General features: G+C 38.1%; 2 protein-coding genes and 1 long non-coding RNA gene across 3 annotated transcripts; 1 reads left to right on the top strand and 2 right to left on the bottom strand.

The window, feature by feature from the left end:
* Positions 1-34,919: 34,919 nt before the first annotated feature.
* Positions 34,920-35,784, top strand: LOC140894390 (uncharacterized). The gene is made up of 3 exons (XR_012153809.1): positions 34,920-35,151; positions 35,541-35,599; positions 35,677-35,784. It is a non-coding gene; the product is annotated as an uncharacterized lncRNA (long non-coding RNA).
* Positions 35,785-50,423: 14,639 nt separating this feature from the next.
* On the bottom strand, positions 50,424-51,983 carry LOC140865450 (protein VACUOLELESS GAMETOPHYTES-like). The gene has a single exon (XM_073270105.1). It carries the CDS (start codon positions 51,904-51,906, stop codon positions 50,911-50,913), a length of 996 nt encoding a protein of 331 aa, XP_073126206.1. The 5' UTR covers positions 51,907-51,983; the 3' UTR covers positions 50,424-50,910.
* A 3,676-nt stretch (positions 51,984-55,659) lies between these two features.
* LOC140861327 (uncharacterized) lies at positions 55,660-56,572 on the bottom strand. The gene is made up of 2 exons (XM_073264335.1): positions 56,455-56,572; positions 55,660-56,351 (listed from the first exon to the last, which is right to left on the bottom strand). The coding sequence occupies exons 1-2, from the start codon at positions 56,570-56,572 to the stop codon at positions 55,660-55,662; spliced, it is 810 nt and encodes a 269-aa protein (XP_073120436.1).
* Between the last annotated feature and the right edge of the window lie 15,517 nt (positions 56,573-72,089).

Raw genomic sequence — 72,089 nt, forward strand, 5'->3', positions numbered from 1 at the left:
TTCGATTATGATTAATTATTCGAGTTTAGAAGATTAGAAATGGGGTCTCACATTAAGTGGTATCAGAGAGATAAGATTCTTGGAGTCGAACTAGAGTGAGCGGGGTAGATCGAGTCCGCATGAATTGAACTCTCGCATATGATTGATTTATTTAAATGATTATTTTAAATATGTGCGAGCATGCTTTATTGATTCTTGAATTAATTGAATTATATGAGTTGTGGTTTAATTTATAAAGCATGAATTATGTGATATATATCTGTCATTGTATATCGTTGAGATTCATGAGTTCTCAGAGCAGTGTTTTGGATACCGAGGTTTTGAGGTTGAGATTGAGATTGAGTTTGAGATATTGTATCCTAACCCCTTGATATCAGATGGCACCTCGACGATCTTTGAGAAGGAATCAACCACCTTTGACTCCTCCTTCTACTGAGAATCCTCCGCCAGTTATTACTCCTCCGAATGATCAGGATAGTACAGGAGTGGATCAGTTTGATGCAACTGCGACCCCGATGGAGACTCTTCTGAAGATATTCCGATCTTTTCGACCACCTACTTTAACGGGTACCGAGAACTCCGTTGCTTGTGAAAGTTGGCTAGATGAAATGGATGAGCTCTTCGATTCCCTCGACTATACCGATGACCGCAGAATCAGGTTAGTCAGTCATCAGTTGCAGGGTGTTGCTAAGAATTGGTGGACCACAACCAAGAGAGCGAATGAGAACCGACGCACCGCCATCACTTGGAGCTTGTTCAAGACTGAGTTCTTTAAGCGTTTCTTTCCTGTCTCATATCGAAAGGAAAAGGGTGCCGAATTTGCGAATCTGAAACAAGGGAACTTGAGCATTGAGGACTATGTGAGTAAATTTGATAGTCTCTTGAGGTTTGCACCTCATGTTGCAGATAACGAAGAAGCCAAGGCCGACCATTTCATCAATGGATTGAACCCTGAGATATTTACCTCGGTCAATACCGGAAGACCCAACAACTTCGCTGATGCTATGGATCAAGCAAAGGGAGCCGAAGCCGGATTCTTGATGCAACGAGGTAATCAGGTAGCTCCTCAGCAGCAGCAGAGATCTTTTCAAAACCAGCCTGTTCAGTTTCAGCCTCAACAGTCTCAGTATCAGTACCAACCGTCTCAACAGTAGAATCAGCCTCAGCGGTTTGAGGCAGGCAACAGTGGCAGAAACAGGCGAGATCAGTATCGGCCGAAGGGGAAGAATTTCAAGAAGTCTGGTAACAGTTCATCGAGTTCCAGTGGCTCTAGACAGTTCAATTCTGGGCAGAGTTCAGGGTTTTCTGGAGCTTCGTGCAGCAAGTCTGGAGGATGTCATCCGAGTGATCAGTGTCGAGGCGTGTTTGGTAGTTGCAACATCTGCCAGCAGCCGGTTCATTTTGCTAGCGTCTGTCCTCAGCGAGGATCCGATAGAGCTCAGAGCGGCAGTTCTTCACGACCGCCAGCTCAGCCCGAGAGATCAGGTTCTGCAGTCCATTCCTTTCCGCCTCAGCAACAGAATTGTCAGGGAGGTAATCAGAACCAGAACCAACCTCCACGACAACAGGCGAGGGTGTTTGCCTTGACAGAGGATCAAGCCAATGCAGCCCCAAATGACGTGATAGCAAGTAACTGTTCGATCTTTGGTTATCCTGCGTTTGTTTTGATTGATAAGGGTGCTTCTCACTGTTTCATCTCTGAAAGATTTGTTGTGATGCATGATTTAATTTTTGAGCCTTTATCTGGTTGTTTCTATTACTTCACCTTTGGGTGGAGAGACTGTTTCGGTGAGATTGGTCTGTAACTGTGTGTTAGAATCCGAAGGGAATTCGATTGAGATTGACTGCATCGTACTTGGATTATCTGATTTTGACTGTATTGTCGGGATTGATGCTTTGACCAAGTATAGGGCGACAGTAGATTGCTTTCAGAAAGTGGTTCGATTCAGACCTGAGACGGCAGACGATTGGAAGTTTTTCGGTAAGGGGTTCTCGATCCAAAATTCCGTTGATTTCTATGTTATCCATGTCTCGTTTGCTACAGAAAGGAGCAGAGAGATTCTTGATTTATGCAATGGATGTTCAGAGGTCTAGTCCTGAGTTTTCTGAGATACAGGTTGTTAGCGAGTTTCCAGATGTTTTTCCAGACGAGATTCCTGGTTTACCGCCTATTCGAGACATCGAATTTAGCATTGAACTTACATCAGGTACTCAACCTATTTCGAAAGCACCTTACCGTATGGCTCCGTTAGAGTTGAAAGAATTGAAGGAACAGTTAGAGGATTTGATTGCCAAGGGATACATCCGACCTAGCATATCGCCTTGGGGTGCACCAGTGCTTTTTGTGAGGAAGAAAGACGGTTCTATGCGACTTTGCATCGACTACCGCCAGTTGAATCAAGCGACGGTCAAGAATAAGAATCCTCTACCAAGAATCGACGATCTTTTTGATCAACTGCAAGGTTCTTCAGTGTATTCGAAGATAGATCTGTGATCAGGGTATCATCAGCTGAGAGTTCGCGACGAGGATGTGCCGAAGACAGCTTTCAGAACCAGATGGGCAATTCGAATTCATAGTCATGCCGTTTGGTTTGACCAATGCTCCAGCAGTTTTTATGGATTTGATGAATCGTATCTTTCAGCGGTATCTAGATGAGTTCGTCATCATCTTCATCGACGACATTCTGATCTATTCAAAGAACCGTTCTGATCATGCCAAGCATTTGAGAATCGTATTGCAGACTTTGCGAGCCGAACATTTGTATGCTAAGCTATCAAAGTGCGAATTTTGGTTGGACCGAGTGGTTTTTCTAGGCCACATTGTATCGGGAGATGGAATATCTGTGGATCCCAGTAAGATCGAAGCAGTTATGAATTGGCAGAGACCAACATCAGTGCCAGAAATCCAAAGCTTCATGGGTTTAGCGGGGTATTATCGCCGATTTATCGAGGGATTCTCTTCCACTGCAAAGCCGATTACTCAGTTAACCCAGAAGAATGCACCGTTTGTTTGGTCCGAGCAGTGTGAGGCCAGTTTCTTTGAGTTGAAGAAGAGATTGACGAGCGCTCCGATCTTGTCTATTCCATCAGGTACTGGAGGTTTCTCTGTGTACTGTGATGCTTCTCACCGTGGTCTTGGATGTATTCTGATGCAGAGGAAACATGTCATAGCTTATGTTTTGAGGAAGCTAAAGCCGCATGAGACGCGTTATCCGATCCATGATCTCGAGCTAGCTGCAATTGTGTTTGCTTTGAAAACTTGGAGCCATTACCTTTATGGTGAGTCGTTTGAGATATTTTCTGACCACAAGAGCCTGAAATACTTGTTTTCCCAGTCCGAGCTGAATATGAGACAGAGGAGATGGATGGATTTGCTTAAGGACTTCGACTACGAGATCAAGTATTATCCTGGAAAGTCGAATGCAGCTGCAGACGCTCTTAGTCGGAAGTTTTGTTCTTTGTCTCTTTCTACGATTGGTTTCTCTCGATTGATTGAAGACTGTTGTAATTCTGGTTTGGAGTTTGAGACCGATAGGAGATCCATCAGAGTTTTGCGATTCAGGCCGAGCCAGAGTTGTTTCAGTCGATTAGAGAGGCTCAGAGATCAGATCCGAGTATTCAGAGTTCGATAGAGAAAGTCCGATCAGGTCACCAGTCAGAGTTTCAGGTCAGGGATGACTTTTTGTTTGCGAATAGACGTATTGTTGTGCCCGATGTTTTTGAGTTGAGACAGCGTATTCTACGAGAGGCGCATTGCAGTCGGTTCAGTGTTCATCCTGGAGGCCGGAAGATGTATAATGACTTGAAGACTCAATTCTGGTGGAAGCAATTGAAAGGAGACGTCACGAGGTTTGTATTCCGTTGTCTGAATTGTCAACAGGTGAAAGCTGAGAGGAAGAAGCCCGGAGGATTATTGCACATTTTGCCTGTCCCGGAATGGAAATGGGATCATATCTCAATGGATTTTGTCACGAAGCTACCGCGTTCAGTCAGAGGTTGTGATGCGATTTGGGTTGTGATTGACCGTTTGACGAAATCTGCTTGTTTCATTCCTTACCGTATGACATACCGTCACGATCAGATGGCCAAGTTGTATGTCAGAGAGGTTGTGAGATTGCACGGCGTGCCGAAGTCGATAGTATCAGATAGAGATCCGAGATTCACTTCTCACTTTTGGCACAGTCTTCAGGAGGCTTTGGGTACTCGTTTGCACTTGAGCACAGCATATCACCCTCAGACCGATGGTCAGTCCGAACGTACAATCCAGACCTTGGAAGATATGCTTCGGGCTGTAGTGCTTGATTTTGGCTCAGGTTGGCAAGATTCCTTACCTCTAGAGGAGTTTTCGTACAATAACAGCTTCCAGGCAAGCATTGGAATGGCACCTTTTGAAGCTTTGTACGGGAAGAAGTGCAGATCTCCGTTATTTTGGGATGAGATTTCAGAATCACCTGAGCTGGGTCCAGATATGATTCGTGATATGGCAGAATAGGTGAAGTTGATCCGAGTCAGAATGAAGACAGCCCAAGATCGATAGGCCAAGTATGCGAATGTCAGACGCAGACCACTGTGTTTCGAGCAGGGAGGCCGTGTGTTTCTGAAGATTTCTCCTTTCCGAGGCACTGTCAGATTTGGGAAGAGAGGAAAGTTGTCATCGAGGTTCATTGGCCCGTATGAAATTCTGGAGAAGATAGGCGATCTTGCCTATAGGATTGCTCTTCCTCCGTCTCTTTCAGGCATCCACGATGTGTTTCACGTTTCGATGCTACGGAAATATCATCCGGATCCATCTCACGTTCTTCAGCCGGACGAGGCCGAACTTGATGAGACTCTGAGTTACTTCGAACGACCGATTCAGATTCTTGACAGAAAAGAGAAGCAGCTCAGAAACAAGTCGTTTTCGTTGGTGAAGATACAGTGGAGTCGTCACGGAGTTGAAGAAGCGACTTGGGAGACCGAATCCGATATGAGGCAGCGATTTCAAGAGTTATTTGATTGAGGTGAGTTCGTCTTCAGTTTGTTTCGTTCTTGTTTCAGTCTGTGATCTGTCACATTTCGAGGACGAAATCAAATCTTAGAGGGGGAGAATTGTAATGCCCCGATTTTATTATTAATTGAGTTTAATCGAGATAATCAGGGTTTTCAGTAATTGAGGATTGTTTTGATATTTAGCAGGGGGTTACTTTGCAACCTTGGAGAAATAAAGGACTGAAATGCAAAAGTTGGATTTTTATTATTATTATACAAGCAAGTTGACATAGCCATCACTTCACTCTCCATACCTCTCCTCCTTCTCCTCCTTTTCTCTCGTTCATACGTACTGAAGCAAAAGCCATGGAGGACTTTTTGAGATTTTCATCCGTCCGATTCGCTCGATCCGACCGTTAGATTTTCATTCCGAGTTGAGATTCACGATCACCGCAACGAGGGCTTCATTTAGACGTAAGTTTTTCTACGATCTCTTGAACTTAGATTTTGTTGAGTTGTCAGAATTTGATAATATTGGAGTATTTCGTTCTTGAGCTAGTATAGATCGTGTATTCGAAGTCGGTTTGGAAAAAGAACGAAGTTTGGATTTTATATGATTTTAGAGGTGAAATTCAAAAATGATGATTTTGATTGAGGTTGGATTTGAGTTGTTTTAATGGATTGTGGTGATGATTGAGTTATTGTGATTGTTGTTTGATGGTTTATATTTTCGGATAGTCAGTTTATAGCCGTTATGCCGTCAAAATCGAGTTTGAGTTATCGGTTTTGGTTCGGTTTGATTTGTATATCTAACTTGATTGAGTTTGAATTCCGAGTTGATATTGAGTCCGTATTCGATGTTTTGACAGTTGATTGAGGATTCGGGAGTTGATCGAACTTGGAGACTTGTTTATCGATCGAAGAATTGAAGACGGTATATTATTGATTGTTGTATCGACTTTGAGTTTGTTATCCAAATATACTTTGATATCGAGTTATCTCTTGTTGACAGGAATCACTTGAAGCTTAGAAAAAAAGGTAAAAGATTACATCGATTCGAATGGGGTTGAATACTCGAGTTGATTGATTCTCGAGCCCCGAAAATCACATACTACATGTTATTTGTTTGTGTGAACTTGACTGATTATTCGTTTACACTTACATTCATATTGAGCCGATTATTCGATTCGTTTTGAATATAGATGATTTAGGGAGCTATATTGAATTGGCTTTGGATTTCGAGTTTTTCCAAGTGCCAAAATACTTCTTATAGTTTCTCTGAAGTCTAGGGGTTGAGTTGAACGACATCCACCCCGAATGGGTGTGTCGGTGAGTTGTTGTGAAGACTTGGCCCCGGGATCCCTACCGAATACTGATTGACATTTCAATTATCTGACTTGATAGTCCTGTGTTTGAAATCATGCATACATCCACTCTCATTTGGATTGATTGATGAATGTTACATTTCAAGGTGGAATGTTTAACTGATATTGTATGCCTGTTTCTTTTACTTAGAAATTATATTTCTAACCGGTTTATCCGGCTGTTGTCTTTGTTTGTATGTGTAACTTGGCAACAGGAGGATCAGAAGCTGGACCGAGTCGTCCTGGTTAGCTTGGGGGTGAGATTGATAGAAGTGAGACTCCGGGTCGTAGGGTCGAGTCTATTTAGATTTGTATTAGTTTTGTTGAGTCGGTGGAACTCATTTATAAAACTCGACTGGTTATTGTATTTTGGGCAGAACCTAGATTTGGCATGTTCTAAATATTGATTTGTATTATGTTTGAACTTGGAATGTTTAGATTTGCCTTGTTGGTTGTTTTTGCGGGCGAGGCATCACCCCGCGCGCGCGAGGAGTTTTATGAGGCTCGGGAGATTTTGCTCGCGCGCGCGCGAGCATCTCCGCGAGTCTCTGCTCGCGTAGCCTGCGCGCGGGCGCGAGGTTTCTTTAAAAAAAAAATTAAAACTTTTGATTCGTTTTCCGCGGCTTATTGTGTTTGATTATGATTAATTATTCGAGTTTAGAAGATTAGAAACGGGGTCTCACAGAGTCAACCAAGGAAGCCACCCCGAAAGACTCTCCTCTAGTAGTTGGAGAGATTGACGGGAAAATCTTGTCTCATCTACCAGATAAGGAACCCAACAATATTGGAAGGATCCGGTAGATTAGCAAGATTTTATTCTTTGAGATCTTGTGAGGTAGAAGTTCTGCTGACATGATTAGCAGACGGGAAACTTCACGTTCAAGATCAGTAGACAGAATAAAAGACTTCAGCATGAATTTAAATATTGTATTTGGTTGTAAACAGTATTTCAGTTGTAATCAGATGTATTAAAGATTTCAGTATTTGATGTACTCAGTTATTGTTGTATTGTACATCTTTTAGTGTAATCTTTTGATTAAGTTATGTATATCATGGGATTGTAATAAAGATTGTATTAGAACCTGTGGTTCAAGTGTTGTAATCTTTGAGATTAACTTGGTTATTTTGATTAAAAGACTGATCATTGTTTTAAATGAGTACTTGGGAATTTTACATGTTTTCAATGAATAGTTCTAGATGTTTTACCTAGAATATTCTATTAAGCCAAGTTTTTGCCAGGGATGATGTGACTCATCAAGACGCATGAATGTTTGTTCTAGACGTATTTTCTTAGAACAGTTGGTTGCTTTAATCCTTTTAGGTTGTTACCTAGTGATGATGGATTTTCATCAGGATGACAGATTAACTAATACCAAGAGTTGTGGATTGTGACCAGTACTAGACATGAGGGGGCGCCACCCTTAGTCGGTTATTTCTTTGGAAGTTTCTATACTTCGGAGATTGTTTGGAGGCCTTGGTGCTCCAGGGACTATATAGGGAAGGCTACTCAGTTTAGAAATTTGGCAACAGTCACAACAGGATATGACTTTGGATAGGACAGATACCAGGTGTGGTATCAAGGTTTAGTTATCATTTATTTGAGATAAAGATGTTCCGTTGTCAGAACAGTCTTGGAATGGATTTTTCCTTGACAAGTTATTGTTCTGAGTAGATAAGTTTTTGATATTGATTTGTGATATCGGGATTTAATCCAGGAGATTAGTTGAATTGATATTCAACAGGATTTAATTATCAGATGCTTGCAGACTCGGGATTTGAGTTGTGCCTCTATAGAGAATTTTCCTTGACCAATGATTTTGGTCCAGAAAGGAATGATTGCATAATATCATAGACTCAGGGATGAGTTATGCCAGGGTGCTCTTGACTTTCGGGTTCCGAGATGGTATAGTAAGTGCGACCTTATGCCGGTGTACTCTGGAAGGATTCTTTTGTTCCAGTTTGGCATTATAGGAAGACTTACCACAGTCTCGTTGTTTGTATACTCATAGCAATAGGTATAATTATCAGGAGAATATTCAGGATTTATTTGAGTCTTCTGGAGTTATACTTGGTACTGGATTAGTTCCAAGGGATTTGAGTTATCGTCTGACTTCATCAGAGATACAGACTTTCGTTTTCGTGGACAGAATAGTCTTGGAAAGGATTCCTCGACAAGTGAATATTCTGGACGGGTAGTTCTTGCACGTGATACTGGGGGAGAACCAGGAGGTTTTACCAGTATTGTCTGATTCTATCAGAGGTATTTTAGTGATCAGGATCTTGATTACGAGATGAACAGGAAATTCTAAGTGATGAGTTTACTTAGGTAAATTTTCCTGTAAGAATTGGAATTCAATCGATGGATTGTCAAGCAAAGAAGAATTTTATCAGGGCACTGTGATGACTTATACTAGGAGACGTGAACTGTGATCAACGATAGACATGGGAGAGTATATTTCCATTGATATTCTGGAAGTATTTTGTACTTCAGGAAATGATGGAAAATTTACTCAGTCTAGAGATCATTGCAACAGTTACGTTAAAAATATAGTTTGGTCTCAGTTTGATAACCTTGAAAAGATACTCGATTCTATTGACAGATGTCATGAGCTTGCTAAATTACAGCATGAATTCATCAGTATGAGAATTCACTTGGTTAGTGAAAGCTGGGCACTTAGGTGTTCATGTATGTTTTGAAATGGTCAGTTAAACTGGTGCAAGTTTGGTGCCCAGTGACTATTTGCAATTTTATCTGAACCAGCTTTGTATTCGCGAATTCGAGATGCTCAGATGTCTGATTCGAAGACCCAACGTTTGGCTCGCCTAGCCAACGAGGGTAGTACGTCTGGATTTCACTATCAGTCAGATGGTTTTCTGTGTTTGTCTGGTAGGCTTGTGATTCCGGAGGATGATGAGTTGCGAGATGATATTTTGTCTTAGGCGCATTGCACTAAGTTGAGTATTCATCCAGGGAGCAAAAAGATGTACAAGGATCTACGTACTCATTTTTGGTGGAAAGGAATGAAACGCAGTGTGTATCAGTATGTTTCAAGATGCTTGGTTTGTCAGCAGGTCAAGGCAGAACACCGACGACCTGGAGGTTTGCTTCACAGTCTGCCTATTCTTGAGTGGAAATAGGAGTTGATCACGATGGATTTTGTGACCCATTTGCCAATGACCTCAAGGAACTGTGATGCTATCTGGGTGGTGGTAGACCGAATCAACAAGTCAGCACATTTCATTGCCTATAGCCGAGAGTATTCTGTGGATCGTATTTCACGGTTGTACATTTAGGAGATCGTTCGACTTCATGGAGTGCCTGTGAGCATTGTCAGTGATCGAGACCCCAAGTTTACTTCTAGGTTCTGGGGGAGTGTTTAGAGTGCGATGGGTACTACTCTCAGTTTGAGTACTGCTTATCACCCGGAGACAGATGGTCAGTCAGAGCGCACTATCCGTATTTTGGAGGATATGCTTCGAGCGTGCACTATGGACTTTGGTTCAGCCTGGCAAGATCATTTTCCTTTGATTGAGTTCGCGTAAAACAACAGTTATCATACTAGTATTGGGATGGCACCTTTTGAGGCGTTGTACAGGCGACGTTGTCGTACTCCACTCTTCTGGAAAGAAGTGGGGGAGAGACAGGCGGAGGGACCGGAGTTTATCCAGCAGGTGGTAGACATTGTTGATCAGATCAAGAAACAGATTAAGACTGCACAGGATCGTCAGGCCAGCTATGCTAATACCAAGCGTAGGCCTTTGCAGTTCGATGTCGGGGAGAAAGTGTTTCTAAAAGTGTCACCTTTTCGCAAAATTCTCAGATTTGGCCTTAAGGGCAAGTTGTCTCCCAGGTTTATCGGTCCGTTTGAAATCTAGGAGAGCATTGGCGATTTGGCTTATCGACTAGCTTTGCCACCGCATCTTTCCAGTATTCACGACTTGTTCCACGTATCTCTGTTGCGACGGTATGTGGCGGATGAGTCTCATATTCTGCAGCGGTCTGAGGTTCAGGTGAGCAAGGATTTGACCTATGTTGAGAAACCTATTCGTATCCTGGATCATAAGGATAAGGTTTTGCGGAACAAGGTCATTCCTCTGGTTTTAGTTCAGTGGCAGCGTCGAGGAACTGAGGAAGCTACTTGGGAACTCGAAGACTGGATGCGCACAGAATATCCTGAGTTGTTTTGATTTCATTTTCGAGTTGTATTCAGTTGTAAACGTTTGATTAGAATAAAGAATGTTTTTGATTTCTGTATTACATTCAGTACTTAAGATCTTATTTCGAGGACGAAATATCTTAAGTGGGAGAGAATGTAGTAGCCCAGTTCCAATTTACAAGATTAATTGGTTAATTATATTTTATTAACAAGAGCACAAGTTAAGATCAAGAACACATGACATGAGTAGCTCGGGTCGGTCATGAGTAGCTCGGGTCGGTCATGGTTGTTCAACAATAGCTCAGGCATTGAGCAAGAGCTCGGGCATTGAGCTAGAGCTTGGGCTTGGAACTAGGGCTCGGGAATGTGTTAGTGCTTGGCTCGGGTCGGGGCTTAGGGTGCTCAAAAAGTGATGTGCAAGGCCAGGGTAGTGTTCGGTCATGGGAAGAACACATGGTATTCAGGTTGGGAATGGACACGTGGTTGGAGCTAAAACACGATTAGTATCTTGCTAGGTGTCATGCACTCGATTGACACCTGTCCCAGCTCATCCTCTATAAATAGGAGTTGAGAGTTCGGTCATTTGTACACCATTTCATCTCACTTCTTAGTTCTACTCGGATCAAAGAGTAGCTCGGGAGCTCGGGAAAGAGTAGCTCGGGAGTTCGGGAAAGAGTAGCTCGGGAGTTCGGGAAGGAGTAGCTCGGGGCTTGACCAGGAGCAGTTCAGGTCGGGCTTGAAGGGAGAGGTCAGGTCGGGTCAGTCTTGAGACCAGGTCGGGTCGGGACTTGGACCTAAGGCAACTAGGGGTTGTCTTCTTCTAGCTTAGTTAAGACTTTGGTGTTAGGTACGATAGTACTGTTCGAGATATCCTGACTGAGTATGCATGTATTATGTGACTGCATGATTTATATGTCATTGATTTATGCTGCATTCATCTGCATATTGAGCTATCTCCTTCGAGATGTATATTAGTAGGGTTGTACCCTATCCTGTTAGTGGATGGACTTCCATCGATTTGGGTCCGGTATATCCACTGGTATATTGGTATGGGAGCCACCTCCTGCAGCGACGGCACAGCGTGCTACATACCAGGGCCCGGTCTGTCTCTGTTATCTGATCTTTGACCTCGAGTTATAGGGAGTTCACTTTGCATGCATGTATACTCATATTCTTGTACTGAGCGTTTTATGCTCACGTCTCGTACTTTGTGTTTTTGGACACCCTATTCCATGGGGCAGGTTTGCGATTGGACGAGGCGGGTGGTTCCAGGAGGGGCTAGGCAGCGGTTGGTCAGCTAGAGCTTCGCTTAGGTTTTTATTTCTGTTGTTATCGGATTGATACAGCTTTTTGATATGGTTGTATAATCTAATTGGATTTTTACAGATTCCTTGACTTAGGATTGTAGTATTTGTAATGTTTCCGCAGTTTATTCTGATATCTATTTAATTAAGTTAATTGCATGCCTAAGTTCTGTTTAGTAGGTGATCCGGGTAAGGGTCACTACATTCTTCCTCTTTAGCAAAAAAAACCATGATCTAATGATCTCCATAGCAGCACAGAACTATGTGCAATCGAGCCTCCTTCCATGCACAAACAATCAAAAACAGCGCAGCTCAAGAGAAATTGCACACCATTCCAGCTAGCGCAATCGTGCCTTTCAGCAGCACCAACTCATGCGCTATTTTTCTTCGAAGTTGCAGCCTTCACGCTTGATTGATCTCACCAACAACCTCTCCATTCGAGAACAAGATTCTTAAAAAAAGCTGTTAAATTGGATGTTAAGTCGTGCATATTTATCCACCTCTTCCACGATGGTTTGCGGTTGCAAAATTTTTTGTTATGGAGATGATGATATCGGGTACTGATGCTTAGTGTCGAAGGTTAATAGGTGTTTATGTTGTTGCTTATCACATCCTCCCCTGGTCGGTTTCTGATGGAGCTATACATGTTGGAAAATTTGTCTTCGCATCATGAAGTTTATTACGCCGAGTCCTGATGCTCGGTGCCGAAGGTATGAGTCCCTTGTTCTTTTTCTTATTTTTTTAAATTATTAGGGACAATGATTATATTAAGTTTGGGGGGGTGAATCAGTGTCTGATCTTGTTGTTTAGTTGAATTAGTTGATTGGTTGATTGTTGTTTAGTTGAATTATATTGTGCTTCATCGGAAAATTTTTTTGTTGATTTTATTTGTTGTGTTAGTTGAAGTTTTGAGTTGAGTTGAAAAGAAGTCGATAAAGAATTGGATGCATGGCTGAAAGAAAATTTTTTTGTGCTATCACTGAAATCCATGATTGTCTACCTATCTGACAAATATTTTTGAGAAAATGGAACCAAGTGAATGAACAATTTTCTATATACTCTGTGATTAATACTTGATTTTGATTTTTGAAACATACAGACATAGAGATGATTGAGGCATTGTTTGGAATTTTTGGGCCTAATTTTCATTGAATTTATTTATCCTTAGTTTCCAAGTTGAGCCTACACGTATATGAGTACTATGAGGTACGAAAAATTTGAATTTGTTGTGGAAATCATCGTTTACTGCTGATGATTATCTTTTTTTCACTGATTGAAATTTTTATGATTTAATTGTAGATTAAGACTTGTCTAGAACTAGTTCAAACACTCTTCGAGGCGAAATACGGGCATAACTGTGATTAGGAATGATTTAGGCAATTTTTCTGAATTCGTTTGAGCCTTTCAAGCTACCTATTTATATTTGTTATCCCTAGTACCTTGTTTGAGCTTAATTGAAAATCGAATGACATGCGTGTAAACGTGTGATAAACCACCATTTGTTATTATTTCAAGGTCCTACATTGACTACTTGAATAGACGAAAAACTATTTCCTACCTTTAAGGGAGTAATTTGAATGCTAAAATATTATATGCTCCTAGTTTTTATTTGTGAAAAATGGAATGTGTGGTGGAAGAGATGAAAAGAGGATTGAAAAATAAAAAAAAAATGTGGTTGAAAAAGTTGTGAAAAATTGTTGGTATAAAAAGAGAAGAATGAAGAAAAAATCACTGAAGTGGAAAAAAAAGTGTGAAATTGTGAATGAAAAGGAGTTGAAGTTAGATTGAGTATAAATATAAATTACTCCTTATATTGAATTCTTAATCCTTCATTTGTAGCCATGAGTCAGGCCTTACATTATAAGCTGATTAAGTCCTATTGACCGAGTCTCAGTTTCCCAATATACTAGTGGAGAAGAGTTGCGAGAATTTAGCCTATGGACTGTTGATTGATACTTTTAATGATTATGAATTTTGATCGAAACACGCACACACTATTATTCTTTGCATTTACCTAATTGCGAGTGTTTTTTATAAATATCCTATATTTGATCCCATGCTACCTTGAAAAGTCCTCATGATCTATGAATGTTTGAATTGAACTTGGATAAGGGTGTTTTGAACGTGAGTTGCGGAGATTGTGAGTTTATGTGGTTATTTGTTATGATTGAAACTTTCAAGTGTTAGTAGGTTGGATGTGATTGATTTTAATTTTTTTGAAATTATTTCTGAGGTCATTGCTCCATAATATTTCTTGGCTATTCTTGTTGGTTTTGATGATTTGAGTTTTAGAATTTGATTTTGAATAGTTTTGCTCGGGACTAGCAAAAGTCTAAGTTTGGGGGTATTTGATAAGTGTACTTTATACACTTAATTTATATATGATTTTAATTATTAATTGTTTGTTTCGAGCAGATTTATGTGTAGGTTTTGTTGTTTTTGTGCTTGCAGAGAATTATTGAATTATTTTGGAAGAAAAGAAAAAAATAAGAATTTGAGAAGGGAAAGGAATTAAAAGAATAAAAGAAAAGAACAGACAAGATACGAGAAGTAAAGAGTTTGGGCTTTCTTAATGGGCTTCTTGTTTGCGCTTAAAAGAAGCGCTAAAGAGAAGAGAAACAAGAGCAAACGCGCAGCTTTCCGTGAGATTTAAGATTAGAAGGCAGAGACTCATGCGCGCCCTCCTGGGATTATGAAGCGCCCGCGCGACGGAAATCTAAAGTCGGGAATTTTTATCGGGAAGGAAACTTTAATATTTTATGGGCTTTTTGCTGGGCTTTTATTGTAACGCTATAAAAAGGAATTTCTTATCAGATGGAGAAAAGGGTCTAGCCGCCACACACAAATCACACGCATATCAGAGAACAGAGATCGTGATTGTGGAATTTTCGGAAGGAATTCTGGAGCTTAATTGAAGACGGAGCTCGATCGACCGAACATGGCGTCGACGACGGATTTGATTCTTATCTTTTATTTATTTAATTCTGAATTTATGTTTGGATTTATAAACATGTTTTTTGTTTATTTAAATTCGAGTATGAACTAATTTTTATAGTCTAGAGGTCGGATGAAACCTGGTGTAGACGCTTTCATGAATTTTTGATTTTATTGAATTGAGTTTCTTCTAGATTAATTGTTTTTCTAGAATTGATTGTCTTTTCAATTATCTGATCAATAATTGATTTGTAATATTTATTTGAAATCTGGCACTCGGGAAATGAGATTTTGAATAGGACCATTAGAAAATACATTGTTAATTATTTATATAACTCGGAAGAGTGTATAATTTTAACAGAGCTTTTAAAAAGAACATTGTTTTTAATTGATCACTGAAAGTAGATTCTTAATAGGGATATTGGAATTGAATTGTAGTTGATATATTTTATTCGGCACTCGGGAGAGGGAATAATACACTTAAGTGTTCTTGGCTATTAATTGATTGAAATTCATGAAGATTAATTAATTAGGATTGACTGTTGTTGAAACCAGGTGAAATCTATATCTTTAGACCATTTTTCTCCGATTGTTTTTTATCTGAAAGTTGTGTGCGTGCTATCAAGAACTCGTTTGATTATTTATTTTTCTGCAAAATTCTCAAATATTGATTTTCTAGATAAAATTTAGACTATTTTAATTACAAGCACTGAATATTTTTATTTTACTCCCTGTGGGATCGATACTTGATTTTATCACTATATTAAAACTTGACACTCGTAATCTTGCGAGTATTTTTCACAACACTAATCCATAGAGATATAGAGTTAGAAAATAAGGCATCCCTTGAAGATGTCAAAAAGAAGCTTAAAGAAAATTATAATGAGCATCCCCTGGCATGGTGGGATAGAAATCAACTCAAAGTCTGCCTTACTTTAAAATAAGGCAAAGAGAATGAATTCGTTAGATATATGTAACGCCCCAAAATTTAATTACCGAATTAATTAGCAATTGAAATAATTATTGAGTTGATGAAATAATTATTATTGCTAATGAAATTTTAGAGTGTATTTACAAAATACACGTGTCAATTAGTCAATGAGTTTGACTAGTTTTAGATATCTGGAATATTTGGCATTTTGGAATAATTATTGAGATATGAAAATAAAAATAATTAATTATGCCATATATTTTTAAGTTGGAAAAATATTGACTGAGATGACTGGTCGAAGTCTAAGTTGAACTTAGTATGTAATTTGAAAAATTATGAGTTCAATTGACTGGTCAATTTCAATAATTTCAGAAACTGGTGATAATAGATGTTGGGTGCGTGTACAGAAAAATATCAGATTTAAGACTAGTTTTTACCAGTTGTGTATTAAATAAATTAGTCCGAGACCCAAAAATATCGAGTTGCTATAAATAGAAAAGACGCACGGAATCGTCATAAAAAGAAAACACAAACTAAAGACCTTTTCCCCAATTTTCGAATTTCCGACCGGCACTGTAGCAGTCCACGTTTTTTATTTTTTCGGACATTCACCGGAACTCTGATAAAAAATCCGAATGGTGAAGTTGTAGCTAAGATCAAGATGAATCTATTGGTATAAAAAAAATTGACGATCGGACGGTTGGATCGCCGAAAAACTGAGAACGAACGGACGCAATCTGCACAGGTACTGTTCATTGTTTTCTTCGTCGGAAATTTCGAGTTTTGAGCTCGTTTTTGTTGGTTGTAAAGCTAGTAAATGATTCTTTGAGTTGTGTATAGCATTTCCCTAGCTCATGGTAGCATTTTGGTGTAGAAATCACGTAGATCGAAGCTTTTAAAGCTCCACCATCGCCGCATCGTTTTTCTCCGATCTACGGTGCGTCAGAGTTCCGTTCCGGGCATGGCTTAGATGGTTGAGATTGTCACGTCTAGCCCTACAAGACTGCCAAATTTCATAATTTTTGGAGAAGTTTTGCATCGCCGCAGCCGGACCTCCGCCTCGCCGCCGTCTTCTCGACGAACCACCGTCCATCGACGTGTTACCAATTTTTTATCGTCTCGACGTGATAGATCCAAATATCCAAGTTTTGAGTTGGGATTTGAAACAGTGAAGCGATGAGAACGCGATAAAGTTTGCAAATTTATCGGTCAAAGTTTGACCAAAGTTGACCCATGTTGACTTTTGTATATTATGTGATTTTTCACAGATTTGAAGCCAGTCGAGGATATTACAGGTAGAGATCAACAGTCTAGGGGTTTAAACTTCTCCGGACTTGGAAAACTGAGGTATGAGCAGTTGTTGATTTCGAAGGGAATGAATACTCGAGCAAGTTTGAGATTCTTGAGTTCCCGTTAAAATCACATACTTGCAAGTTTATTTGATTATTTGATATTGAATGAGAATTTAGATGATTAATTGATTTTCGATATTATTTGAAAGACATGAGTCTGTCTATCTGAAATTGTTTGAAGTAAGTGATGCATATATTCAATTTAAAAAGCATGAGGTTGCTTATTTGAATTACTTCAATGATTTTCAATATTATATTCAGGAGTTTGAATATATGAATTGAATGAGATGACATCTACAATATTTTGATGTCTGAATGAAGAGATTTGTTATTTTAATTTGATTTAATTGCATTTATGTCATATTCATTCATATTGAGCCTGATTCCTTGATTTTTTGAGAGGGCTGAGTTGCCCAGATTTGAATTAGACGTTCTGGGGATTATACTCGAGTGGCACTGGTAGGCGATTTACTAAAGTGGCCGATCAACTCTCTATTGAATGCTCCTGAGTCTAGAGGATTGAAGTATACATCGTCCACCTCAAAAGGGGAAGTCGGTGTGATTATTGTGATATTTTATCCTCGAGATTCCAATCGAAGAATTGAAGAAATGAATTACCTTTTGATTATCCGATTTTATAATCTCGGATTTAAAGACATGCATTTCAATTTTGCATTATTATTGAATAATATATCTGTTATATCATGATTTTGATATACGTATTTGATATTGCATGTTTACGTCGTTTGTACTGGGATTTTATTCTCACCGGAGTTATCCGGCTATTGTCTTGTTTTGTATGTGTACTTGACAACAGGTGGGGCAGGAGCTAGTCAGAGTCGGCATGGTTAGCTTGGGATCAAACGATAGACGTGAGGCGTCGGTTTAGAATTTGAATAACTTTTAGAACTTGTTGTATATATACAAAAAATAATAATTGTCTTGTTTTATTGTTGTTTATTGTATGATTTATATTTGATTAGATCATTAGAACTGAGGTCCTCATATTAAGTGGTATCAAAGCGATAAGATTCTTGGAATTAAATAGAAGTTAGTGAGCGGGGTAGATCGATTCCGCATAAATTTATTCCTTCGCATGTGATTGATTTCATTTGTTTGATTACATGAATTACATGCGAGGATGCTTTACTGATTCAAAATTATATGTTTACATGATTATGTGAATTGAATTTTTTTTTTTAAAAGCATGCATTATATGAAAGAGTATCAGAACTGAATTCGAGATGAGAATTTGAACACTCATGTGATTACATGAGTATGATGATTAGAGGATGATCGAAACTTAAATGATAATTTGATATTTCGATAATTGTGCTTATGTGAATATTTGAGATAATTGTGAAGACGATATGGTTGAGATAGCTAGCAAATCAGATTTGATTGTGGTGAAAGACTGCTTGCTCCGGAGGATTGGGATTATGATAAGAAGTTGAGGTTTATGAATTGTTGAGCAGGATTAGATTACAGACGAGACTTTATTTATGATATTCTGAATTTTTACATACTTTTCATTATCAACTGTATCTCCCTGTTGAGCAAAAAATTGTACGCTCTCGAAACTGAGAATCAGTATTTATGAAAAATGAGATGATCTAGAATATGATTAGATGATGCATGTTCTTGAGGATATTGAATTAAAAACCACTCGAAGTTTATTGTGGCTTAGATTGATTGAGGTAAGAGTTGATATTTTAATTCTTAGCAATTATTGAATTCATTCGTATCAGATGAACCTCAAGACAGAACATAGATAGAAACTCGATCATATGAATTTCAGAATTTCAGAATGAAATCAGATTTGATTAGTGATGAAAGTGATTGGTAAGAATCCTCGAGGTAAGAATTCTATTGATCTTGACTTGTCGATGTGAAGAATGTCATGTAAGTTTTGAGAGAATGTTGTATAATACTCTGAGATCAAAGCTAGATGTTTCTAAACGTCCATTCTGAATTGATGTTTAAGATTATTACATTATGAGATTGATATATGAATGAATAGATTGTATCTGATTAATTGGATCTAAGATGATTATATTTTGGTAATAGATCGAATTGTCGGGAATTGATCTAAGTTGCGATACTTTTGAAAGTTATTTGTAAATATTCAGATGTGAGTACTCTTGTGCTAAAATTTTGGGATGAGTATGATTGATAGAATACTTTGAGAATTATATTAGATCCAATCGATTGTATGGATGACTTGTTGAGTTATCTGATATTTTTCTTTCGAAAATGATGTTTTATTGGGTCTTAAGAGAACTTGTACGAACTTTTAGTATTGAATTGGTTCGAGGAGTTACTGTGATTGATATTTTGGAAAAATATGAATTTGAAAATTTCCGAGGAAAAGAACTTTTCCGATAGAATAAGAGGATGGAATTAGTGCTTTTGGGATAATATCAAATTCAGTTACAGTTGAGTCTTCCTTCGATTAATCTGAAAATACTTGAATATTATTGTAGTTATGCATATTTGATTCGCATAACATTTAATTCGATGAATATTACTGTAGTAACCCAGATACCATTTTAAGATAATAATATGTTAAACATGATTAAGGGTTGGTATTTAACCAATTTCGGAGTGTTATTGGACTTCAGAAGTAAAATTTGGGCTTTTTCATTTTGGGCCGGATAGTAAGTTCCGATCCCGGATAGTAAGCTCCGATCCCGGATAGTAAGCTCCGATCGGAACGGAAGCTCCGATCCTGGAACGGAAGTTCCGATCCCCAGCTGTCAGAAATGATCGATGACTCAGTCGCGAGTTTTGACAAGTGTCGGTCATAGAGTAGATCGGAAGCTCCGATCGTAGATCGGAAGTTCCGATCCTGGCGTGGTAGACATGCACGCAATGAGCTGGATCGGAAGCTCCGATCCTGAAATCGGAAGTTCCGATCCTGGCCGAGAAATTTGGCTATAAATAGGGCCGTTCAGAGTTCATTTTCAATTACGAATTCCCGAGTTTCCTTCTTCAGTTATATAGTGTGAGTTATACACTTGAGGGCCTTATCGGTTATAATAGAGGTTCTGGAATAACCAAGGGGTGGTTATAGTCATCCGGGACTAGCGACTCCAAAGGGCTAACTACGGACGAAGGTATGGTCCGGGAATCTATTTATGTTTTGGGAGTACTTATTAGCTTAGTTAAGGCTTATAGAATTTATGTAGTGATACGGTGAACTTTTGAATATAGGCTTGGAACCTAGGATCTACTTTACTTGAACTAGCCTAGAGGTACGTACACATTGACTGAGATTGCCAGAGATTATACATGTTTATATGTTGCATTTATTTCGCATTATTATATGGCATGATGTATGATTTACCGTTTTCTATACTCATATGTCATGTGCATATACACGTTGAGCCTATTCCTTGTTATACCTGATTATAGAGCCGCTCAGCTCTATACTCGATAGTCTGTCACTGAGAGTACCGCGACGGCGGGGGCATTTATGTCTGTCTACTCTGGTGTACTAGACGAGTGTGGTTGCACACAGAGGTTGATCCGTGCGGTGGCAGCACTCATATGGCGCCGGTTCTGAGCATGACTTTTCAGATGACCCTGTACCAGTCATCATGTTGCATGCATTATATACATATGTTTACTCATGTCTATGTACTGGGCGTAGCGCTCACGTCCTAGTTGTTATCTTGGACACCCTATTCCATGGGGCAGGTCGCAGGATGGACGGAGCTGGTAGTTCAAGGCAGGACTAGGGAGCAGGAGCTTTAAAAGTTTTTATACAGCACGATTTATTAGCTGTATAATGTTTACTTTTAAGAATTTCGATATGGTTGTATCACTACAGATTTAAGCCCAGATTATATTACTAAGCTGATATGTAAATTATGGATTATGTTTCCGCACGTTTTTACTCTGTTAAGTATTTTATTGTATTAAGTTTAATGCATGCTATTAGTTGCCAGTTAGTAGGTGATTCCATGCAGGGTCACTACATTTTTGGTATCAGAGCATGCTTAGATTTTGGGATTAGTACTTGGGATTTAGTTTAGTCTTGAGTAATTCTTGCGCATTTGGGATTTTAATGTGCAATTCTTTTCAGGATATGGCTGACGAGAGTCACGGTAGTGTTGGCCAGGGAAGTGGTCATCATCATCGTCTCCATCATCATCAGGATGATCAACATCGTCCTCATGAGGGTCGACGTCGCTATACTATTAATAAGTTCATGCAGGTAGGACCGAAACCCTTAGTGGGAGGCAAGAATCCTGAACAAGCTAGAAGCTGGATGTCTAAACTCGAGAGTACTTTTCGTGCTTTCGATTGTACTGAGGATCAGAAATTGGAAGTTCTAGAATTCGTTCTAGAGGATAGAGCACGTTTTTGGTGGGATGCCAAGGTTGCTCAGGCACGTACTGAGAGAGGACAGGTGACTTGGGGGGATTTCTGTCGGGAGTTCCAGAAATTATATTTTCCTCCGGCTGTTCGCCAAGCACGATCTATGGAGTTGCTTACTTTGGGGCAAGGATCAATGACTATTGATCAATATCAGCAACGATTTCTTGATCTGCTACCTTTCAGTCCTCATATTAATGAGAGTGATGCATCGAAGTATGATATCTTTTTACAAGGTTTGAACCAAGATATCTACTCTCAGGTTGTCGTCTGTGATGACCCGGTATCTTTTGAGACTTTGGTGAACCGTTGCCGTCTTGTGGAGACTAGCAACAGGCGTGCACAGTTGATGATGCCAGCACAGCCTAGTGGATCTTTTGAGCCTCGAGCTCAATCTGTTGTGCAATCTGGACCTACGTCTTCTTCTACTCCTACTACTTCGTCTGGTTCTCGTGGTTCACGAGGTATATTCCGTTTTGGAAAGAAGAAGAAGAAGGAGGAGTTTTGTAGCCATTGTGGAGGGAAGCATCCTGCAGCTTCATGTCAGAGAGCTACTGGTGCTTGTTATATTTGTGGTCAGCAGGGACATCTGCGGAGAGATTGTCCTCAGCGCATGGGTTCTGCTAGTGGATCGGGATCCCAGGTTGGATCTCAGGCTTCTACTTTTCCACGTCAGCAGCCAGCACCACAGAGTTCTTCTGGTTATCGTCCCCAGACTCAAGGGCAGGTGTTTGCTCTGTCTCAGGAGCAGGCTACTGAGGGAAGCGATCGCATGTTGGCAGGTAACTTCTTGTTATGTGGTATTCCTGCACTTGTATTAATTGATACTGGAGCATCGCATTCCTTTATTTCTAGTCGCTTCGTTAAGAGACATAGATTACCTTATGTATCATTAGATATGGATTTAGTTGTATCTACTCCGTTGGAGCAAGAGATAGTAACTAAGCATCTAGTGATGGGTTGCCTTCTGGAATTTGAGGGTAATGTGTTATCGGCTAATTTGTTGATATTAGCGATGACGGATTTTGATTGTATTTTGGGAATAGATATGCTGACTTTGTATCACGCTACTGTGGATTGTTATCAGCGTCTGGTACAGTTTCATCCCGTTGAAGGTGATAGCTGGTACTTTTATGGTGAGGGTGCGCGACCTCCGATGCCACTTGTTTCGGCTCTGAAGGCATGTCATGTCTTGGAGTCAGGTGGGGAGGGCTACCTCATCTATGCAGTTGATATGTCCATGAGTAGTACGGGTATTGATCAGCTACCGGTTGTCAGCGAGTTTCCTGACGTATTCCCTGATGAGATTCCTGGTTTTCCTCCGGTTCGAGAGGTTGAATTTGGTATTGATCTAGTACCAGGAACTACGCCTATATCCCGAGCACCTTATCGTCTGGCACCGTCAGAGATGAGGGAATTGAAACAGCAGTTGCAAGATCTTCTTGATAAGGGATATATTCGTCCGAGTGTTTCTCCATGGGGAGCACCTATTTTGTTTGTCAAGAAGAAGGATGGATCGATGCGATTATGTATTGATTACAGGCAGTTGAATCGTGTCACCATCAAGAATAAGTATCCTTTGCCACGGATTGATGATCTGTTCGATCAACTACAGGGTACTTCTGTTTATTCGAAGATAGATCTGAGATCTGGATACCATCAGATGCGGGTACGAGACTCAGATATATCTACGACTGCTTTCAGGACCAGATACGGACATTATGAGTTTCTGGTGATGCCATTCGGTTTGACGAATGCACCGGCAATCTTTATGAATCTGATGAATCAGGTATTTCGAGATTATCTGGATAGATTTGTCATCGTCTTCATAGATGATATTCTTGTCTATTCTCATGACAAGGATGAGCATGCACAGCATTTGAGGATTGTTCTACAGACGTTACGAGATAAGCAGCTATATGCGAAATTGAGCAAGTGTGAATTCTGGCTTGATCGGGTAGTATTTCTCGGTCATGTGATTTCTAATGAAGGGATATCTGTTGATCCTAGTAAGATAGAGGCAGTGCTGAACTGGTCTCGACCGACGATGGTTGCTGAGATTCGTAGTTTCTTGGGTCTAGCTGGATATTACCGTCGGTTCATCGAGAATTTTGCACAGTTGGCAAGGCCTTTGACTCAGCTTACACGGAAAGATGTTGCCTTTATTTGGTCCTCGGATTGTGAGGAATCATTTCACGAGCTGCGTAGACGTCTTACTACTGCACCTGTGTTAGCTCTACCTTCTGGATCAGGAGGTTATGTTGTCTATACTGATGCCTCTGGTCAGGGGTTAGGATGTGTTTTGACACAGCATGGACATGTTATTGCCTATGCTTCTCGACAGTTGAAGTCACATGAGAGTAATTATCCAGTGCATGATCTCGAGTTAGCCGCCATTGTATTTGCGCTCAAGATTTGGAGACATTATCTTTATAGCGAGAAATTTGAGATATTTACGGATCACAAGAGTTTGAAGTATTTATTCACTCAGGCAGAGTTGAATATGCGACAGAGACGCTGGATGGATCTCCTGAAGGATTATGATTGTGAAATCAAATATCATCCAGGTTCTGCTAATCTTACTGCTGATGCCTTGAGTCGGCAAGTGAGACTGTCTGCACTTCAGACTAATGAAATATCTCATATGATTCAAGAGTGATGTTCATTGAGTTTTACGCTCAAGCACAAGAAAGGGAGGAATGGGATTCGTTTGTATACTATTCTATCTGAGCCAGCATTGTATTCTCGGATCAGAGATGCTCAGATATCTGATGTTAAGACTCAGCGATTGGCACGTCTAGCCAATGGAGTTAATACATCTGGATTCCATTTTCAGGCAGATGGTTTATTGTGCCTATCCAATAGAGTGGTTGTACCTAATGTTGCGGAGCTCAGGAATGATATTCTATCTCAAGCTCACAGGAGTCGATTATCAGTTCATCCTGGAAGTATGAAAATGTATAAGGACTTGCGAACTAGATTTTGGTGGAAGGGGATGAAGCGAAGTGTGTATCAATTTGTTTCGAGATGTTTGGTTTGTCAACAGGTCAAGGCTGAACATCGACGACCAGGTGGATTACTGCAGAATCTTGAGATTTCCGAATGGAAGTGGGAGCACGTGACTATGGATTTTGTTACCCACTTGCCTATGACTTCACGTCAGTGTGATGCTATCTGGGTTGTCGTTGACCGTTTGACAAAATCAGCACATTTCATTCCTTATAACCGGGAGTATTCTTATGATCGCATGGCACGCTTATATATCCAGGAGATTGTGCGATTACATGGGATTCCAGTGAGTATTGTCAGTGATAGAGATCCGCGATTTACTTCACGTTTTTGGGGTAGTTTTCAGCAAGCGTTGGGTACCACTCTGAGTTTGAGCACGGCGTATCATCCGGAGACTGACGGGCAGTCAGAGCGCACTATTCGTACGCTGGAGGATATGCTACGTTCTTCTGTCATAGATTTTGGCTTATCTTGGCAGGATCAGTTACCTTTGATTGAATTTGCCTACAATAACAGTTATCATCGTAGTATTGATATGTCACCATTCGAGGCATTGTATGGTCGACGGTGTCGTACTCCGTTATTCTGGGATGAAGTCGGGGAACGGCAAGTCGAGGGTCCTGAATTGGTACAGCAGATTGTAGGAAAGGTAGATTTGATCAAGCATAGGATCAAAGTTGCTCAAGATAGACAAGCCAGTTATGCGAATATTCGCCGCAGGCCACTTCAGTTTGAGCTTGGTGAATATGTTTTTCTGCGAGTATCACCTTTCAGGAAGGTGATGAGATTCGGTGTGAAAGGCAAGTTGTCTCCTCGTTACATTGGGCCTTTCCAGATACTGTAGAAGATCGGAGATGTTGCTTATCGTTTGGCTTTACCGCCATCTCTTTCCAGTATACACAATGTTTTTCATGTGTCGTTGCTTCGACAGTACATAGCTGATGAATCTCATGTGATTCAGTCTACTGATATTCAGCTAGAGCCAGATCTATCTTTTGTTGAACGACCAATCTGTATCCTAGACAGGAAGGAGAAAGTTCTTCGGAACAAGAATATACCACTTGTGATGGTACAGTGGCAGCGCCGAGGCGTTGAAGAAGCAACTTGGGAAACTGAGAGTCGTATGCGAGCAGAATATCCTGAGTTGTTTGCTTTGTATTTTTGATTACCATATAAGATGTAATTACCTTTGTTGTAATAATACATGGTTTAATGTTTCATATTGTTATCTTGATTTATCTTTAGATGTTATTTCGCGGACGAAATATCTAAAGGTGGGGAGAATATAGTAACCCAGATACCATTTTAAGATAATAATATGTTAAACATGATTAAGGGTTGGTATTTAACCAATTTCGGAGTGTTATTGGACTTCAGAAGTAAAATTTGGGCTTTTTCATTTTGGGCCGGATAGTAAGTTCCGATCCCGGATAGTAAGCTCCGATCCCGGATAGTAAGCTCCTATCGGAACGGAAGCTCCGATCCTGGAACGGAAGTTCCGATCCCCAGCTGTCAGAAATGATCGATGACTCAGTCGCGAGTTTTGACAAGTGTCGGTCATAGAGCAGATCGGAAGCTCCGATCGTAGATCGGAAGTTCCGATCCTGGCGTGGCAGACATGCACGCAATGAGCTGGATCGGAAGCTCCGATCCCGAAATCGGAAGTTCCGATCCTGGCCGAGAAATTTGGTTATAAATAGGGCCTTTCAGAGTTCATTTTCAATTACGAATTCCCGAGTTTCCTTCTTCAGTTATATAGTGTGAGTTATACACTTGAGGGCCCTATCGGTTATAATAGAGGTTCTGGAATAACCAAGGGGTGGTTATAGTCATCCGGGACTAGCGACTCCAAAGGGCTAACTACGGACGAAGGTATGGTCCAGGAATCTATTTAAGTTTTGGGAGTACTTATTAGCTTAGTTAAGGCTTATAGAATTTATGTAGTGATACGGTGAACTTTTGAATATAGGCTTGGAACCTAGGATCTACTTTACTTGAACTAGCCTAGAGGTACGTACACATTGACTGAGATTGCCAGCGAGTATACATGTTTATATGTTGCATTTATTTGGCATTATTATATGGCATGATGTATGATTTACCGTTTTCTATACTCATATGTCATGTGCATATACACGTTGAGCCTATTCCTTGTTATACCTGATTATAGAGCCGCTCAGCTCTATACTCGATAGTCTGTCACTGAGAGTACCGCGACGGCGGGGGCATTTATGTCTGTCTACTCTGGTGTACTAGATGAGTGTGGTTGCACCCAGAGGTTGATCCATGCGGTGGCAGCACTCATATGGCGCCTGTTCTGAGCATGACTTTTCAGATGACCCTGTACCAGTCTTCATGTTGCATGCATTATATACATATGTTTACTCATGTCTATGTACTGGGCGTAGCGCTCACGTCCTAGTTGTTATCTTGGACACCCTATTCCATGGGGCAGGTCGCAGGATGGACGAAGCTGGTAGTTCAAGGCAGGACTAGGGAGCAGAAGCTTTGAAAGTTTTTATACAGCACGATTTATTAGCTGTATAATGTTTACTTTTAAGAATTTCGATATGGTTGTACCACTACAGATTTAAGCCCGGATTATATTACTAAACTGATATGTAAATTATGGATTATGTTTCCGCACGTTTTTACTCTGTTAAGTATTTTGCTGTATTAAGTTTAATGCATGCTATTAGTTGCCAGTTAGTAGGTGATTCCATGCAGGGTCACTACAATTACCTTTTGGTATCGATTATTTTTCGAGTATGAATTCGGAAATTAATATTTCTTGACATTGGAATTTTAATTCTGGACATTGATATTGATTCGGGTGAATTTCGATTATCTGATTTCTTGATGATCTAGATTTATTTGTTGCGACATTCGAATATGCCTTAGGACTGAGTCCAAATCGATGAGTACGTGTGGATTCCTCTTGATTGAGGTCACGTGGGCAACCATGATTTTGGTTTATCTTGATGATGGGCATTATGTCGTATCTATTGATGAGTGATCTCTTGATTTGATATTGATTGATTGGCTCGCTTTTCTTATTCTTTAAGCCTGATTTGATGTATTCACCCTCGATTTTGAAATGCAAGTGAGTTGTTTTCACTTAGCAGAGTTTGTTGTTCAGAATTCCTTCTATTTGATAATCATGATTTGAGCGATTTTCTTTGATATTAATTTGATTCTGACTCTGAGAGTCATTGATTATTCTCTGCATATCTTCAGTATATACTATTTTGATTGGCTCGTAACTGATAGTGATTGATAGCACTATTAGAATTTATTGTGGAACCGATATCAGATTCAGGTAAAGTCCGAAGATCGTTCCTTTTTTTGACACCTTGGGTGTAACCTTGGATCAGAATTACAGTGGATTCGAATAGATGATTTGTGATGATATGGAATAGATGATTTGTGATGATATGGAATTAGTTTAGTGAACTCTTTGGGTTTTTAAGAACATTTCAAATGTTTTAGAAGTAATTGATAAGATTCACTCAATGAATCAGTGATAAGGGATTTATCTATTGATCTTTGGATTTTGTGATGATTGTTCGGAAATTTATGGAATTTTGCGGTAATTTTCCATTGTTGGACTAAGAGCAGAACTTTGAATTCAGAAATAAGACTGGAATTTCAATGTTAGTGGATATGCTTAATCTCGTTTTAGCATTCGAACTCAATTGCGAGAATTACTAACACTTGAGATCAGAAAGAGCGAATAAGTAGAAGAAGGAACTCGAATTAGTGAACTGGTACCGACTAAGTTCCAGTGCAGACAGATGATTACCTGAGTATCGTTTTTTCAATTGAAGAGATTAATCCGATTTATTTTTGAATTATGATTAAATGAGAGATTTTGGAAATTGAGTTTTGATTATTTGATTGATATTGGAAGAATTTGTTGAACTTCAGAACTTCTTGATTTGGGATTGTCCGATGATTGCGAAAACAGATTGTGAATTGCCGATAATTATATGATCTTTTGTAATGACAGCGAAGAAAGAACTTACTGATATCGAATTTTTGGGGAATGGTGAAATTGTTTGATTGATCGAATTTGACTTGAAGACATTAGAGGAATATCGATTTGATTAAGATTAACTCAGTATATGAGTTTGAGATGTTAGGAACTGTCTGATTTACATAAGTTTTCTCTGAATTCTAAACTGTGTATTGGGTTTAGATTAAGATTGATTGATTGAAGATTGAATTTTTGACTCGTTAGAGGTTTTCGAAGAATTCTTGGTTATTTCCTTATCAGCTGACAGACAGATATGATCCGATAATTGAAATTGGGTCAGTATTGAATGTTCTAGAACTCCTGTTACTCATCTCATCATAGTACAGTACACTAATTTCAGACTGTCCAACAGTCAGAACAGACTGTTCATATTTTTTAAAGGATATTATACGAGCCGTAGTGCTAGATTTTGGCACTAGTTGGCCAGATTCATGATTTTGATTGAATGTTCTGATTTGAACTATTATCATAAGAGTTTAGAGATGACAATTTTCGAAGAGATATACGATTAGTATTGCGAATTTTTTTTTCTCTCATTTCGAGAATGATGTTTCTGAAATGCATCAGTTGTAGATCCAGATTTGACCTGATATGGTCATAGATGTCAGAGAGTGATTATGATTCCGAATAGAATCAGAACAGTGCGAGGCAGATGTGTCAAAGTAGTAAGTCTTGATTCAGACTTTAATTATGGAACAAGATTCGTTCCTTTGTACTTTGGCTAGATGAGACCGAATTGAATGAGACTTTGAACTACTTGATTGATCGATAATCGATGACAGATACAGATTACGTACCAAAAAGAGAAGTAGTTCTAGAACAAGTTAATTCTAGTTGTTTCAGTATGGTGACTTAAATAATAATTGAAAAAGTCACTTGAAAGATAGAACATGGCATGAGTTAGAGATATCCGAATCTCTTTATTGCAATGAGATTGAGTACAGATTCTTTCATATCTTTATCTGATGTGCTCAGATTGCATGCGATTTCGAGGACGGAATCAATTCTTAGAGGGGAAGAATTGTAACGCCCCAAAATTTAATTACCGAATTAATTAGCCATTGAAATAATTATTGAGTTGATGAAATAATTATTATTTCTAATGAGATTTTAGAGTGTATTTACAAAATACACGTGTCAATTAGTCAATGAGTTTGACTAATTTTAGATATCTGGAATATTTGACATTTTGGAATAATTATTGAGATATAAAAATAAAAATAATTAATTATGCCAGATATTTCTAAGTTGGAAAAATATTGACTGAGATTACTGGTCGGAGTCTAAGTTGGACTTAGTATGTAATTTGAAAAATTATGAGTTCAATTGACTGGTCAATTTCAATAATTTCAGAAACTGGTGATAATAGATGTTGGGTGCGTGTACAGAAAAATATCAGATTTAAGACTAGTTTTTACCAGTTGTTTATTAAATATAGTAGTCCGAGACCCGAAAATATCGAGTTGCTATAAATAGAAAAACACGCACGGAATCATCATAAAAAGAAAACACAGACTAAAGATTTTTTCCACAATTTTTGAATTTCCGACCGGCACTGTAGCAGTCCATGTTTTTTATTTTTCCAGACGTTCATCGGAGCTCCGATCAAAACTCCTAACGTTGAAGTTGTAGCTAAGATCAAGATGAATCTATTGGTATAAAGAAATCGATGATCGGACGGTGGGATCACCGAGAAACTGAGAACGAACGGATGCGATCTGCACAGGTACTGTTCATTGTCTTCTTCGTCGGAAATTTCGAGATTCTAGCTCTTTTTTTGTTGGTTTTAAATCTAGTAAACCAATTGTTGAGTTGTGTAGAGCATTTCCCTAGCTCATGGTAGCATTTTGGTGTAGAAAACACGTAGATCGAGGCTTTTAAAGCTCCACCGTGGCCGCCTCGTTTTTCTCCGATCTACGGCGCGTCGAACTTTTGTTCCCGGCGTGGCTTAGATGGTTGAGATCGTTTTGACTAGCTCTATAAGCCTGCCAAATTTCATAATTTTTGGAGAAGTTTTGCATCGCCGCCGCCAGACCGCCGCGTCGCCGCCGTCTTCTCCGACGAACCATCGTCCATCGACGTGTTACCCATTTTTGATCGTTTCGACGTGATAGATCCAAATATCCAAGTTTCGAGTCGAGATTTGAAACAGTGAAGCGGTGAGAACGCGATAAAGTTTTCAAATTTATCGGTCAAAGTTTGACCAGAGTTGACCGATGTTGACTTTTGTATATTATGTGATTTTTCGCAGATTCGAAGCCATTCGAGGATATTAAAGGTAGAGATCAACAGTTTAGGGGTTTAAACTTTTCCGAACTTGGAAAACTGAGGTATGAGCAGTTGTTGATTTCGAAGGGAATGAATACTCGAGCGAGTTTGAGATTCTCGAGTTCCCGTTAAAATCACATAATTGCATGTTTATTTGATTATTTGATATTGAATGAGAATTTAGATGATTAATTGATTTTCGATATTATTTGAAAGACATGAGTCTGTCTATCTGAAATTGTTTGAAGTAAGTGATGTATATATTCGATTTAAAAAGCATGAGGTTGCTTATTTGAATTACTTAAATGATTTTCAATATTATATTCAGGAGTTTGAATATATGAATTGAATGAGATGACATCTACGATATTTTGATGTCTGAATAAAGAGATTTGTTATTTTAATTTGATTTAATTGCATTTATGTCATATGCATTCATATTGAGCCTGATTCCTTGATTTTTTGAGAGGGCTGAGTTGCCCAGATTTGAATTATACGTTCTGGGGATTATAGTCGAGTGGCACTGGTAGGCGATTTACTACAGTGGCCGATCAACTCTCTATTGAATGCTCCAGATTCTAGATGATTGAAGTATACATCGTCCACCTCGAAAGGGGAAGTCGGTGTGATTGTTGTGATATTTTATCCTCGAGATCCCAACCGAAGAATTGAATAACTGAATTACATTTTGATTATCCGATTTTATAATCCCGGATTTAAAGACATGCATTTCAATTTTGAATTATTATTGAAGAATATATCTGTTATATCATGATTTTGATATGCGTATTTGATATTGCATGTTTACGTCTTTTGTACTGGGATTTTATTCTCACCGGAGTTATCCAGTTGTTATCTTGTTTTGTATGTGTACTTGACAACAGGTGGGGCAGGAGCTAGTCAGAGTCGTCATAGTTAGCTTGGGATCGAACGATAGACGTGAGGCGACGGTTTAGAAGTTGAATAAATTTAAGAACTTGTTGTATATATATAAAAAAATTGTCTTGTTTTATTGTTGTTTATTGTATGATTTATATTTGATTAGATGATTAGAACCGAGGTCCTCACAATATAAGTCTATCCCAATGAAGATAACAGATCAAAGGGATATGAGGATGATATCAAGGAACATTTGGACCTTGGTCTAATAAAAGAAGGAGTTTCACCATATAGCATACCAGGTTTCTTGGTCAGAAATCATGGGGAAATAAAGAGAGGTAAACCCATGCTAATTATTAACTACCAAATTATAAATAAAATCCTTGAGTTCGATGGGTACTTCATACCCAGTAGAGAACACTTAATCAGCTGTGTCCGAAGTGCTAGAGTATTCTCAAAATTTGATTGTAAATCTGGGTTTTATCAAATTAGGATGAAAGAAGGTAGTAAGAAATCCACAACCTTCTCCACACCACAAGGACATTATATTTGGGAAGTTATGCCTATGGGATTGGCTAATGCACCCCAAATATTTCAAAGAAATATGGATAATCTTTTTAAATATTATTTTAACTTCATGTTTGTTTATATTGACGATATTCTTATAGCATCCAAAAATATAAACGAACATATTAAACATTTAGAGATTTTCTCTAAAATATGTAAACTAGAAGGACTGATTTTATCTGAAAAGAAAGTAGTCATAGCAACAAGGAAAATCGAATTCCTTGGCATTGAGATTGATGAATCTGGAATAATTCTACAACCCCTGATAAGTGCATTTTGTGTGCATTATTTTATGTCTATTTGGCATGCATTCATATAGTTTTTTGTGTATTTTTATATGTATTATTTGTAATTAATCTCATGCATGAGCATTTCACTCTCCGGGTTAATTTTGTAGGAAATGGGTTTTTGAAGAATGAATTACGGAGCAGCCATGGTAAAAAATTCAAATTTAATTTTACGAAGCACCAAATCAAATCTCCACCGTCCAGATTGTTGTTTAAGATGTTTTAAAGCTACTGTCAAAGTTTCAGCTCAATCCGACGGCTAGAACTCAAGTTATGAATTTTACAAAATTGTTGCGTGCTGGAAAAAACAGTGGGCGCGCGGGCTGCTATTTATTACCGCGCGGGCGCATGCCTGTTTGAGAAAAAAGTTCAGAACAGAAGCCCCAGCGCGCGAGCTGCACTTTTTTACCGCTCGGGCGCCCGTGCGTAAGTTGAAAAAAAGATATTTCTGGGTGTTTTACATGGAAAGAACTCTTGGGCACTATAAATAGATAAAAATATGACGTTTTAAGGGTTCCACACATCAGAAACGTAGGAGAAAGGCGGCCATCCAAGGAGAAGAACAAAAAGAGGGAGAAGAACGTGAAGAACTCAAGAACCACAAACTAGTTTTCTCTTTTCCTTTTTTTTATTTGTTGGGATTTAGGGGATCCTACCCCCAAAACTTATGTTTTGATTTTTTCTTGAAGATTGAAATTAGTTTTTAAGGATTCTTGATTATATTATTGTGTTTATTGCAATTTTGGAGATTGATCAACTTCTTATTGATTTTATGTGTTATAATTGATACCGAGAGGAGATTTTATGACATGATAGGGTAATATAACCCATGGATCTACAACTTACATAGAGATATGAGGTTGGATACATGTTGATAGTCATAGTCCACCAGGGTGAAAGCTAGAGGATTCCAAAAATCGTTAATGCAATTGCAGTTGTTAAATAACATAAGGAGACTTGGTTATTACAATTCGTTAATTAGATTAATATAGCTCGAGAGAGTATATTGATAGATTAGGGAATTCCGTCAAAAGCATGATTTGAGAATTAAAATTCAATCATTAGAGAAGAAAAGGGGTAGGTGAACCGAGATCCTAACAATCGTTTATTTATTTTCTGAACTTAATTTATTGTTTTGCTTTTAATTTATATTTTTATTTTAGTTTATTAATTTATTCTCTCTCTCATTTTAATTAATTAAAGAATCATACTTGAGGTAATCTTATCATAAATCAATCTCTGTGGGACGATACTCGTACTTTGTACACTATATTATTACTTGACTCGTGCACTTGCGATTTATTCGAGCTTAATTGATAGATATATTTACGTTGATTTTTCGTGGTAGTATTTGCTCGATCAAGTTTTTGGCGCCGTTGCCGGGGATTGAAATTGACAATTTTTACTTTTTGTTATTTTCTTTGGTTAATTCTTTTATTTATTCTACTTTATTCCTGCGTGATCTACCGTTTTCTATTTTATTTTTGCAGGAATTTATCTGGTGTAATACTTTGAGATGTTCCATCGACAAGTATTCACGAGTTTTACCCAGCAACATGGAGAGCCATTCTACGCAGCATGGGAGAGATTCAATTATTTGGCGAATACTTTTCGGTATCATGACTTTTTTAATTATTCTCTTCTTAAATTTTTTCTTATTGGTTTGGATGCAGTGACAAGGAGATGGGTAATTAATGGAGCTTTGCAAACTGGTTGTTCACTATTTTGCCGCGATGAGGACAGTGCAATACACATATTAGATGATATGGCAGAATTTGACTACCATGGGTATTGGGATCTTACACCACAGATTTGGAGCCACCAATACCCGCAAGATACTCATTACCCAAAGTTTTCAGACCAACCATTTGAGTTTCAAGAGGAGGAGGTAAGTTGTTCTCAATTGATCTTGCAGTCACTAGAGGATATGGTGAGCAAGTACGTGGCACTGACTGAGACAGCTATAGAAGATCAAATCAGTTCTCGGTGCCACCTTGTCGAGCAGATAGAGAATGTGAATAGATCAATTTTTCATGACCACCGAGAACATGAAGTGAAGAAAGATACTCAAACAGTGATTCCCCAAATTTGGTTCGATGATGATGACTTAGAGAACCATGATTTGGAGTGCGAATCAATTCATTCTAAAGATCTAGAGGTGTTTGAGTTTTCTCTTCCCATTGAACCTCAGCCGGAAGAAGTTCTGAAGGAGAAAATTTATGCAGATACACCACCAACACAAATTTCACCAAAATTTGTTCTCCGAGAACCTACAGAGATGTTCTCCTCCCATGTTTATCAGCTGCTATGGAGTGTTGTTGAGGTGACGAGCATAAACTATGTAAGGCCCGGGATTATTTAATTTTAATTCGAGAATATTTAATTTGGGAATATTTAGAGTTTAGAATTAAATTCTAATAATTCTTAAATTGGAAGGATTGAAATTGAATTAAATCGCTTTTCCGGAGACTGAATTGCAAATAGTCAAAAGTTCAGGGACTAAACTGCAAATATGCTATATATATCTCATTCTCCACTTGAATTATTCTGAACACACGTGATATATCATATTTTGGAGAAGGAAAAACAGAGAACTCGGCTGAACCCTTTTCCAAGCCATTTTTGTCCGTTCAAGCTTCGATAACTCGCGCTCCGGTTGTCAGAAATTCCAGATAAATATATATCTGCGATCACAGCTCCGAGACCTTCGATTTGGTACATGTTTTATTCACATATCTCAGATTTTATTTTTATGTGAAAGATGGAAAATTATGATTTTATCATATATGCGTATATCAGCTGTACCGATCGTGTATTCGCAGACGGTTCGACAAAAGACTGTCGTTCGGATTTTATATGAATTTGGGAAGAATAATTCGAACACTATCATGTTTGATTGATACTGATTTTTATAGTAATGAGATGATATGTTAGAGATTATAAGTTATCTGGATTGTTGGATTGATTTGGATATTGTTTGGATTGCCGGTTTTAGCCGTTATGCCGCCGATTTGCAAATTGTCAAGATTTTGCTCTTATTGATTGAACAAAGCATGATTAGAGTTGGAATTTGATATGGTTAGATTGTATCTACTATTTTTCAGATTTGATCAAAGTGTTCCGAACTCGAGATTGTCGATTCGAATCGAGAACGATTTAGAAGGTTTGAAGTTCTTTAGTTGAAATTTTGTTATGCTTTGGAACAGATTTTGATAGATGGTTTTACTATGATGTTTTCAGACTTGAAGTACTGTCAGACACGACATCGAAAGGTATAAATGACAGCAAATCCAGATGGGATAGAACGCTTGAAATAGCTTTCATTTCAAGTATTCCCATGTCAATCACATACTTGTTTCTTTATATTTCTTATGTGATTATTTGTTTGTATTGCTTTGTTTGCTTATATGCTTAGTTGTTCAAGATGTGTTTTATAGCTTTTAATGCATACAGCTTATGTTGCATTCATCTTGAACTCCAGCCTTAATAGCACAGAGGGCAGCCATCGCCTAGAGTGCAGATGACGTTTGGAGAGCTGTAGTGAGTGACATGGAATGTAGATTTATTTCTAGAGTCAGCTTGACTCATGGCACAGAATATGGATTTATGTTCAGAGCCAGAAGACTCACTATAGTTGTACCAAAGTCAGAGGACTAAAATACTTGATGCCGCCTCGAATGGGAGTGTCGGTGGTTTGATAGTTATTTTATTCCTCGGGATCCCAAAGAACTAAGTTTTATTGATATCAGCTTGATAGCCTTCCTTTGCCATTTGCATTGCATTCACGTTTATTATCTCGCGTTTAAAGTTGTTTATACTGGGATTTTATTCTCACTGGAGTTATCCGGCTATTGCTTTGTTTTGTATGTGTGCATGGCAATAGGTGGGGCAGGAGCTAGTCAGAAAAGACAAGGATAGCTCGAGATAGAGGCATAGCAAGTGAGGACATGGGCTTAAGTAGCACGACTTGTACTTTATGTTGTTGAACCATGCTAGAAGTGATACAAGAACTTTGTATATTATGGCTTGAATACATGCTAGTTTATGTTTATTATGTTTAGAAGCTTGTAAGACGTTATAAGATAGCATGTATTTGATTTTGTAGCATGTATAAAAGATTATGACTTGTTTATCCATTCTTTGGCGGCAGATTTTTGATAGCATATTCCCCGATCGAGCGAGACCCTGCCTTCTAAAACAAAATTTTTTTTTTAGCTCTTGTTTCTTTAATTCTTTTAAGTACTTGTTTAATTGTTAATTACAATAAATTGCTCTAAGATAAGATTAGCAACCCGGGTCCCCACAATAGGTGGTATCAGAGCATAAGTTTCTGGATTTAGATAGAAGTTGATGAGCGGGGTAGTTTGAGTCTGTCTGATTGTTTAATATTGCATGAGAGTACATGTTATATCTGATTATGTGCATTATCTGCTAGCATGCTTTATATATCGCAATAATTATGTGATTGCATGATTATGTGCTTTTATTGCTACTGCATGCTATATATATGCAATTGTATTCCAGAATATCCTTAGTCAGAACCTGAATTCTCATGAGAATGCATGAGAATGCTTATCAGAGAAGGATGGAATAAATTTCTGCATATTATATTGTTTATGCACTAATCTGTTTGACAATCAGATATGCCTCCCCGTAAAGCATCGGTCATTAGACAGCCATTAGTGGTTCCTCCAGCTGAACCAGTACAAGTACCACCGCCAATTGTTGAAACTCAGAATGCACATGGTAGTACATCTACTGACCCGTTGGATCCTACTGCTACTCCAATGGAGACTTTGTTAAAGCGATTTCAGTCATTCAAACCGCCAAAACTGAAAGGAACAGAAAACTCAGTTGATTGTGAAAATTGGCTTGAAGATATAGAACAACTATTTGAATCACTTGACTATACAGATGATCTTCGTATCCGACTGGTAATACATCAACTTCATGAAGTTGCCAAAAGTTGGTGGATTACTACCAAACGGGCATTGGAACAACGAGGTACGATTATCACCTGGACTGTATTTAAAACTGAGTTCTATCAACGTTTCTTTCTAGTCTCCTACAGGAAGGATAAGGGTGCTGAATTTGCCAATCTAAGGCAAGGTAATTTGAATATCGAGGAATATGTGGCCAAATTTTCAAGTCTTTTGAAGTTTGCACCACATATAGCAGCTACTGATGAAGCAATGGCGGATCAGTTTATCAATGGCCTTAATCCAGATGTGTTTACCTTGGTGAACAGTGGACGACCAAATACTTTTGTTGATGCCTTGAACAAAGCTAAGGGAGCCGAAGCAGGTATTTTGCGACAAAGAGGAATACCGTTCATTCCACAGCCATTTCCCCAGCCTGTATCAGCTTTCATTTCACAGAATCCGCCACAGTTTCAGCAAACATCTCCCAGATTTGAGGGAGGAAGCAGTGGCAGAAAGGATTCTAGATTCAGGCCAAAGGGAAAGCAATTTAAGAAGCCAGGTAGTAGTTCTTCAAGTTCTAGTGGACAGAGACAGTTTGGGGCAGGTCAGAGAACTGGTGAATCAGGAGCATTCTGTTTTAAGTGTGGTGGAAAACATTCAAGTGATCAGTGCAAGGGTGTGACAGGTAATTGCAATATTTGTCGTCAACCTGGTCACTATGCCAAGGTATGTCCTCAAAGAGCTATAGGTGAAAGTTCTTCTCAACCAATACCTCAGGCCGAAAGGCAATCAGTGCATTCATTTCAGCCTCAGCAACCTCAGCAACAGACCAGAGGAGGAGGAAGCCAGACTGTGACTCAACCTCCTAGACAACAGGCTCGAGTTTTTGCACTTACTGAGTAACAGGCACAGGCGGCACCTGACGATGTCATAGCAGGTAACTGCTTTATTTATGGTTATCCTGCCTATGTTTTGATAGATACAGGTGCATCTCATACATTCATCTCTGAAAAATTTGTTATGATGCATTCTTTATCTTCTGAGTCATTGCCTACTGTTGTTTCTATTTCATCACCGTTGGGTGAAGGTATTATATCTGTTCGAATGATTCGAAATTATGCGTTGCAATATGACGGGAATGTGATTAATATAGATTGTATAGTACTTGGATTATCAGATTTCGATTGTATTGTTGGTATCGACATGTTAACCAAGTACAGGGCAACTGTAGATTGTTTCCAGAAAGTGGTTCGATTTAGACCAGAAATGGCATCTGAATGGAAATTCTACGGTAAGGGTTCTCGAGCCAAGATTCCTTTGATATCTGTGTTATCTATGACCCGTTTATTGCAGAGAGGGGCGAAAGGATTTCTGATTTATGCAGTCGATGTATTGAAATCCAGTCCAGTAGTAACAGATATTCCAGTTGTGCATGAATTTGCTGATGTATTTCCTGATGAAATTCCTGGTTTACCTCCAGTACGAAATATAGATTTCAGTGTTGATCTAATGTCAGGTACGCAACCAATATCCAAGGCTCCTTACAGAATGGCACCTATTGAATTGAAGGAGTTGAAGGATCAATTGGAAGATTTGTTAGCCAAGGGGTACATTAGACCGAGTGTTTCACCTTGGGGTGCTCCGGTACTGTTTGTACGCAAGAAAGATGGTTCCATGCGCTTATGCATTGATTATCGTCAATTGAACAAGGTAACCATCAAGAATAAATATCCACTGCCTAGAATAGATGATTTGTTTGATCAGCTACAGGGTTCAGCTATCTATTCGAAAATTGATTTGCGATCTGGATATCATCAACTGAGAGTACGAGATGAAGATATTCCTAAAACTGCTTTTAGAACAAGGTATGGACATTATGAATTTATCGTCATGCCTTTTGGTTTAACCAATGCTCCTGCAGTATTTATGGGATTGATGAATCGGGTATTTCAGAAATATTTGGATGACTTTGTCATTATTTTTATCGATGATATCTTGATCTATTCCAAGAATGTACATGAGCATGCTGAACATCTCCGACTCATTTTACAGACTTTGAGAAATGAGAAATTATATGCTAAGTTATCGAAATGTGAATTTTGGTTGCAGAAAGTTGTGTTTCTTGGGCATATTATTTCAGGTGATGGGATTTCAGTGGATTCAAGCAAGGTCGAGGCTGTATTGAATTGGCCTAGACCTACATCAGTACCAGAAATACGGAGTTTTATGGGCTTGGCAGGTTATTATAGACGTTTTATCAGAGATTTTTCCAGCATTGCGAAGCCTATTACGCAACTGACTCAGAAGAATAAGCCGTATGTCTGGACTGAAGCCTGTGAAACTAGTTTCTTGGAGTTGAAGAAAAGGCTTACAAGTGCACCTGTCTTGACGATTCCATCAGGTACAGGTGATTTTGTTGTATATTGTGATGCTTCTCACAAGGGTCTGGGTTGTGTGCTTATGCAGAGAGGTCATGTTATCGCTTATGCTTCGAGACAGTTAAAGCCACACGAGACTCGATATCCTATCCATGATCTGGAGCTTGCCGCTATTGTCTTTGCATTGAAGATATGGCGACATTATTTTTATGGTGAGAAGTTTGAAATCTTTTCAGATCACAAAAGTTTGAAATATCTGTTTTCGCAATCAGAATTGAATATGAGACAGCGTAGATGTCTTGATTTATTGAAAGATTTCGATTGCGAGATTAAATATTATCCAGGAAAATCTAATGCAGCTGCGGACGCATTAAGTAGAAAGGTATGTTCTTTATCCTTGTCTACGATAGGTGTATCTCAAATGGTGGAAGATTGTTGTCTTTCTGGATTAATATTTTCAACAGATATGCAACCTATCTGTGTTTGTGCTATACGAGCTGAGCCAGAACTTTTGATACGAATCAAAGAAGCACAGAAAGAGGATCAGAATATTCAGAATTCGATTGCTATGGTCAGATCTGGACATCAATCTGAATATCAGGTCAGTGCTGATAATGTGTTATATGTGAATACCAGACTTGTTGTTCCAGATGTTTCAGCTTTGAAACAGCAAATCTTGAAAGAGGCTCACAGTAGTCGATTCAGTATTCATCCTGGTGGCAGAAAAATGTATAATGATTTGAAAATGCAGTATTGGTAGAAACAAATGAAGTCAGATGTGACTGAATTTGTAGCCAGATGTTTGAATTGCCAACAGGTAAAAGCAGAAAGAAAGAAACCAGGTGGTCTATTGCAGAGTCTATCAGTTCCAGAATGGAAATGGGATCACATTTCCATGGATTTCGTTACACAGCTACCACGTTCATCCAGAGGGTGCGATGCCATTTGGGTGATTATTGATCGTTTGACGAAATCAGCATGTTTTATTCCGTACAGAATGACGTACAGACATGATCAGATGGCAGAAATCTACGTCAGAGAAGTGGTAAGATTACATGGTGTGCCTAAATCTATTGTTTCAGATCGAGACCCTAGATTTACATCACACTTTTGGCATAGCTTGCAATAAGCTCTTGGTACTCAATTGCATCTGAGTACAGCTTATCATCCTCAAACAGACGGACAGTCAGAGCGAACTATCCAGACACTTGAGGATATGTTGAGAGCTGTAGTACTAGATTTTGGTACTAGTTGGCAAGATTCATTACCACTTGCAGAATTCTCTTATAATAACAGCTATCAGACGAGCATTGAGATGGCTCCTTTTGAAGCATTGTACGGAATGAAATGCAGATCACCGTTGTACTGGGATGATATCTCAGATGTTCCTGATGTTGAGCCTGATATGATCCGAGAAATGACAGAGAAAGTAAAGCTTATTCAGAAAAGAATGAAAACAGCTCAGGATAGACAAGCAAAGTATGCAAATATCAGACGACGACCTCTATCTTTTGATCAGGGAGACAGAGTTTTCTTGAAGATTTCTCCGTTTAGAGGTACGGTCAGATTTGGAAAGAGAGGAAAGTTATCTCCACGTTTTATTGGTCCATATGAGATTATCGAGAAGATAGGTGATCTTGCTTATCGACTCGCTCTTCCTCCATCTTTGTCTGGTATTCATGACGTATTCCATGTCTCTATGCTGCGGAAGTATCAGCCTGATCCTTCCCATATTCTTCAGCCTGATGAAGCTGAACTTGACGAGACTCTTAGTTATTTTGAGCAGCCTATTCAGATTCTTGATCGCAAAGACAAACAGCTCAGAAACAAAATAATTCAGCTAGTCAAAGTTCAGTGGAGTCGACATGGCATCGAAGAAGCGACTTGGGAGACTGAGTCAGACATGAGACAGAGATTTCCAGAGTTGTTTCATTGATGTGAGTTCTTATTCTGTTTTCTGTTATTTCATTATCTTATGTGTATACAGATTGTCTATACAGCTTGCTTGTGATTTCGAGGACGAACTCATGTCTTAGTGGGGGAGAAATGTAAGGCCCGGGATTATTTAATTTTAATCCGAGAATATTTAATTTGGGAATATTTAGAGTTTAGAATTAAATTCTAATAATTCTTAAATTGGAAGGATTGAAATTGAATTAAATCGCTTTTCCGGGGACTGAATTGCAAATAGTCAAAAGTTCAGGGACTAAACTGCAAATATGCTATATATATCTCATTCTCCACTTGAATTATTCTGAACACACATGATATATCATATTTTGGAGAAGGAAAAACAGAGAACTCGGCTGAACCCTTTTCCAAGCCATTTTTGTCCGTTCAAGCTTCGATAACTCGCGCTCCGATTGTCAGAAATTCCAGATAAATATATATCTGCGATCACAGCTCCGAGACATTCGATTTGGTACATGTTTTATTCACATATCTCAGATTTTATTTTTATGTGAAAGATGGAAAATTATGATTTTATCATATATGCGTATATCAGCTGTACCGATCGTGTATTCGCAGACGGTTCGACAAAAGACTGTCGTTCGGATTTTATATGAATTTGGGAAGAATAATTCGAACACTATCATGTTTGATTGATACTGATTTTTATAGTAATGAGATGATATGTTAGAGATTATAAGTTATCTGGATTGTTGGATTGATTTGGATATTGTTTGGATTGCCGGTTTTAGCCGTTATGCCGCCGATTTGCAAATTGTCAAGATTTTGCTCTTATTGATTGAACAAAGCATGATTAGAGTTGGAATTTGATATGGTTAGATTGTATCTACTATTTTTCAGATTTGATCAAAGTGTTCCGAACTCGAGATTGTCGATTCGAATCGAGAACGATTTAGAAGGTTTGAAGTTCTTTAGTTGAAATTTTGTTATGCTTTGGAACAGATTTTGATAGATGGTTTTACTATGATGTTTTCAGACTTGAAGTACTGTCAGACACGACATCGAAAGGTATAAATGACAGCAAATCCAGATGGGATAGAACGCTTGAAATAGCTTTCATTTCAAGTATTCCCATGTCAATCACATACTTGTTTCTTTATATTTCTTATGTGATTATTTGTTTGTATTGCTTTGTTTGCTTATATGCTTAGTTGTTCAAGATGTGTTTTATAGCTTTTAATGCATACAGCTTATGTTGCATTCATCTTGAACTCCAGCCTTAATAGCACAGAGGGCAGCCATCGCCTAGAGTGCAGATGACGTTTGGAGAGCTGTAGTGAGTGGCATGGAATGTAGATTTATTTCTAGAGTCAGCTTGACTCATGGCACAGAATATGGATTTATGTTCAGAGCCAGAAGACTCACTATAGTTGTACCAAAGTCAGAGGACTAAAATACTTGATGCCGCCTCGAATGGGAGTGTCGGTGGTTTGATAGTTATTTTATTCCTCGGGATCCCAAAGAACTAAGTTTTATTGATATCAGCTTGATAGCCTTCCTTTGCCATTTGCATTGCATTCACGTTTATTATCTCGCGTTTAAAGTTGTTTATACTGGGATTTTATTCTCACTGGAGTTATCCGGCTATTGCTTTGTTTTGTATGTGTGCATGGCAATAGGTGGGGCAGGAGCTAGTCAGAAAAGACAAGGATAGCTCGAGATAGAGGCATAGCAAGTGAGGACACGGGCTTAAGTAGCACGACTTGTACTTTATGTTGTTGAACCATGCTAGAAGTGATACAAGAACTTTGTATATTATGGCTTGAATACATGCTAGTTTATGTTTATTATGTTTAGAAGCTTGTAAGACGTTATAAGATAGCATGTATTTGATTTTGTAGCATGTATAAAAGATTATGACTTGTTTATCCATTCTTTGGCGGCAGATTTTTGATAGCATATTCCCCGATCGAGCGAGACCCTGCCTTCTAAAACAAAATTTTTTTTTAGCTCTTGTTTCTTTAATTCTTTTAAGTACTTGTTTAATTGTTAATTACAATAAATTGTTCTAAGATAAGATTAGCAACTCGGGTCCCCACAAACTACTTACATCTGGCCAAGCTTGAGGGCACATGGAATAAACACCCATTGGTGGTGTCATATGACACTTACTTTGGGCATCAACCGCTTTTTGATGAGTGTTTCTGAGGGTCGAGCCGAAGACTGAAAATCAAGCGCTACTTGGGAGGCAACCCAAGATTTTTACATCATTTTTTTTAGTGTTAGTTTTTATCTAGTTGTTGTTTTATATTGAGTTGATCATGTTTAATCCCTCAAAATTTTTGATTTGCAAGGTGAATATTTTGGAATATTGATGGCCTAATAAATGTGGTGCAACAGCGGCAGATGGATATACACCACGATAATTGACCAGGGGAGTGTTATTTTGTTTTCATTGTGTTTATTTTTGTTTTGAATTTGTTCGTTTTGCATTCTGTTCATTGTTCTGAAGCATTGAGGGCAATGCTTTGGATAAGTATTGGGGGGTAGACTAGTATTGCATTGTCTATGTGTTTATGTTGCATCTTTCGTGTTTCGTATTTGTTTGCATACAGTTTGTGTTTGTTGTTGTTTGCATTGTTATGGGTAGGATGAGTCATAATAGCCAATGATGATGAAGTTTTTTTGAAAAATTTTGCTCTTGACTGGACATGAGAAACTGTAGGTTGAACCGAGAATATTTTTAAGCACTAATGTTAGACCAGTGAATTGTAGCGAAAGATTTGATGAAGTTTGTGTCTGTTTGACCATTGCACGACAATAGGTGGTTTGTGGATCTTGATTGTGCTCTATGAATTTTGATGAGGCTCTAGTTTACACTTATGATCTTGGGCGCACCTAGAAAAAAAGTATCTACAATTCCATCCGAGCCTTGAAAGGATTAAAATCCTAAAAAAAAAAAATTAAATTTAAGGATAAGTATGCGGATTAAATGGGATTGATGCTCCATCCGGGCTATAGACGAGGGGATTAGAAAGAAAAAATAGAATGATTTTTCGTATCCTAGCCAGTTATAGCTAAGTCAGCGGGTAATTATTGGGGCTAAAGCAATACCGGGTGCAAAATCCGGAGGTGTGTAATTCATTATCTCAAGGGAGGTGGGTTTAGTTTAGAGATTGTTGGAAGGAATGAGCACTTGAAGAATGAAACTTGCACTAATTTGTCATAGGTTGCTAAGCAGTTTTGAAACGAATTCGGTTTAAGTTGTATGAAACTGAAATGACATTTCACACACACACGTTCACGTTAAACCGAAGGTGTATTATGAAAAGTTGAGAGCATGTCGGTGATTTTGTTTTGTGATTGAACTTCTCGGAGGCTGTGTACATTATTGAATCATCCTTACTTATGTTTTTGTTTGCATTTTATTTTTGCATGTCTTGCTCGAGGGCGAACAAGAGTTAAGTTTGGGGTTGTTGATAAGTGCATTTTGTGTGCATTATTTTATGTCTATTTGGCATGCATTCATATGGTTTCTTGTGTATTTTTATATGTTTTATTTGTAATTAATCTCATGCATGAGCATTTCACTCTCCGGGTTAATTTTGTAGGAAATTGGTTTTTGAAGAATGAATTACGGAGCAGCCTTGGTAAAAAATTCAAATTTAATTTTAGGTAGCTCCAAATCAAATCTCACCGTCCAGATTGTAGTTTAAGATGTTTTAAAGCTACTGTCAAAATTTCAGCTCAATCCGACGGCTAGAACTCAAGTTATTAATTTTACAAAATTGTTGCGCGCTGGAAAAATCAGTGGGCGCGTGGGCTGCTATTTATTACCGCGCGGGCGCATGCCTGTTTGAGAAAAAAGTTTAGAACAGAAGCCCCAGCGCGCGAGCTGCACTTTTCTACCGCTCGGGCGCCCGTGCGTAAGTTTAAAAAAAGATATTTCTGGGTGTTTTACATGGAAAGAACTCTTGGGCACTATAAATAGATAAACATCTGACGTTTTAAGGGTTCCACACATCAGAAACGTAGGAGAAAGGCGACCATCCAAGGAGAAGAACGAAAAGAGGGAGAAGAACGTGAAGAACTCAAGAACCAAAAACTAGTTTTCTCTTTTCCTTTTCTTTTATTTGTTGGGATTTAGGGGATCCTACCCCCAAAACTTATGTTTTGATTTCTTCTTGAAGATTGAAATTAGTTTTTAAGGATTCTTGATTATATTATTGTGTTTATTGAAATTTTGGAGATTGATCAACTTCTTATTGATTTTATGTGTTATAATTGATACCGAGAGGAGATTTTATGACATGATAGGGTAATATAACCCATGGATCTACAACTTACATAGAGATATGAGGTTGGATACATGTTGATAGTCATAGTCCACCAGGGTGAAAGCTAGAGGATTCCAAAAATCGTTAATGCAATTGCAGTTGTTAAATAACACAAGGAGACTTGGTTATTACAATTCGTTAATTAGATTAATATAGCTCGAGAGAGTATATTGATAGATTAGGGAATTTCGTCAAAAGCATGATTTGAGAATTAAAATTCAATCATTAGAGAAGAAAAGGGGTAGGTGAACCGAGATCCTAACAATAGTTTATTTATTTTCTGAACTTAATTTATTGTTTTGCTTTTAATTTATAATTTTATTTTAGTTTATTAATTTATTCTCTCTCTCGTTTTAATTAATTAAAGAATCATACTTGAGGTAATCTTGTCATAAATCAATCTCTGTGGGACGATACTCGTACTTTGTACACTATATTATTACTTGACTCGTGCACTTGCGATTTATTCGAGCTTAATTGATAGATATATTTACGTTGATTTTTCATGGTAGTATTTGCTCGATCAACCCCATATTGTGAAAAAGGTACATAATTTTCCAGATAAACTCAAAGACGTAAAACAACTCCAAAGTTTTCTCGGAGTGGTAAATTTTTCAGGGATGTTCATAAAAAACTTAGAAATGTACATGAAGATGTTCAGTCCTTTGTTAAAAAAGGATGCAAGGTTTATATGGACCGATGAACATACTATAGGGGGTAAACCAACTAAAGGAGATATGTAAGAAACTCCCGAAAATGGCTATACCCGTAGATGAGGATGATTTGGTGTTATTTACATATGCCAGTGATAAAAAAGAATTTTATACAGTTAAAAAGGCTTTTGAAAAATGGCATTTATTTTTACTTGCTAAAAAATTTACCTTAAAAGTTGATAATAACTAGGTAAAAGCTTTCTTAAGAAATAAGATTGAATCTAAACCAGATAAAGTCATATTATTAAGATGACAAGCTTTTTGATATTGTTATTATTAAATCTCATGAAAATATTCTTGCAGATTTTTTAACAAGAGATGGAAGGAAGTGACGTGGATTTCATCATGAAAATGCAGAGGCATCTCAGGAAACACCTTGGGTTGCTTCAAACTGAGTTCAACCAGTTAGTCATTAATGTTGAAATGGCTGGCAGGTTACAACAAGCTGATCAATGTATCTAATCGAATAACAGGATGTTTCAAGCTCAAACTCAACTATGGGCTGCTATTCAAGGGCCAATTGTGAAGGCTATAGAGAAACCATTGGTTTCTTATAAACAGGAAATGATAAAACATTGGTTTTACAAGAAGAAAAAATACAACCACTGGTTGTAAAACAAGAGGTTGGTGATTCTAAAACCCAAGAAACACATGCTAATCTATCATTAGCTTTTGATTAATTGGATGAAGCAACAATTGATGAGCAAAACTCATCAAGTCAACCCTCTGCCTCTGGGGTAAAAGAGGAAGAGATCAATCTTAGGCCCAACACTAACATGGGAAAATCTAAGATTTATACTAATCCAGCTATTATTTTTCTATTCCAGGTTTATCAACAAAGGTGGAAAAAATTGAATACAAGAAGTGAAATCAACCCGAACACTTGCAGGATTGATGTTGCAGGAATATATCTAAGGGTTTGGTTTAAAAAACAATGTCAATCCTAAGGATGTAAAGATCTGGTATGAATTTGGGGATTTGGCCTCAGTTTATAAAACGTCACCAGGCTTCCCGGAGATATCACGGTTACCAAAATGGATCCAAGAAGAAGTCCAAGAAACATGGGCAAATAATGATCATTTGTCCAGAGGAGATGTGCTAGAGTTATAATTTTTCAGTGCAGCTCCAGAACCAATAGGAAAAGAATCACATGAACCCTTTCATTTCATAAAGCTGAGGAGACCTGATATAAATAGTCATAAATTTATGAAGGATCCTACAACTGAAGAAATACCCTTGGTGCCCACTTTCGGAGAAAATGAAATCTCAACCAGAAGGGCATGGGGTATTTGGGTTTGTCTTATCGAGATAGACAAAGTCAAGTTTCCATTCAAAATTTATCAGAACTTTGTAAATGGATCATTCCTGTTAAACACAATGACAGGAAAAACTACAACTTTCGCGGAAGAACTCTTCGAAAAGAAGAGGAACCTTTTGTGGAACAACAAGCTGCCAGGAAGTAAAGAAACTCGTCGAAAATTTTGTAACATGGCTCATATCGGACGATGGTTAGAAAATATCTGCCCAGAATGTCCAAATCAGAAGGAGCCAGAATTTGAAAAAACCTTTAGGCCCCGAACGGATCGGAAGAATTTTTCCGAGACAAGAAAAGGTGGACAGGGCCACTGAAGACGCGTTTTCACAGGGGCCCACTTCAAAAGCAAAATATGCCTCGACAACAATAAAAAAGGCATGAGAGGAGAATAAAGCCAAAAGGATGATGCAGGAATGTGACTCCTCCACTAGTAAAAGATGTCATCAATAATGACATAAAAAATACAAGACAAATGTAAGATTCCATGAAGTTTCTCGGTGAAACGAGTGGAACTAAAGCTATAAATACAAGCATTTGAGGAAGCTGAAGACATCGATCATTCCCTTCATTTTTTTACAAATAAAATTATTGTAATATTTCTCTTCCTACATTTGTATTAAGTTTCTGTAATTTTAACTATTTCAAGAACAATGCTACGATCAGTAGTTAAACAAGTTATCTCCTCATCTTCAAAGGAGGTTGATTTATATAATAATATGTTGTCTGAATAAATTTTCGAAGTTCTTCCCTATCATATTGTTTTCATTCAAAAATTAAGCTTTTAATATACGCCTTAAAGAAGGAAACGAAATACGGCTGTGCTAGGTGCTGCTGAAGGAGTCTGCGTCAGAAACCATCGGTTGCGATCGCGTGGCTCGGTTGTGAGGAACAACCTGTAAAACCCGGTGGACATAACCCGACAACATTTTGGTCAAAGAGATAATTTATTTTAATTTACTTACGGAAGCATGATGGGATTAAGCTTTATAATAATAAATTGGGAAATAAAGGGTAGAATAGGTATTATTAGTTTCAAAGACATATTTGAGACACTTTTTAATTAATAAGGGATATTTTTAGGATACGAAAAAACAAAAGGAATATAATTGGGACAATAATGACACTATAAGGATATATTTAAAAATTATCCTTGCTTAAATTGGTTGAACTTGAGGGATTCATGAGGATTTTATTTATTATTTGAGGAAATTTTTAATAGTTTTAATAATGTTTATTTTAAAAGAAGAGTCTTTGATTGTACATATTTGGTTAATGAAAATTTTTAGAAAAGTATTTTCATGCACTTGATGCTTGAACTTTTCAAGATTTTAAATGTTAAATAAATATTTTTTTCTAAGTTTGATGCACAATTCGAAAATAATGTGTATATTTTTATTTGGAATTTTAATTGTGCAAATTTTATATTATGAGAAGTTTTAGTTGATAAAATAAAATTGCAAGTCTTACTTTATATCTTTTTTTTTTTTGTTATGTGCAGGATTTTTAAATTATATTTTTTGAGGTATTAATGTCAATTTATGAAGTATTTTTATGCATTAGATGTGTAAACTCTTCAATTTTTTAAATCTTAAATTTTATTTTCAAGCCTTACATGCATGTTTCAAAATTTTGATGTGGAAATTTTTAGTATATTTTAATTGATGGTTCAGCCATGATTTTATTTCCAAAAATAAAAAAAAATTTACATTAGTTTTCAATAAAATTAGGCGAGTCATTTTGCCAAAAAAATTAAAAATATATATATATATTGGCCAAAAATAATCATACATAAATAATTATTAATAATATATTTCAAAATTCATCAAATAAATATAATTTACAATAAGATAATATTTTTTTTTCAAAGTTAATCAATTGTACATAAATTATTATAAATATTTCAAACATATCAATCATTTATGAAACATTTCAAATATTTTAAATTTTCAAACTTATCAAACTATTAGAAATTTAAAAAAATAAATAAAAATTGGCAGGCCAACTCACTCTGGTTTGTCTAACGATCCATATTAGTCAGCTAATTTTGACTCACTTTTGAACATATGGACAAAATCACAAATCAACTCGTTCTTATTTAGCGATGAGTTGGGCTAACCCGACGAATCAACTCAAAATGATAGATATAAAGAGTTCCATGAAAGGGAGTCTTTTTGTTTTGTTTTTTTTATGTGTGTGTTTTTTTTTTAAAAAAAATGTCTTTTGGGGGGTTCGCTATCATATATTAAGTGGATATAATCTATAATTAATGCAATTTGTAGTATGTATTTTAATTAATTAATGGGATCGCTTTCACTCTTTTTATTAATTACAAATTGGTAATACTAAATCAGATCCATTGAATTTATTTGTTCCAAATCTTGAATCGTGTTAGCAATGTATCCTACATCATGTTATGAGAAAAATTAAATTGTTTTTCTTCTTGACTTTAATAGAACTTAGTCCTCAAAACTACAAACAAATAAACAAGTGATGCACTGAAATCAACAAAACGATACTATATTTTACATCAAAAACAAAAAATTCGACTACGAATTTTCTATGGAACCATACATACTATCGATCATTTTACATGAACAATAATAAAAGTACATCCCTAAAATACATTCTGAACTTCATCTCTTATTTTCCATAAACACCACGAAATAAACTCAACCGCTCCCTCGAGTCACAAATTAATTATAAGAATAATACGATGTGGAATACTGGAATTTGACCCTTTTTTTTTTTTTTTTCGTTTTTCTATGCCCCAAAATAAGGATGAATGTAACATTATGTTTTTACATAAATTGAAATAATTTTTGATATCACAAGAAACAGAGAACCTTTTATGCTTCAAAACAGAACATCAAATTTTGGTTCATGATCTGAGAGGTATAATTAATAGTAAGAGACATCTTGGTAGCCTACATCGGTTCCTCCATAGCCACCGTCGACATAGTAACTTCCATCGGTAGTTCCGGCATCTTGAGAGCTATGATTAACAACGCCTGCACCTCCTCCAGCGCCGCCTCCTCCTCCACTCGTGAATCCCTGTATCACAGCTTGGGCAGTAGCCTGAGCAACGCCGCTAGCTATACCATTCGCCACATTTCCCAAGAGTAGGTTCCCCAATCCATTGGCTGGCCTAACACCCCCTTGTGGTTGATTGAAGTTATTATATGGCACCGGAGCCGGATACGGTTGAGCCGGATATGGGTGCCCCAAGCTGGCAGAATGATGCGGCGGCCTCGCATGATATGTTGGAAGGCTCGGAGATGGATATATGTTGGAAGGCTCGGAGATGGATCTGGGTAAGTTTTGCGGATGATTGTGAGGCGTAGAAGTTGGTATCATCGCCACACAAGTCAAATGAACATCAAACTCGCACAAGTTACAGCGATAGAGCCATGTTTTCGACCCAACCCTCTTGCAAATATCACAAGAAAACGCGTTACCCGCGTACGGTGCGGAGAAGGTCAACGAAAGGTAATGCTGCTGGTGGCAGTTATGACTCAAAGTCATCGGCAGACTCGCGCAGATGGAGTGCAGATCAGTGCCGCAAGGGCTGCAATGGTAGGAGAAGCCATCGCCCTGGATCCCGCAGGCGTCGCACTTGAAGACTCCTTCGGGGTAAACGGGCTTCGGCTGCAGAGAAAGAACATGGGCCTGGTCGAATTCGTGCTTGATCTTCTGAGGCAGATCGTAGCATTTCTTGTGGAGGCTGAAACTGCACACTGTGCAGGAGTAAACGGCGGCGGCGCCGGAGGCATCGAGTACTTTGCAGGCGGAGCAGTGAGAAGCTGCGGCGTTGGAGAGTTTTAAGGGGTGTGGGTGGCTGAAATGGGTTAGGACCGGCGCTGTTTGATCGGATTGTTCCAGGTTTGGATTCCCCATTTCTCAAGATTATTTTAGTTGTCTGAATTGGAGGCGTGAATTAATATAAGCTAGCAAGGTTTGAGTCGACATTTATGAGGCTTATTTGATAGACCAAGTCAACTCAAACCCTTTATATATATGGAATTATTCTATGCTACACTTGGAGTACTTCTCTCCCTATGACGTGGTCAAATATCAACCATTAGATTATCAAAACATATGTCAATTTTCATAAAAATATATGAGTCCCACGTGATCTAATGGTCTTGAAATAGGGAGAGAAACACTCCCGATATAGCATAGACTAACCCATATATATATATATATATATATCCTTTTAATTAGCAAAAGATTTGATTATGGTTTTGATTTTGGTTTTGGTTTTGGTTCACTCACGCGGCTGATTTGGATTGAAGTTTTGCTTATCTTTATTAATTGTTACAATCGAACAAGTGATTATTACGGAGTTATTGAGGTGCAATATTTGTGTATGTTAGATAAAACAATCGAAACATGATATTTAAGTTATCGATACAATTTAAAAGAATTATCGTTATTTATAGATTTTGATATTGTGGTAATTAATAACATTGTGCTACAATTAGTATTAGACTCAATGTTATTAGTTTGATTCCGATTGATTGCAAATAATGCAATTAATGAGATGAATATTGTTGAAATTAAATAATTATTTTATTTGTGTTTAAATTCATGGTCTGCTTCACCATAAAATCGTGAGAATTTTTATTGTCTCACTTTTACAACTTTTGTCTTTAAAAATATTATGACTTGGTTATTTGCATTGAGTGGTAGTGGAAAAGGTGTACTAGATATATATTTTAAAAATATATATATTTGGTGTGGTACTGTCTGTTCTGATATAAGGTATTGTACTTGTTGAGGGTGAACCAAAATACCAACTGGTTTGTTGATCTAGCAGAACCTAATGATGATAGTGAATGTAATAAGTGAATTTTTACTATTTTCAAAAATCGGACCGTGGGGGTATACCGACGGTTATTTCTTTTGTTCACATATGGGAGTTGGACCGCAACTGTTATTCCGGTGGATGCGTTAGGACCGCCACTTATAATATTTTCGACGGAGAGTTTTCCGAACGTCTGAAAGATTTTTGTCTTCTAAGCAATCTCTTGAGGGAATGAGTTTTCTGCAATCCTTTGGAGTAGTATTTTCGATGAAAACCCTTGAGTTAGTGTATTTCACGTAACCTCTTAGGTTGGTGCATTGGATGTAACCCCTTGGGGCTATGATTCTATATAGTCTTGTAGTGACCCGTATTCGTGATTAACGATTAATGAGTAATTAATCATGTAATCATGTTTGGGTTAAGTAAAACATGATTAAGAAAGTCCAGGAGGATTAACGGAGCCCAGAAATGGATCCAGGACACTCGAAATTGGTTTAGAAGGTTCCAAGACTCGAGTGGGATCGGAAGCAACGATCCAGGATCGGAAGCAAAGATCCAGGATCGGAAGCAACGATCCAGGATCGGAGCGTCCGATCGACGATCGAAACGTCCGATCAAGAACGGAGCTTCCGATGGCTGTTGGTGACAGGTGTGTGGTTGCATGTGGGCCGAATTGACACGTGGCGAACGGAGCATCCGATCGGGGAACGGAGCTTCCGATCTGCCGGAACGGAACGTCCGATCGAGGAACGGAGCTTCCGATCGACGTCTATAAATATAGGGTCCGAGCTCCTCATTTCTTGCCAATTCCGAATTCCTCTCCTTCGCCCTAGTAGCTCTATGTTGGGCTTTGGGTACTCTTATTTTAGAGTTGGAGTATGAAATATACTTTAGTATAGTCAGACAGTGTCTGACATAGTAGCGGGGTAGTGCTCGTGTAGCGGAGCAGTGCTTGAAGCTGTGGAGCTGCAGCAGGGGTGTGCCCTAGTTGCGGGATAGTCGCCATCAGTGGGCTGACGACGGACGCAGGTATAGCTATGGTCTCCTTAAATTATTTAGGAGTATGCAATAGCTTAGTTAAGGCTTTTAGAGCTTAATGAATGATGCATGGATATTTGCATTGTAGAGTTGTTGATAGGCTTGGAACCTAGAGTGGGACTGCTAGGATTTGCCTATAGTGAGGTACGTAAGTACTGACTGAGATGGTCAGCATGATATATATTATATGTGTTGCATGAGTATGTGCTATGTGTTTACCATGTTTTACGGCTTTAGCACATGCATATGTTTTTACGGACACTGCATCGAGTACGATGTGAGTTATGACAGTTTCCATCAGTCGAGGCGATTCTTCCTGAGGATTCGTGTCTTGGGAATATACGAGTACCACGCGGAGTCGCTCTCTAGCCCGGTACCGTGTATTCCAGGCGCCCAGAGAAAGTGATTTAACCCTGATTTTAAAATCATTTATGTGTTGCATATATTATATATATCATTGCTTTCCTATTGAGCTTAGAGCTCACGTCCAGTGTTTCTGTATGTCTGGACACCCCATTCGACGGGGCAGTTATAGGTGCATGGTTGGGCACCTGGAGCTTGGAGTAGCCAGTGACCAGTGAAGACAGCAGGATTTAGTTGTAGGTTTTGCCTTTAGGGTTATTTATTTCGATTGATTTGTATAATCGAATTTATTTATCCGGCTGTATTCTGCCGGTCTGTTTTAATTTAAGTCTTTCGCAGTGATTTATTTAATGCATGTTTAATTATGCTCCTAAACTCTGATTAGGTAGTGGATCCGGGCTGGGTCGCTACAGTCTTTAGGACTTGGTGAATTTTTTATGGTTATCATGACTTGATAAATTTTTTTTATAGTCATTATGACATGATAATTTTTTTTATAGTCGATATGACTTCTTCTGAAAAAAAATTTATAGTCGCTATGAATTTTTTTGAAAATTTTTTTATAGTCACTATGACTTCTTCCGAAAAAAATTTTATAGTCTCTATGACTTTTCCTCAAAAAAATTTCATTGTCACTATGACTTCTTCTTAAAATTTTATTATAGTCTCTATAACTTTTCCTAAAAAAATTTTATAGTCATTATGAATTCTTCTGAAAAAAAATTTAATAGTCGCTGTGACTTCTTCTGAAATTTTTTTTATAGTCGCTATGACTTCTTGGATTATTTATAGTCGCTATGACTTTTTTGAATTGTTTATAGTCCCTATAACTTTTTCTGAATTGTTTATAGTCGCTATGACTTTTTCTGAATTGTTTATAGTCTCTATGACTTTTCTGAATTGTTTATAGTCGCTATGACTTTTTTTGAATTGTTTATAGTCGCTATGACTTTTTTTGAATTGTTTATAGTCGCTATGACTTTTTGTTGCGTTCTTGGAGAAATAACATAGTGCTTAACATGGAGTACTTAGGAATGGATCAAGTTCCTAAAATTTTGTCTCATGGGGAAGTCCCGAACCCAATCTAGTTGTCAGGTGGTGAGGTATCCCGGGACTTTATTTTTGTCGTCTTGACCTCTTACAACATCGTGGCTTAGGTAGTCCTACAGGGCTGGCCAAGCCTTTGAAGCCTTAATGATTGCATGGGTCGTGACGTATGAGTTAAGCATTCGTTGACGAAGCTGAGTTTATTCCTATATAATTAAATAGAAAAGTAAACAAATAAACATAAGTTTATTATTAAACCTAAAATAAAAGAGAATTAAATAAAAGTTTTGATCTGCAGAGCAAATAAAGTAGCGGCAAGCAATTTATTTTAGCTTGCAGGTGTTTGCTCTATGAGTATAGAGTTTCTTTAGATTGACATGACTCTCTGTCCTGCGTTATATTTCATCATATTTTTCGTTTCGTTTTCTTTTTTCCGAGGAGTGCAACTCATCAGTTTCCTCGATAAGGATGTATTTTTCGGCTCTAGACAACAGCTCCTCCAAGGTGTTCGGGGATTTTCCTGCTATAGATTCCTTGAACCTTCTAGGACACAAGTTCTGCTGCATTATTCCAGATAACATATCGTGGTTCACCTGTGGGACTTCATGAACCGCATGAGTAAATATCTTAACATAGTCTCGCAAATTTTCACCTTCTTTTTGAAGAATTGTGAATAAGTATGTTGTTATTTTCGGGTATTTCTTGTTAATTGAGAATTGTTGGATGAAGCGCTGAATGAGTTGCTCCAAGTTGGCGATGGATTCAGACGACATCTTATTGAACCATGTGAGAGCCTGTCCTGATAACTTTGTTCGGAATATCTTGCAGTAAGCTGCATCTGTGATGTCATACAAATATGCTTTCACGTAGAATTTGTCAATATGATCTTGAGGATCACTAGTTCCATCGAACTCAGGTAGGCTTAGAATTTTGACTCCCTTGGGTAATGCTTCAGATAGAATGACGTTAGTGAACGGACTCCGACGTACATGCAAGATTGCTGAAGAATTCTCTCCAGTTACATATGTGTGAGATCCATCTCCACGTGTTGGATTAGTGGCTTTGTTTTCATCAGAGACGTCGTGAACTGTGTGAGCACTTGTTTCACCCTCTTTATGAGTAGTATTTTTCTTGGTCCCCTCAAGATCTGTCTTTCACTTTAGACTTAGTTTTCTTTGGGTCTTTGTTACCGGGGTCATGAGATGCGATCCCTCTTCTATGAGCTCTCTTGTCGGTGCTTCGGCGTTGACGGGATTCCACAAACTGAGCGATCGATTCAGTCGCTGCGCGTGCGACTGTTCCTTCCATTAAGGCTGTCAACGTTTCCTGTGTGAAACTAAATTCAAGCGGTGGTTTAGAGATTGTAGGTGTGTTTTCATTGCGATTATTTTCTTGAGATGTTTGTGATGGAGTATGCATTCTCAATGATGCAGTGAACAATTTTTCACTGACGGCGCCAAGCTGATGTAGAAAAAAATTGATATTACCCGATTGGAGCAAATCTGGGTACTTGCAGAGATCTGGATAGCCAGATTAATACTTGAATTATTCCAAAGACCGAACTTCGTGGGTTGTTACCTGCATCACAAAGCAAAGTGAGTGGCGCCGGGGATTGTCCGGCGAAGACACTCCGACGCTCAAGTCAGTATATGCCCAATAAAAGTTATAGAGAACCAGAGCATGTGACTATAGAGTGCATACCTTAAGAATGAGAGAATTTGAGCTATTTATAGATAGTCGGAGAGTTTCATGGGCTTGAGCCTCTTATGGGCTTTTAGGAATTTATATCAAGGCCAAATAAATAACTAAATAATATGAGACCCAAATGGATTGAGTCACTGAGCTTGAGCCCGAGAGAAAGTCAAATTGGATAATAACTCATCGGTAATGTTTAAAAGTGACGCAATCATGGAAGATCCTAGACGTGATGAAGAACCTAGCTAAGACGTAAGGGACCCATTGGAATGGCCTTTAGGACCAATTACAAAAGGAATAAATTAGAAGTTCAAAGAGGCATTCCATGGATTAATTATGAACATCCGAGAAGCACTTACTTGCATAGATTCAACGCACGATTTATTTAGCATGCATCAAAATCATTTTTTTTGTGACGTGGAAACCCACAGCCGCTACCTTCGGTGTGCACTGGGTAAACATCCGGACTAACGTAATAGGCCTGCAAACTACGTTAGTCAGGTAAACCACACTAGACAAGCCCTGTGTGACAGGCTAGTCTAAGAAGTTGTTGGTCGAAAAAAATCGAACTCCTGACCTCTGGCAAAGAGTTCACCTACTCCACCAACTTGGACACCCCCTTAAAGGCATGCATCAAAATCATTTTGGAGATTCGAGTGGTGGTGTTATCAATATTATTAAAGTCCAAGATGATCAATTGAAGTTTGGCAAGTAGATCATATGCATACATTGCACATATGACACCCGAGTGGTTATTGGCTAAGGCGTGGATTGAGTTAGGTTAATTTATTATAATTTTCTAAATTGAAGTATTTATATTCAGAATTTATAATTGATTTCGAATTTTAGGCCATATATTTAGGTTTCTTTGGTTGCAAGCTAAAAAGTTTCCTTATTATAATTTGTCTAGTTAATGTAGTTTTGGTTGCCTATAAATAACTCAATGTATTATGTAAGAGTTATTATTGAGTTTATGTAAGAGTTTTCTCTCTTTCAAATTTATGTAAGAGTTTTATGTAAGGGGTTGGAACTCGCACCCCAAGAACCGTGCAGAGATGCCACTGTATGTCATGTACAGGAGAGTCATGTAAGGTTTATATTTGTGATGGGGGAGTATATTTTTCGGTAACATAAAAATAGAATTAAATAAGTAGATGCATTTGTATGTATAAAATACAAAAAAGAAATTAAGAAAAATTTTAAATACATAAATAAATATTTTCTTTATAAAATTAAAGAATCGATCTATCATTTTTAACTAATTGAGTTTAAAATTTAAATATAATATCTTATTGATCGTAATGCTTGATTACTTGTAGCTTCTTATCATTATTTTAACAAAACATATATAATATATAATGTAAAAAAAGGTCATTTTCTTATCATTACTATGAGCAAACCCAGACTTGTACATGATAGAAAATTTTAAAATGAAATACTTTTACCTATAAATTTTTTGGTTTCTTATTTTTTTTTTAAAAAAAGAAAAAAATTGAAAACAATACACTTTGACAATAAGAAAATATTGTTTAAATTCCTGAAGACCTGATTTTATTAGATGTATAGATTGACTCGATACTGATAGGCCGTATTATGTTCCACGGAATGTGTTACACTTGCTAAGATAAATTACACGGGATCTACAATGATCCAAGGATTGTGTTCCACCTAAAAACAGCTATAGTTTGATCCGCCCTCAATAACGAAAAAATGACAGGTAAAATTCAACTGTTTTATTTAATTTGAACAAAAAAATAAGAAAACATTTTATAATTTTGAATAATGAATATTAATGTATGAAAATGATGAAGATCCAGATCCAGCTGGTTTGTATTAAATGTGGAATGAAATAAAGGCGACTACATGCAACCAATTAAATGCTGTGGTTAAAGAGGTTGACTTTAAGGAAGTTGACTTGGCTGTATTTGGTCTCGAAGTCAACTACAAAAAAACAAAGACTGATTCAAAGGTTTACTTGGTCCAATTTCATCTCCATCAATATTTTTTAATTAATATATTATATTATATTTGGTAGGATGTGATATCTAATTATTTTATCTATAAAATAAAAGTTTATAATATATTGAATAGGAATGGCAACGGGGCGGGTTTCGCCGAACCCGAGACCCACCCCGCCAAGAAAAGATTAGATTCGGACCCGGATCCGCCCCGACCCGACCCGCATAAAAAACCCGGGTTGGACCCTCCGACCCGCAAATATTTAGTTTTTTTAAAAAAAATTAATTGATTATTATTTATGATATATATTATATCTAAATACATACATATTTATTATATGAAATATATATATAATATGTACAAGTCCATATTTAATTATATATTATGTGTACATATATATTTATATATATATATATATATATATATATATATTTTGAAGAATGATATTTACACTCCAAAAATTTAAAATTAAACTCCACTTTGGATATTTTTGTGCTTTCTCACAAAATTACCCCTTCTTAAATTATTCCATATTTTTGTAAGACTAATGTGTCCTTTCACCAATCCTACAATTTACTCACATTTCCTAATATATTTCATTAGTTTTATTTAGATAATTTCACGATTTTTTCTTATCTTCTTTTGCTTCCTTAACAATGGAGAAGAATGATAGTATTTAATATTTAGAGTTTGGTGATGATATTGATCGAATAATAAAATTACCAACTCAAGCAAATATCGAAGAAAATTCCTGCGTACGAAGATTTTTGCATTCTCCAATGGATGATAATTATTTCAATTTCAAGTATTTTTTTTGTTTTTGTTTTTTTTCCCTAATGATTTCTTGCAACTGAAATTTAATTCCTAGTTGAAATTTTTCTGAAATTTTGAATTGAAAAATTTATGGTGATAAATCTTCAATAAATAAAATTGATTAGTAAACAATAGAAACAAATTCTATTAATCATCCTTTCAAAAAAAAATTCTATTAATCATGATATTAGTGAAAACTATGCCTTTTATTCTCTACCAAAAATTTATGTGCTAATTGAATAATATTTAATTTGTTTGGTTGTATCATAATTGAACGAAGAAGAGAAATTCACAAGCTGTAAGATTATGTCAATTTTTATTCGCATATGAAATGGATTATAAACAGATCATGTTATTGTTAAGAGTATAAAAATGAAAAATAAAATAAGTTGTTTTGCATTCAAAATTTATACACAATTTGAATCAAAATTTAAAATATTTTTCCAAATGACGTGTTACATTTCTTTTTTCTTATAGTTATGCAAAAATTATATTTTATTAATGTCTTATCACTCATATTTTTTTCAAGAAATATTTTTGAGAAGGAAAGGTATAATAAAATTCTCTATAACCCCATATATATGGTAAGTTCAATTGGAAAGATATAGATATATAAAGAAGGTAAATGAGTCTTAAAAAATATGAAATCATTAATCGAGGGTAATTTTGTAAGAAAGTACATTAAATATTAAAAGTGGAGTGTGCTTATAAATTTTTGGAGTGTAAATATCATTCCCCATATATATATATATATATATGTACACAATATACATTATATTATATATATAATATACATATTTATATATAGAGTTCATTTATGGTGCTCAACACTATATGCCCACTTCATGCCCACCATGTACAATAGATGAGTTGACCGGTACAATAGATGAGTTGACTTGTACATGGTGGGCATATAGTGTTGGACACCATAAAAGAACTCTATATATATATATATATATGCGGGGAGGGTCTACCCAAACCCGAGACCCGCTCCGAACCCGTTGACCTGAACTCGCCCCGCCCCGTAACCCGTTTGACCGGGTTTGAACTCGTCCCAGACGGGGCAGGTTTCACACGGGGCCGGGTTCCCTAATATCGGATATATTTTACGGCAAGTTCCATAAAAATAATCAAAGTAATCTTTCTCTTAAGAGGTGTCCAAGTTGGTGGAGTAGGTGAACTCTTGGCCAGAAATCAGGAGTTCAATTCCCCCTACCAACATCTTCTTTGACTAGCCTGTTAGACGGGGCTTGCCTAGTGTGTTTTACCTGACTAATATAGTTTGCAGGCTATTGCATTAGTCCGGAGGTTTACCCAGTGCGTATCAAAAGGTAGCGGCTGCGGGTTTTCACGTCATAAAAAAATAAAATCAAAGTATTCTTTTAATTATTGTACAGTCCCTGTGTCAGACTTTGTTATTTTTCAGTCCTTACTTCACCAAATTTGTTAGTATGGGCTCCCTCGTGGATACAAGATTACCATGTTACCCTTAAATATATCTTAAAAGTCAATAATAACCTTAAATATATCTTAATACTCAATAATACCATGTAACTTATTATTTTTTGTAACAATATTATGAATGTCAAGATAATCAAAGATTGAAATTATCAAAGAAATTTATATTCAAATCTTAAAAAGATGATAAATAATCGTGATCAAATCAATTTATTTTGATCTTATATCTAGTCTCTTGTACTGTGAAGACTAATTTGACTCAATATTAGGATCAACGGCCAAGATTAAATGTGTCTACTTGATCTTGATCCAGTGGCTGAGATTGATTGGAGAAGATTAGCCTTCAGTTTAAATCGGCAATACGAGAGTTAGTTGGGAACTAAATGATTCTATTCATCTACCTTTAGAGTCGTTCTTTGATATCCTTTTTTCGGCAACAGAACTCGAGATTGTTAATCCTCTGGGAATCGAAGCTGATGTTATCTTCTTCTTGTTCATTAGAGAATTTAGCGATTTAAGTCTTGTACAATTGTATCTCTGAGAGGATTGAGCGTTGTATCTTTGATTATGTTGATTTAGTGGATTCATATTGGGAGAACCCAAGAACCTTGAATGTAAGATAGAAATATTCGAACCAAGTAAAATTCTTACGGCGTTGTGTTCTTATTTTCTGCATTCGTTTGGTTGAATTGCATGAATGCACTCTCTCTCGCATGATGTTCTTGGGATTAATCTTGACAAATTGGTATCAAGAGCTTGGTTATTCATTGATAAAGGGATTCATCTTGTTATGCTCTTGAGGTGTTTGATTTTCTGCCTAAAAGAAAGTTCTTGAATTGAATATTTGGAAGAATGTCTACTGGCCAGGGGCAATCTCACCAAATGCCAACGTCAAGATTTGAGGTAGAGAAGTTTGATGGGAAAAACGATTTCAATATCTGGAGGGAAAAGATGATGGCTTACCATGAAAACTTGGGGTTAGACGAAGATCTAAAGGGTGAAACTAAGATGTCCGATTCAATGAAAAATAAAGAGGAGATCCTCAAGAAAGCAAGAAATACAATTGTCTTGACTTTAGGCGATCAAATCCTTAGAAAAGTTGTGAAGGAGAATACTGCTTGTGAGATGTGGATAAAATTAGAACAACTATACATGACCAAGACGTTACCCAATTGAATCTACTTGAAACAGAGATTCTATGGATTTAAGATGGATGAAACTAAATCTATCGATGAGAACACTGATGAATTCACCAAGTTGCTATCTGATCTAGAGAATCTGGATGTGACAGTAGATGATGAGGATCAAGCCATTTTCCTGTTAAATTCCTTACATAAGGCATATGATCAATTAAGGGATACCCTGAAATATGGAAGAGAGACTCTAACCCTTGAAGAAGTCATTGGAGCTGCCTATTCTAAGAAATTGAACTTGAAGGCAACAGGGAAACATCTTAGACCTGCTGGTGAGGGACTAAGCATCAGAGGTAGATCAGTTGAAAGAAAGGAATATTCAAATAAATGCAGAAGACAATCTAGATCAAAGTCTAGGCCTAAGAAAACCTACTGGTTCTACAAGAAAAAAGGACACTTTAGAAGAGACTGTCCTAAAAGAAAATCTAATTCTAGACAAGATATTGTCCCTATGACCGAAGCAGAAAATATACATGAAGATTTTGAAGAAGCTGAGATCCTAACAATTTCCACTAATGATCCAAAGGAGGAGTGTATATTAGACTCGGGATGTACTTACCATATGTCACCTAGAAAGGATTGGTTTTTTTATTTCAAAGAAGTTACTACTGGACAAGTCTTAATGGGAAATAATCATTCATGCAAAATACATGGTATTGACTCTGTTAAGTTAAGAATGGAGGATGGATCAGTGAAGATCATCACTGAATTCAGATTTATTCCTAATCTCAAAAGGAATTTAATTTCCTTAGGTGCACTGGATCGAAAGGGCTTAAGCTACAAGACACAAAATGGAATTCTAAAGGTAGCCAAAGGTTCCTTAGTAGTAATGAAAGGAATTCTGGAACAAGGTTTGTATGTCCTACAAGCAAATACCATTACAGCTGAAACAAATACAGTGGTAGCTAGCAAAGATCAAACTGAGCTTTGGCATAAGAGGCTTGGTCACATGAGCCTCAAAGGACTACACGAGCTTAGCAAGCAAGGCCTGCTGGATCCAAAGCAGATCAACAACATTGTGTTCTGTGAAAACTGCATACTTGGTAAAGCTCATAGACTGAAATTCAGTACTGGAACTCACAAAACAAAATCAACTCTTGACTACATACACTCTGATTTGTGGGGTTCTCCAAATGTATCACTTTCACTGTCTAAATCTCAATATTTCATTTCCTTGATTGACGAATACACAAAAAAATTGTGGATTTACTTTTTGAAAACTAAGGATGAAGCTTTTAATAAATTTTTTGAATGGAAAACCTTGATAGAGAATCAAATAGGAAACAAAATTAAGAGATTGAGAACCGATAATGGGTTGGAATTTTGTAACCATGAATTTGATAACTTATGCAAGAAATATGGTATTGCAAGGCATAAAACGTGCACATACACACCACAACAGAATGGGGTAGCATAACGAATGAATCGAACCATTATGAATAAAGTTAGATGCATGCTAAGTGGAAGTGGTTTTCCTAGCAAGTTCTGGGCTGAAGCTGCCTCAATAGCTTGTTATCTAATAAATAGATCTCCATCCTCTGCAATAGATTTCCTGGTTCCTGAGTTCAAATGGTCTAACCTAAAACCTGATTATAATCACCTAAAAGTTTACTAATGTATGGCCTATGTTCATGTTAATCAAGGGAAGTTAAATCCGAGAGCTATGAAAGGAGTCTTTATAGGATATCCAGTTGGTTTTAAAGGTTACAAAGTATGGTTGTTGGATGATCTTAAATGCATAATCAATAGGGATGTAATTTTTAATGAAAATGAATCTTATATCTCTAACATGAAAAATTCAGTCATATCCAGCTCTAAACAAGCTGAGCAGAATTTAAGGTTTCAGGTGGAGTCACAAGATCTTGACATCTTCTCAGATTCAAAAACTACAATGAATCAAGATCAAGGTGGAGAAACTCTTACAAAACCTGAGAATTAAAGCACGATGATGTAAGGACTGTACATGATCAATAAAAACCTGACTCTGAGACATATCAAGTGCTGAATGAGAAAGGAAAACACAAAGAGACTCAAAGAGATCAGTAACTAAGTGATTACATGCTTGCTAGAGACAAAGTAAGGAGGGAAATCAGACTTTCTCCCAGGTTTGCAAGTTCTGATTTTACAGCTTTCGCATTGAATGTGGCTGATCTTATTGAACTTTAAGAGCCAACTAACTACATTGAAGATATAAAAAGTAAGAATTGGACAAAGTGGAAGAAAGCCATGGAGGAGGAAGTTAAGTCATTAAACAAAAATAACACTTGGGTTTTGATTGACAGACCGAAACGAACTAAAGTCATTGGGTGTAAGTGGGTGTTTAAAAGAAAACAAGGTATTCCTGGGGTTAAAAAAGGTAGATACAAAGCTAGATTAGTAGCAAAAGGTTTTTCTCAAGTTGAAGGTATTGAATATCATGAGGTATTCTCCCCGATCGTTAAGCATACCTCAATTAGAATCATATTAGTCATCACAGCTATACATGTAGTAGCCCGTATCCAAAATTAACGATTAATAAGTATTTAATCATGTAATTATGTTTGGATTAAGTAAAACATGATTAAGGAAATTTCAGAAGGGTTAACGGAGTTCAGAAATGGATCCAGAACACTTAAAAATGGTTTGGAGGGTTCCAAGATTCGAGTGGGATCGGAACCACCGATCCAGGATCGGAACTTCCGATCTTGGTGAGTTCGGAACCACATCGGAAGCAGGGAGATCGGAACGTCCGATCAGGATCGGAGCTTCCGATGACTGTCGGTGACAGGTGTGTGGTTGCATGTGGACCGAATTGACACGTAGCGAACGGAGCTTCCGATCGGGGGAACGGAGCTTCCGATCTACACGTTCGGAGCTTCCGATCGAGGAAGGGAGCTTCCGATCGATGCCTATAAATATGAGGTCCGAGCTCCTCATTTCTTGCCAATTCCGAGTTCCTCTCCTTCGCCTAGTAGCTCTATTTTAGGGCTTTGGGTACTCTTATTTTAGAGTTGGAGTAGGGAATATATTTTAGTATAGTCAGACAGTGTCTGACATAGTAGCGGAGCAGTGCTCGAGTAGCGGAGCAGCGCTCGTATAGCGGAGTAGTGCTAGAGGCTGTGGAGCTGCAGTAGGGGTGTGCCCCTAGTTGCGGGATAGTCGCCATCAGTGGGCTAACGACGGACGCAGGTATAGCTATGGTCTCCTTAAATTATTTAGGAGTATGCAATAGCTTAGTTAAGGCTTTTAGCGCTTATTGAATGATGCATGAGTATTTGCATTGTAGACTTGATGATAGGCTTGGAACCTAGAATGGGAATACTAGGACTGCCTTAGAAAGGTACGTAAGTACTAACTGAGATTTCCAGCGGATATGCATGCTTATATGTTGCATTTATGTGTTTGCATGTTATTATTGTTATGCGGCATGTGCATATCATCTTGTGCCTGTACATCTGTATATCTTTCGAGATGAGCCAGTTAGGGTTGCTCAGCCCTGTTAGGACGTTTGATATCGAGTACCCTTAGGTACTGATACCTCGAGGACTCCGTGGTCCGTGTTCAGGATTCGAGAATGAGTGGTCGCACACAGTGGTTAGCTACCCTGATGTGACGAGCTTATATCCTAGGCGCCAGTTTGAGCAGTTTGTATACAGTTATCCCAGATATGGATACGCGGTCATTTGCATGCATCATATTTGTATGTTTATCCGTGCTTTCGTATTGAGCTTAGAGCTCACGTCCAGTATTTTCTGTGTGTCTGGATACCCTATTCGATGGGGCAGGTGAAGGTGCAGGATTGAGCACCAGGAGCCTGAAGTAGCCAGTGACCTTGAAGACAGCAGGATTAGCTGTAGGTTTTATTTAAAGTAATTCGATTGGGTTGTATAAATCGAGTTTGATTAGCCGGTTGTATTCTGTCGGTCTACTTGTATTTAGTCTTCCGCAGCGAATTTATTTAATGCATGCTTAATTATGCTCTTAACTCTGATTAGGTAGTGGATCCGGGTCGGGTCACTACATTTATTGGTATCAGAGCTGCATGCAAGGGACTTAGGAAATTGATAATAAGACTTCTTGATTATCCTTGTAGGATTTATTGAGGCCTAGCGAAAGAAGATTTGGTTCTTCATTGCCGAGGTTTGCGGCATAAGTCTTCGCCATAAGGAATGCAGTAGTGATGAGAACACCAGTAGTAGCATATCGATAGATAGACTGACTGCTGTGGACGGTTCATCATTCGATGCATTGGGATGTTGATCGAAGAAGATATGGATTCCAGCCAAGGAAGACTGGAAGAGAAGATCGAGTATATCGCGTCAGATACCTCTGAGGGCTTTTTGGAATGAATGGTGTTTAGTAATCCATGTGGTTCCAGTCCTTGAAGATTCTCCACTCGTAGCTGGAGAGATTGTCAGATAGACCTTTACCAGGGAATGCCTTGAGTGCCTAAAGCATGACAGGTTTCTAGTGTAAGGTCTGTAAACTCGTGCAGAACATGGTTTTGCCGGTATGCTTGTATCGATGCTTTTGGTAGGCATACGGGAAACTTCATGTTCAAAAGCATGATTTGGTTACAAGAAGAACGCTGATGGTAGATCGTGAGCAGAAGAAGTCGAATGACATGCACTGACGCAGAGCATAGCTGGTTAGCTATCACGTGCCATTTCTCCGGATTTCTTCGCTGGAGGACATGTAGAGAGACTTGGACGGAAGTATGCTTGTAACGATGCGTGTGTCGATTGGAAGCTTCATGCTCAAGGAACGAAGACTAGTACGATGATTTCAAATACTGTATTGTTGTAGTTGTAAATAGTATTTCAGTTGTAAAGAATCATCAGAATTTGGCTGTATCAGTTCAAGTTATTGGATGTACATTTTGTTGTATTTTGAATACTGTATGTATTACATGGGATTGTAATAAAGGAAATTGTACGTAACTTGAAGTAATGATACATGTGTTACTTATTCAGCAATTCGTGATTGGTTGCAAGTAATTTTATAAAGTTTGGCTTGGAATTAGTTGATTGGTAATCAACTAGGATAGCTCATGGATTTTTAGTAAGACAGCGGTAATGGATTGACATGGGGTTAGTCTAGGTGTTTTTCCTAGGGCTGACCTAATTAGTCGTTTGATTGGGTTAGCGCCATTGATGAGATAATCCATCCGGGGGCATGGAAATATTGATCTTGTTTGGAATTTTGAGTTTTTGTTCTAAGTTGTTTCCTTAGGACAGTAGTCTGATTGACCTTCATAGGTTGAGACTTCGTGATGATGGGATTTCATCGGGATACCAAGTCGAGTATATGCCGAGAGTTGTGGACTATGACCAAGACTAGACATGATGGAGCGCGACCCTATGCCAGTGTTACTTTGGGAGTCTTTCGTACTTCGGAGAATGCCTGGAAGCCTTCGTGCTTCAGGATTTGGCGGTGGGAAGGCTACTTAGTCTAGAGTTTTGGTAACAGCCACGACGGGGTATGACATTGGATTGGATGCCTGGTTAGGTATCGGCGGTATAGATATCGTCTGACTGTCGTCAGAGATATTGGTTTGCAGTTTTTGTCATAAGAACCAGTCTTGGAGGGATTTCCTTGACAAGTGTGTACTCTGAGCAGATAGTTTTAGCCTATCGAATATTGCTGGACTAGTGGATCTAGTCGGTGTTTGGATGCTCTGGTGATAAGGGCTATTCAGGAGTTGTGTTAGTGAATTTCCTAGAGCATTTGACTCGGGGATGAGTATTTTTTGGCAAGAATAGTTTTCTTCAGTGATAGATTATATCTGATGATAAGGATTGTACATGGCTATTTGAGGCGTGAGGAAAGCGTGACTTATACCAGTGTACACTTGGTGGTGATTCCAGGTGGTACATTTTGACAGGTTACCTCAGTTTCGATTTGTTGCAATCTCAGCGAGAGATATAATTATCAGGAGCATGTTCAGCGTTATCTGGAATCTTTCGGACTTGTATTGTGATTTGAGTTGAACAAGTCCTTATAATAATCTTGAACGAGTATAGACAGTGGTTAGTATGTCTAGACGGATGCCGGCTCGGCACTGGTGATTACTCGTGATTATTGTCTGACTCTGACAAAGATGAGTGGTTGAATCAGCTGTGATTCTTTTGATTCCAAGTATTTGGGATCTGCGGACGTGTGGCAGGGAGATCATCGATATTGATCATCCATGAGAATTCATTGATCTGTGATCGTCTGACTAAGGTCGATATCGTCAGGAAGATCGAGAGCTACAGTAGATTGACTTGATCAATCATATTATTCCAATCGGTGTTGATTGGGATGTAGTGAATCAACAAGTGCTGGAAATAGTACTTTAAGTATTGTATGCTTGATATAGCGATTCAAGTGTATTTAGGGGATTCTTCATCGCTAAGGATCTTTAGGAATGCGGAGATCTGGACTTTTGGATTCTATGGATCACGAAAGTGGTCATAGGGTGGCTCTTGTGATCGTAGTTCGTTAACAGCGTTGCTGAGATTACCATTGACGGATTTTGATTTGAGCATTGCTTGGTTTTAGAAATGATTGATTCAGCATGGGAAATGGGATTCAGTGATTGTCCAAGGATTGTCAGTGGACAAATTTTAAAGACTGTTAATCGAAATGATTAGTTTGGGTGCTTCCAGTGGATTTCTTGAGATTTGTTCTTTGGAGGCGCATCACGCTAAGTTAAATATTCATCCGGGGAAGCAACAGGTTGTGCAAAGATCTACGTACTCGGTTCGGATGAAAGGGAATGAAACGCTATGTTTATCAACTTGTCTCGAGATATTTGGTGTGTCAGCAGGTCAAGGCAGAGCACCGACGACCTGGAGGTTTGCTTCACAGTCTGCCTATTCCTGAGTGGGAAATGGGAGTTATCACAATGGACTTTTTGTGACCCATTTTCCGGTATCCTCGAGGAATTGTGATGCTATCTGGGTTGTGGTGGACCGACTCACCAAGTCAGCGCAATTCATTTTCTGTAGCCGAGAGTACAATGTGGATCGTTTTGACTCGGTTATGTATTTAGGAGATCGATCGACTTCATGGAGTGCCTATGAGCATTATCAGTGATCGAGGCCCCAGGTTTACTTCCAGATTTTGGGGGAGGGTTCGACGTGTAATGGGCATTACTCTCAGTTTGAGTAATACATATCATCCGGAGACAGATGGTCAGTCAGAGCGCACAATCCTTACTTTGAAGGATATGCTGCGAGCATGTGTTATAGATTTTGGTTCAGTCTGGCAGGATCAGTTGCCATTGATTGAATTCGCGTACAAACAACAACTATCATAGTAGCTTTGGGATGACACCATTTGAGGCGTTGTACGGACGACATTGTCATACTCCACCCTTCTAGGGGAGAAGTGGGGGAGAGACAGACTGAAGGACTGGAGTTAGTCTAGCAGTTAGCAGACATAGTTGATCAGACCAAGAAACGGATTAAGAATGCAAAGGATCGTCGGGACAGCTATGCCAGATACTAAGCGTGAGCCTTTGCAGCTTGATGCTGGGGGAGAAAGTAACTCTGAGAATGTCACCTTTCTGCAGGATTCTCAGATTTGACCTTAAAGGGCAAGTTATCTCCTAGGTTTATGGTTCGTTCGAGAGCATTGGAAATTTGGATTATCGGCTAGCTTTGCTACCTTATTTTCCCAGTATTCACGACGTATTTCACGTATCTTTGTTGCGACGATATGTGGTGGATCAGTCTCATATTCTGCAGCGGTCTGAGATTCAAGAGGATACTGAATTGATTTACGTGGAAAGACCTAATCGTATCCTGGATCATAAGGATAAGGTCTTGCGTAATAAAGTTATTCCTCTGATTGATAGTTCAATGACGACATTGAAGTACTGAGGAAGCTATTTGGGAACTTGAGAGCAGGATGTGTTCAGAACATCCTGAGTTGTTTTCATTCGGTACTTAAGATCTGATTTCGAGGACGAAATATCTTAAGTGGGGGAGAATGTAGTAGCCCGTATCCAGAATTAACGATTAATAAGTATTTAATCGTGTAATTATGTTTGGATTAAGTAAAACATGATTAAGGAAATTCCAGAAGGGTTAACGGAGTCCAGAAATGGATCCAAAATACTCGAAAATGGTTTGGAGGGTACCAAGATTTGAGTGGGATCGGAACCACCGATCCAGGATCGAAACTTCCGATCTTGGTGAGTTCGGAACCACATCGGAAGCAGGGAGATCGGAACGTCCGATCAGGATCGGAGCTTCCGATGACTGTCGGTGACAGGTGTGTGGTTGCATGTGGACCGAATTGACACATAGCGAACGGAGCTTCCGATCGGGGGAACGGATCTTCCGATCTACACGTTTGGAGCTTCCGATCGAGGAACGGAGCTTCCGATCGATGCCTATAAATATGAGGTCCGAGCTCCTCATTTCTTGCCAATTCCGAGTTCCTCTCCTTCGCCTAGTAGCTCTATTTTAGGGCTTTGGGTACTCTTATTTTAGAGTTGGAGTAGGGAATATATTTTAGTATAGTCAGACAGTGTCTGACATAGTAGCGGAGCAGTGCTCGAGTAGCGGAGTAGCGCTCGTATAGCGGAGTAGTGCTAGAGGCTGTGGAGCTGCAGCAGGGGTGTGCCCCTAGTTGCGGGATAGTCGCCATCAGTGGGCTAACGATGGACGCAGGTATAGCTATGGTCTCCTTAAATTATTTAGGAGTATGCAATAGCTTAGTTAAGGCTTTTAGCGCTTATTGAATGATGCATGGGTATTTGCATTGTAGACTTGATGATAGGCTTGGAACCTAGAATGGGACTACTAGGACTGCCTTAGAAAGGTACGTAAGTACTGACTGAGATTGCCAGCGGATATGCATGCTTATATGTTGCATTTATGTGTTTGCATGTTATTATTTTTATGCGGCATGTGCATATCATCTTGTGCCTGTACATCTGTATATCTTTCGGGATGAGCCAGTTAGGGTTGCTCAGCCCTGTTAGGACGTTTGATATCGAGTACCCTTAGGTACTGATACCTCGAGGACTCCGTGGTCCGCGTCCGGAATTCAGGAATGAGTGGTCGCACACAGTGGTTAGCTACCCCGATGTGACGAGCTTATATCCTAGGCGCCAGTTTGAGCAGTTTGTATACAGTTATCCCAGATATGGATACCCGGTCATTTGCATGCATCATATTTGTATGTTTATCCGTGCTTTCGTATTGAGCTTAGAGCTCACGTCCAGTATATTTTGTGTATCTGGATACCCTATTCGATGGGGCAGGTGAAGGTGCAGGATTGAGCACCAGGAGCCTGAAGTAGCCAGTGACCTTGAAGACAGCAGGATTAGCTGTAGGTTTTATTTAAAGTAATTCGATTGGGTTGTATAAATCGAGTTTGATTAGCCGGTTGTATTCTGCCGGTCTACTTGTATTTAGTCTTCCGCAGCGAATTTATTTAATGCATGCTTAATTATGCTCTTAACTCTGATTAGGTAGTGGATCCGGGTCGGGTCACTACAATACATGACATGGAACTGGAACAATTAGATGTCAAGACAGCTTTTATACATGGGAATTTAGAAGATAAGATTTTAATGGCTCAACCGAAAGGTTTTGTGAAAGAAGGAGAAGCTGAAAAAGTATGTTTGCTACAAAAATCTCTCTATGAACTTAAACAATCAACAAGGCAATGCTACTGCAAATTTGATGATTTTATGCTTCGAAGGGGTTTCCAAAGATCAAAATTTGACA

Source organism: Henckelia pumila, chromosome 4, assembly GCF_033568475.1.
Source record: "Henckelia pumila isolate YLH828 chromosome 4, ASM3356847v2, whole genome shotgun sequence".
NCBI lineage: Eukaryota > Viridiplantae > Streptophyta > Magnoliopsida > Lamiales > Gesneriaceae > Henckelia > Henckelia pumila.

Bases quoted from the DNA above. Each gene is read 5' to 3' on its own strand.
- LOC140861327 (XM_073264335.1), bottom strand. From the start codon at position 56,572: ATGGAAGGAACAGTCGCACGCGCAGCGACTGAATCGATCGCTCAGTTT. The intron at 56,352-56,454 runs GTAACAAAGACC...GTGCTCACACAG, and splicing joins GATCGCATCTCATGACCCCG to TTCACGACGTCTCTGATGAA.
- LOC140865450 (XM_073270105.1), bottom strand. From the start codon at position 51,906: ATGGGGAATCCAAACCTGGAACAATCCGATCAAACAGCGCCGGTCCTA.